General features: G+C 26.4%; 4 protein-coding genes and 1 long non-coding RNA gene across 6 annotated transcripts in view; 3 read left to right on the top strand and 2 right to left on the bottom strand.

The window, feature by feature from the left end:
* The first annotated feature begins 30151 nt into the window (after positions 1-30151).
* LOC135924824 (uncharacterized) lies at positions 30152-31334 on the top strand. Its single transcript, XM_065459949.1, has 5 exons — positions 30152-30267; positions 30309-30465; positions 30512-30749; positions 30795-31136; positions 31219-31334. The coding sequence occupies exons 1-5, from the start codon at positions 30152-30154 to the stop codon at positions 31332-31334; spliced, it is 969 nt and encodes a 322-aa protein (XP_065316021.1).
* Positions 31335-32162: 828 nt separating this feature from the next.
* On the bottom strand, positions 32163-32943 carry LOC135922146 (uncharacterized). The gene is made up of 4 exons (XM_065456562.1): positions 32863-32943; positions 32687-32818; positions 32354-32646; positions 32163-32310 (listed from the first exon to the last, which is right to left on the bottom strand). The coding sequence occupies exons 1-3, from the start codon at positions 32880-32882 to the stop codon at positions 32385-32387; spliced, it is 414 nt and encodes a 137-aa protein (XP_065312634.1). The 5' UTR covers positions 32883-32943; the 3' UTR covers positions 32163-32310; positions 32354-32384.
* Positions 32944-44074: 11131 nt separating this feature from the next.
* LOC135931974 (uncharacterized) lies at positions 44075-44845 on the top strand. The gene is made up of 3 exons (XR_010573233.1): positions 44075-44265; positions 44368-44721; positions 44764-44845. It is a non-coding gene; the product is annotated as an uncharacterized LOC135931974 (long non-coding RNA).
* A 2208-nt stretch (positions 44846-47053) lies between these two features.
* On the bottom strand, positions 47054-49374 carry LOC135924815 (uncharacterized). Its single transcript, XM_065459937.1, has 3 exons — positions 49214-49374; positions 48941-49115; positions 47054-48214 (listed from the first exon to the last, which is right to left on the bottom strand). The coding sequence occupies exons 1-3, from the start codon at positions 49237-49239 to the stop codon at positions 47054-47056; spliced, it is 1362 nt and encodes a 453-aa protein (XP_065316009.1). The 5' UTR covers positions 49240-49374.
* A 17281-nt stretch (positions 49375-66655) lies between these two features.
* The window catches only part of LOC135922432 (glutamine synthetase-like), a 9119-nt gene continuing 3685 nt past the window's right edge, over positions 66656-72089 (top strand). The window contains exons 1-6 of one of the 2 annotated variants that reach the window (XM_065456805.1): positions 66656-66790; positions 66855-67046; positions 67192-67353; positions 68647-68793; positions 71689-71816; positions 72028-72089. The exon at positions 72028-72089 is cut by the window's right edge and continues 138 nt beyond it. In XM_065456805.1, the coding sequence (XP_065312877.1) occupies positions 66875-67046; positions 67192-67353; positions 68647-68793; positions 71689-71816; positions 72028-72089 (671 nt within the window). In that variant the 5' untranslated portion in view covers positions 66656-66790; positions 66855-66874. Of the gene's footprint in view, positions 66797-66854; positions 67047-67191; positions 67354-68646; positions 68794-71688; positions 71817-72027 lie in introns of both variants that reach the window. The other variant, XM_065456806.1, reaches the window with a different exon arrangement.

Raw genomic sequence — 72089 nt, 5'->3', positions numbered from 1 at the left:
TACACGGCAATGCCATATTAGAAATGATAAATTTTCTAACTATAAAATAAGGACCAGAATGATATGATGAAACAATTGTGATTTTATATATTGTCGCACCACCTTGGTATATTATATCTTATAGTTTGTAATATTATCAAAAATATACTTGTATTAAAAATTTAACTCGAAACTGTTTTTCGAAAAAGAAAAATATAGCTTTCCTAAAACATGTAAGAAAGAGAAGAAAAGATATCAAATTTATTACATCTATTGCAAGGGTTACATGTCAATACCGCGAAAATTTTAGCGCGAAATGTATTATCGCGAATGTCGATTACCGCGAAAAGATATTATAGCGAATGCATTACAGCGAATGCATTATTGCGAATATAATATAGCGAATGCATTACCGCGAATGCATTATAGCGAATATAATACAGCGAAAATATTATAGCGAATGTATTAGCGCGAATGTAATACCGCGAAAATATTATCGCGAATGTATTATAGCGAATACATTACAGCGAATGAATTATCGCGAATATATTACCGTTAATGCATTATAGCGAATGTATTATAGCGAATGAATTATCGCGAATACATTATAGCGAATGCATTATAGCGAATCCATTATAGCGAATGCATTATAGCGAATGAATTATCGCGAATGCATTATCGCTAATGGAGTTTCATGAAAGTTACAATTATATTTATCGACTTTTCGACTGACTTAGTTGAATCTGAAAATTAAGTTAAAATGGGGATTGGCTCTAAAAACATTTTTTAATTGAAATTAAGGCTAAGGCTTTTCTTTTTTTTGACTCAAAATATATAAAAAAGATTCTAAGTAATAAAATAGATTTCTCTTTTTCATCTAATCATTTTAAATATTAAACATCAAGTTTTTTCTTTTTAATTTATTGAAAACTTGTAGGGGAGAACGGGGTTATGGCGAACCCTAAAGGCAAACCTTAAGAAAATTATAAGTACTTTATCATTTTTAATAAAAAATATCTCATTTTGTTCAGCTCTATTAGTTTTATGATATGTTTAAATTTCAAAAATACATCTCTAATAATTTTTTCAAAATATCATTTTTCCTGGAATTTTTTTTGGTAACCGAGTGAACCCTACCCGGGGACGAACAAGCCCTTGGTCGAGGCTATTATAAACTCTGCTTAATTTTCCATATATAAAAGTTATATATTTTTTTATTAGGATATATTTAATGATTTAAAACATAAAAGTGTTATATAAAATCATTTAAAACATTCACAATCTTTGCAAATAAAAAAACAATAAAATTGCAAAGCCATGTAACTAATAACTGACATTGAAAGCAGTCTTGATTGTTATGCTTGATATAATTTATTTGTATACCAAACAATTATTTATCATATAGTAACATTTTTCGATTTTTTTTCTTTTAATTGGTCTCTCCTTGGCTTTTTTTGCATGTCAAATTTTTAAAAAATAGCAAAAAAAAAGGTTCGACCTAACCCCATAAAAATAGCCCCCGGTAGCACCACTTTGATTAAGATCATATTTTGAAGTATTTATATTATCAATTTTGTTTCGGGTAAATTGTTATTCTATAAAATAGGATTTTTTCTTTTATATAAGATGATTTTTGTGTGGTAAAATTGTATATTAATCTTTATTTTTGAAAAATAGTAAAAGTGTAAAAAGTTACTTTTGAAGGTACGAATGATATAAAGCATTATAAAAATTCTTCAAGCGGTCCGATAGAAAAAAAATTATAGCCGCATATGCAATATATAAGTATATAGTTTTGGTAAAAAATTATCTCTTAGAGTTTAATACTCTAAAAAATAAAGCCACTCTCATTATAACCCTGGGTTCATTATAACACCGGTCTCCCCTAATTATGGACATCAGAAATTTTTTAGCTTTAGCTGATAACATAAAATAATATCACAAAGTTCTTTCCAAAAGTGTCTTACTTTGTGGAATAAACAAAAAATGTCTACCAATATGGCAGGTAACATCAAGAAATTGGGTAGGTATCTGATAAATTCTAGTGGAATTCGTATTACGAATCTATGTTTTTGCTTGATAAAATCTTAGTTGAAAAACAAAAGGAGCTTGATGAGTTATATGATAACCATGGGGTTAGCTTGGTGAACTGGATTAATATTCCACTTTTTCCTAGAGAATTCAGGAATTAAACTTGATTCCAATTTTTCTTCTCATGTCAAAATTTTATTATTATCAGATCTTTGATAAAATACATAATTTAGAAAATTATCGTATGTTTATATTGTTAGTGGTATTTAATAATGAGATTTGTTTAATAATGCCAAAATATTTTATGTTATAGTTTATGAATTTGAAGAAATCTTTAAAATATATATGTCCGACTATATTTTTTTATCTTAATTTTCTAAAAGCCACTTTATAAAATTTAAAATATTTTGTTTTTATGTTATAGTTTATGAATTAAAGGAAATCTTTAAAAATATATATGTACGACTACATTTTTTTATCTTAATTTTCTAAAAACCACTTTATAAAATTATATATTTTGAGAATATTAAGACAGAAGATTTCATAAAAAACGAATGACACGTTTCGGAGTTAATAAGATTTCAAAACGCGACGTTTTTTAGCCGCCCGGTAAATAATCAAAATTTTTGATCTCATTATCAACTTTCTTCCAATAGTAGGAATAAAGCTAGTAGTCGTTTTTGTCAATATCATCATAAGCTTGACAATTTATAATTGAATTTATTAAATACCATGAGATAGCCCAACAAACACTTAACTTATGTTATACATTAATAAATATTTTTAATATTTTAAAATTTAAGATTGATTCTAGTTAAAGTTAATTTTTGCCCCAACAAGCCCCAAACCCCAGGCTTGTAGATTACATTGGTTTATTAAGTCTCCTATAGGATAATTGTTATCAATAATACACCATTTGTATATAAATAATTCATAAAAATTTCAAAATGTGATATTTTATTTTAAAAAATGTTAAAGTTTTAATGAATTTTTTAATTTTTTTTCTAATTCTTTTGATTATCAACCACCAGAAAAGGTGAAAGTTAAAGGGAAAAAAATAGAATTTAAAGCATAAATAGCCAATGAATACTTATTATATCATATTTTTAAGCATAATATAATTAATTCGACCTAATTCTACTAGCCCCTAGTTACTGATATGATTAACCCTTTAGAAAATAATATTAAAGCATAATTAAATTGTTTTTCACTATAATATTAAACGGCATAAAAATATGGATTTGTGGCCTTCTGTCTCTCTTAAAGTTGAAATTGTTTTAAACCGTATCATGAATAATAAACCAATTTGCACAGTGAGATTTAGAAATAATTAAATAGACAGAATATGAAATTAAAAAATCTTCTTTTCCCATTTCAGAAGTCTCATAATCATTATGTTTAAACATATTTATTGTAGGCATTCCCTTTCAGGCAGAATAATATGATTTGAAAATAACTTACAAAATATTAAATTTGAACTAAATTCACATATCATCTCTATTGAAACCACCAAAATATATAATTAAATATATTTTTTATCATTTTAAGATTTATATTTGAAACAGGAGTTGGCATTTATTATTTTTAAATTTAAAATGTTTAAATTTAAAAAAGATAAGATTTTATGTTTTAAAGCTATAAAATTAATAATTTTGACGATTACAAAAGATTTAAGATAGAGGTCTCAATCCAATGTTCCCCTTCATCTAATTTTATTTAAAATATTTAAAAAAATTTAAAAATTATCAACATATTTTTTTAGCGCTGGAAAGGGTTAATCATATCAGTAACTAGGGGCTAGTAGAATTAAGTCGAATTAATTATATTATGCTTAAAAATATGATATAATAAATATTCATTGGCTATTATAGCTTTAAATTCTATTTTTTTCCCTTTAACTTTCACCTTTACTGGTGGTTGATAATCAAAAGAATTAGAAAAAAAATTAAAAAATTCATTAAAACTTAAACATTTTTTAAAATAAAATATCACATTTTGAAATTTTTTATGTATTATTTATATACAAATGGTGTATTATTGATAATAACAATTATCCTATAGGAGACTTAATAAACCAATATAATCTTCAAGCCTGAGGTTTGGGGCTTGTTGGGGCAAAAATTAACTTTTACTAGAATCAATCTTAAAATATTTATTAATAGGATCTTTTGTAAAAAACGACTTAATCTAATCGTTAAAAAAATTGAGTATACCAAATTCCACATATTTTTTAATAAAATACGAATTTCATAAATAACAAGTGACGTGTTTTAGAGGTAAATAATTTTATAACGCATAAATAAATATAGACAATTAAGCTGGTTCTCTGGTTTTTTGGAACTTAATAAATGGGTTAAATATAATTTTGTCAAATATAAATCACTATTGCATTGTTATAATATTAGTTGTAATGCATTCGCGATATTGCATTCGCTATGATGCATTCGCTGTAATGTATTCGCTCTAATACATTTGCTATGATACATTCGCGATAATATATTCGCTGCATTCGCTATAATGCATTCGCGGTAATGCATTCGCTATAATGCATTCGCGCTAATATATTCGCTATAATACATTCGCTATGATGCATTCGCGATAATGCATTCGCGGTATTACATTCGCTGTAATGCATTCGCTATAATGTTTCGCGGTAATGCATTCGCTATAATGCATTCGCGGTATTACATTCGCTGTAATGCATTCGCTATAATATTTTCGCGGTAATGCATTCGCTATAATGCATTTGCGCTAATATATTCGCTATGATACATTCGCTATAATGCATTCGCGGTAATGCATTCGCTATAATATCTTTTCGCGGTAATCGACATTCGCGATAAAAGTTTCGCGGTATTGACATGATACGCTATTGCAAGATGAATGATAATCTGTTTAATTTTTAAAATTATTTTTAACTAAATAGATGGCGTTAAATACTTGGGTGCAAATTATTACCTTATTTATTATCAAAACTATTTATTAGTAAAATTTTTTAACTATATATCTATTTATTTACTTAAAGAAATCTCTTATACTTATATTTGGACCTTGAAAATATTTTTAGGAATAGGTATGATAATTAAATTTAAAAATAAATATACAGTTGATTAGTCAGAACTAATTACAATATTAAATTTGTAATTTTTTAAATAATATATGATTATATTTACAATTAGGGTTATATAATAATTTAAATAATAAAAGTCAATTAAATCTCAACTGTTAAAGCTAAATTAATATTTAGTGAGTTATTGATATTATATTTTTAATACGGAATTTGATTCAATGATTGCAAGCTGACATAGTGAAAATATAATTTAAATGTATTAATCTAATCTAATAATTAAAATAGTATTTATTTAAAAATTTAAATAGAATTATTAATTTCCAAATAATAAAATTAAATCTATATATTACTTAATGGAATTATAAAAGAAATCATTCAGGGGGCTATCAAAAAAGGTTCAAAGGGATATTAAGGAGCCATTAAAAAAAAAATTTTTGCTTCAGGTGGCTATTCAAATTTTTCAGGGGGCTCGAGCCCCTGCGCCCCCCCCCTTCTAGCGACGCCACTGAAATAGCCAATTGCAATGGGATGGATATCACCACAGAGTTTTTGTGACACAATCAGGTTGACCCCATATTTGATTTAAATCTATGATAGGAGGTCTTTGTTTAAGAGAGTATTTATGAAGGTCTTAAAAGAATTTAAATAATTTTTTATGATAAGTGTAGGTTTTATATGAAATTCATGTGTATATTTAGTAGTTCCTCAATACTTAATTATATAAAATACCATTTTATATTTCTAAAATAATCATTTTTATTATTATTCCAAAACTGGAGATAGAATAGATACCAAATTTTATTTTTATTATTTTAAGAAATATTATTCTGTTCTCCAAATAACTTCTCTAAATCCAAAAAATAAATTGAATAATAATTAACTAAAATTTTATTTTAAGCTGCGTCCAAAATGTTTTAAAAAAATCCTTAAAATTTATACAAATTAATAATAACACTTTGGACACATTTAAGTTTTAAAAAAATTAAAATATTCAAAATGCTTAATATGATTTAATTATTAGTTATTTATTAAAAGATATGTAAATATTTAATTGTATTTATATTATATATTACCTTTCAGTTATTAAAATTTGTATGAACCTATTAATTTGATAATGGTTATATTTAAATTTTATTTATATACTTAATAAATAAATATATGTTGTAAATAATTGTATCAATATTTAATAAACAGTTGGAAAACCAATAATAACTATTATTTTAAAAGATAATTTTCCCATAAAATATATATAAATTATTATATTTGAGTCGTATAAAATTATAATAGAAATGATATAAAATCTTTTAAGAGTAGGAATAGGAATATTTTTATTAATAACTATAGGGTTTCCAATTTCTTTGTTGGCATTATTTTGATCTAGCTATTATTCAATAATAAATATCAAATAATAGTAATATAATGTACAGAATCAATAGACATATTTTGTTCAATATTTATATCATTAAAAGTGGGATAGCAATTTCATTAAGGTATGATGCAGTTAAATTTATATACAAATATAAAATAATACTGTTCCCAGAGATTCCTAAAATAAAAAACTATTTTATATTTTTGCCTTTTAATATTTTACATTTGTCTGTCTCAATTTAAAACTTGATTCAGAATATTTGCTAATATCATCAATATTTTCTTTTAACCATATATATTGTTTGTTGACATATAATAGATCCTTATTTTCCAGCACCTTTTAATGTTACGATCTGAGTTATTGTAATATATTTATTGTATGGTTTAAGAGAAAATTGACAGATATTCCAAGAGAAATTACAGATATTATAATATAAATATAAAATTAAATAATTTTGTATAAATTGTAAAAATTGTCCACTTTACTAATACTTCAATTACCATTAAATTATTCAATCTATTATAATATAGTGTAATATATTTTCTCATAACTTCATAATTGTAGAATGTATGTTATTCATAACTTATTATAACATTTTTGATGAAATGTATAACCTTTTTGTTTTACTTATACATAATTTGACTATGATTGAAGTTAACCTCATATTATTTGTTAACTTAAAATACCTTTTTTTTTTCTATTGTAATTTAATATCAATGTCTTAAATTTAATTTTATAATTTGTAACTAAGTAATAAATCATTTGGAAAGGTGGTGGTTTGTTTAAAATCAGCATGGTACTTTAATATGTATTCATGAATTTCATATAATGATAGGTAAATTAAATATTTCCCCTTCATTTGATGATAATTTTTAAAAATTTTCCCAATGATATAAAATGGCAAAAATAAATATATCCATATATTAGACAGATTTAATTCTTATAAACCCCTTACTATTTTTCTGGATCCAAGGAAAAAATAAATTATTCTGGGTTTTCCTGGGCTTGAGAAATATTTTTCACAATTAATATGGACTTGGACGTAGCTTGCGAAACATTTTTCAAAATTAATATAGTCTTAGATTGCTGAAAATTTTTAATTTTAAATACGGGCTAGAAATTGGCCTGAAAATTTCTTTTGAAGACATGGCCAGGCCTGATCAAAAACCAAGGCCCATGCGCAGTGGCGTAACCAAGATTTGTCCATGGGGGAGGGGGTTAATTTTTTTAAGGGGTTTCGCCCCCAAACCCTATTTTTAAATTTTGCCAATATTATGTGCTTTATTAGAGTCAAATCGTAGCCAGCATAAATGAAAGAATATTAGTAACAGAATTTTGGTCAAATTTACGATTAATAAGCCTGGAAACATTATTCTAAAAATTTTATCAATGTTTAATAAATTGTAAATTAATCCATCCAGTGTAGAAAGAGAAAAAAATTTGCCCACCAAACCTTCCATTTTTTATGATCACTCAATAAATCTTATTGAGTGTTAAAATAATTATTTTAATTAAATTTTAGAGAATTAGATTTTATTTATTGTTAAAATACTATAGTATAAATAACATCCCTTATTTATTTTAATGATAAAATACAATAAAATAAATTTCAAAATGTAGAAATTTTATACAGATTATTATATTATAAATTTATTGTATATAACTATATTTAAAAAAAATATAATTCAATAAATTATAAGTCGGTATTTTAAAAAAATATAATTTAACAATTATAATTAATACAAATGAATCAAAATATAAATAATTCATATTGCAAATGCAATAGTTTTATTAAAAATAGGCAGAGAATCTAAAATGCAATAACACATGGAAAGGGCCTGCAAAGCATTTTTTGGCCTCAAAGATTATTCTATTTTATCAAGATTTTTATATCAAAATACGATATCACAGTAAATTATCATGCGATCCTGATGAATCATCAGAATAAAAGATTTTCTTAATATCCTCTCGCGTTTCAAGTGTAATCAACAATTCAGACTCAACTGGCAGAAGAAAATAAAAGCTTTTTAAAATAAAATTGTGACTAATAAATCTTTCATTTAATTGAAATAAAAATGTATCAATAACGGGAATAAAAATATTTATTTTATAAAAATCCTCAATCGTAGATGCATCAATATTTAAGCGATTGGACTGTTAAAAACTACTATAGGTTTAAAAATTTAAATACTAAACATATTAACGATCTCCTTTACTTTCTGGTTAATGATGCTTACTAGTGATGTTAAAAGTTACTTTTGAAACATAACTAGTTACAGTTACTAGTTACATTGGCAAAAACATAACTAGTTACAGTTACTAGTTACATTTTTACAAAAGTAACTAGTTATTAGTTACAGTTATTTTCAAAAGTAACTAGTTACTTACTTTATACATCATTCATATGCGCATTATTTATTTATTGAATGCATTTATTTAATATAAAAAAAATTAGGATAAACAAAGTATAATCAATTATTTAAAATAATATACAATTTATTTATATAAAAAAATATCGCAAAATTGAATATTTACATCGAATATAAAAATATATATTTGCATTGAAAAAAAAACATTTATTTTTCATAAAAATTAGAATCTAATAAATGTTTATTTGCTTTTAACAACAAATTAATTTCAAAGTTATTATCTAGGAGACGTGCTCGTTTATCTCCAAAAATGAGCTTACCTAGACTGAATAAGCGCTTGATGTTAGAACAACATTATATTTAATAAAGAGTAATTTTAACTTTGGAAAATCGTTATATAAAGAAAAAGTGTTGTTATTAGATTTGATAAAGTTTTCTATAAGTTCATTATCCAGAATATTTTGGCGCTTTAGGTCAAAAATTCCAACTACATCAAGTGATGTTGGTTTTGAGCATGATTCATTCGTCTGGGATTCACTTTGAGGTATTAAGGTATTTATTAATTAAAATTTCCTCCTTTTTTGCTTTATTCCTTTCTTGCCTAATCCAAGGCCAGTCAATTTTAAATAAAGGGTGAAGAATTGCAGCAATGATGTTGTCATTATCATAAAGATTATTAAACCTATAACATGATATTTTTGTTAGACTTGGTTCTTGTAAGTAATGATTAATAATTTAATATTAAATTCTAAAATAATCTGTCTTTGTTTTTCCTTATACTAAATTTAAAATTTTTTTTATTACGTATGATATGAAGTTCCAATGCTTGTTACTTGACGGAAAAAAATATATTGTGCTACATTTGTAAATAAATATAATATCAAAATTTATTAAATTACTTGAATTTGCTTACAAAATTATGAAGCCCAGCAGTAATGTAACAATTTAAGAAAAGAAAATCAATTTGAACGGGAAATTATATCAAACATTTTCACAAAATTTTAAATTAATAAATTTAATTTAAAAAATAAATTTAATTTAAAATTAATTTATCACAACATATTAAAAATAAAATTAATTATTTGAATACATCTTTAAAAGTAACTAGTTACTTTTGGCAGTTACATTTCAAAAATTATAACTAGTTACAGTTACTAGTTACAATTTTAAAAATATAACTAGTTACAGTTATTTTTTAGCCAAAATGTAACTAGTTACAGGTAACTAGTTGTATGGAAATATTCTAAATACCAACCTAATTTGCTAAATACCGACCAAAATTTATTAAAATGTAATAAGACCCTTATTATTTAATATATTAATACGGAATCACGTGATCGAGCCCGGCCTCCTATATATTATCCCCAGGATGGAACCACCAAGTTAGAATAAGAAAAAAACATAAACATTCCCGTGATTAGAAACCCGGGACCATGGGATCAGTACAAGCTCTTGCCTACTAAGCCTTTTTCCAAAAATCACGATTTCAAATATATATTATAAATATATTTGGTAGTGCCTATCCAAATGAAAAATGAACAAAATTCAAATTTGATGGATAGTACCTTAAGGTAGTAAGCATCATTAACCTACTTTCTCGTATATTTCATGAAATTTTCATCCACATTATCTCTGATATTTGTTAATATTTCAACATTATCCTTTGACCTATGCATAACCTCCCTTAAATCCAAATCAATTTTTTGTTTTGCTAAAATCATATGTATAATTTAATAAAAAATATACACATTGAATTGATATTAAAAATGTGGCTTCGTAATAGTCTGCAAAAGATTTTCAGCATCTGCGGAATCTTTTACTTTGCTTGATATGTAGGAGAGCGCTGCAAAAATTACTTCATATAATTTGATGAAAAGTTTCACTGATTGTTGTCTTTCAATAAATAGATGGGCAAAATCTTTTTAGTTTTTTTTTGATTATTTAAATCAATATCATAAACGTTCAGGTAAAAGGCTGCCTCTTCTTGGGTGGTGTGAAAAAGTCACAAACCGACGATATTGTTTCTATATTTTTGGAAATATATTGGAATTATTAAAAGATATCTATAATACATAATAAAATCCAATAAATTCCATTTAAATTAAAATATTTTTACGTAAACTGTTCTGGATGTCTCGAATTTCGCATGCCTCATATATCATCAAATTTAGGCAATGTGAACTACAGTGAACATATAGAGCTGTCTCTAAAAATCTCTAATTCTCAGAGACCTGCAGGCCCGGCCCTAAGCCCGGCCCGGGCCGGGCCTAAAAAAAATTTTTTTAAACATATCCGGGCAGGGCCTAAAAAAAATTTTTTTAAATATATCCGGGCCTAAGATTGTTAGGTTAATATTTTTTATAAAAATTTTTACATTATGAGTTAATGGTTATAAGATTATATTATATTATAGTTATGATTAATATAATATTGGGTGATGGTTAACACTACCTAACACCCACATATCGATCTAATTATTAATTTCCTGCAAATTTATTCAAAGTATAAATATATTTTTTTATAATTCATATCTAAATTTTTACAACATATTTTACTAAAACAATCAAATAAAGGAATATCTTAAATAAGCCCCAATATTCAAGTATTATTAATATATTTTTTTATAATTTGGGCGGCTCATCAAAGCGAATTTCCAATTTTAGCAAAATTGGCAATTCCTGCTTCAAGTGCAAGCTGTGAGCGGAATTTTTCCACTACTGGGAGAATTCTTGAACAAAGAAGAAGTAATCTTCAACCTGAAAAGGTAGATATGCTTCTCTTTCTTCATGATAATTTGTGAATTTTTAATATCTTTCTTGAGTATAGGGTTTCGTCAATCATGCTGGTTTTTTACTTTGCAAACTGTCAAATATTTATTGCATTTATTATATTTACCTTGAGTCATGAAGTTTTTAATCCAACATTTTTCATTATTTTTTTTTACAGTATTATATAATACAATTATCTTCTTTTGTTAAAAATTTATATTATAAAATAAATTATATTAATATTGTGCAATTAGATTATATTTTCAAAATACTATTTATTATACATGCATTTTTTTAAATAGCTATTTATTTTTATTTTATAAATTAAATAGTAAATTAAATACAATATATTATATTCTCAAAATATTTTCCATTTTTATAAATTTAGTTTTATTTTTTTTAAATGCAATATAAAATTTAGTATATGCTCAAAATATTATTACCATTTTTATGAATATTAGTTTTGTTTTTATAAATGCAATATAAAATATAGTATATGCTCAAAATATCCATTTTTATAAATAACAGTTTTATAATTTTTATAAATTCAATATAATATTCTCAAAATATTAGCTTTTTACATGTATTTTTTAAATAATAAGCGATAATACTCGCTGAAAAATATGGTAAAATACCTCATAGGTGAATTTTTGTATATACCAGGTCGAATATAATTTTAAAAAATTCCTAGCCTTAAATTTTTAAATCCGAGCCGGGCCGTAAAAAATTTTTTTAAAAAATATCCGGGTCGGGCCTAAAAAATTTAAAACCGAGCCGGGCCGTGCAATGGTACCTCTGCAGGTCTCTGCTAATTCTTGACTGCACCCCTTTAACGTGACCACTCATCGAAGGAGCTCTATCATATCCTTGGCCTCTTATTAGATTTAAATTTAAATCTAGATCTTGAATGGATGGTAAAAATTTTTGGCTAACGTCTTTGATTTAATGTCAAGTTAGTCAATTAATTGAACAAAGTGTTCCTTCATTTTGAAATCACCTGATTCCATATCAATAACTTACTGCTATGGACTGCTCTATGTTACCAACATCCGAAGTCTCACCCGCCAAAACACTAAAAAATGGTGATGCCACTTTTGAAGAATTTTTTTCAATATGAAGTTATTGCATATGGCTATTATTTCATTTTGAATACTTGGACTAAGGTAGGGTAGGTGGCATTTTTAGCAGAGCTTTCAAAAAGTTATCATTATTATTGCATAAAATTTTCAACAATTCCTTGAAATTCCTTTCATGAGAAGAGTATGTAAGTGTGAAGGGGCCAGCAGATATTCTATGATCTTCCAAATGATTGCATTAATTATTATAATTATTCTTGTTCTGTTGGTTGTAACAATATCAAAAAATTTTTATTTAATACATTAGATATTGATATCTTTTGATTCATAGAGATGGCTTTTAAAGTATCCTATCTCACAAGAATTGAGATGGTAAATATTTTAGTTCATATAATTTTTAATATATATTTTTAAACCAATGTGATCATTTAAAATTGAAACTTATTTGTTTTTTTTAAATATATTTCATTTTGATATCATATATAATATTTTATTTCTAAATTGAAACCGTTTTTTAAATTAAATTATTCACAATATAAAAAAAAATTTTAAATTAAAAAAAAAATATTTTAAATAAAAAAAATTTTTTTGGAGGTTATGCCCCCCCCCTGTCTACGCTAATGCCCATGCAACTTTCCTATTCTGATTGTATTTTTAAATGCATTGTGACTTTTTATATTTTTTATTTCAGTTCTCAACTACCAAAATTATTATGGTTTTGGCAGGTTTGAGAAAATTTTTCCAAGTGCGGACCTGGCTTGGGAATTTTTTTAATATTAGGCATAGGTGTAATATTTAACACAGAATATTTATATGGCCCTCAGGTAAACGCTAATTTAAATATATTTTTATTCAAAAAAATAGTATTCACTCTTAGTCTAAATGGGTTGGCCTTGGTCTGAAGTAAGGGTGAGCTGGGTTAAAATAGAATAAAAAATAGATATGGTTTTTAGAGATTTACCTATCTCCAAGTTTGGGAAAAAAAATTTTAAAAAGAGAAAAATTTTTATAAAATTATTATGAGTTGGACAGGGCTTGGAAAATATTTTTAAAAATTATATTCGGCTGGGTTTGGGGAAAATTTTTCAAAATTATTATGAGCTTGGACATTTGATAATTTTTGTATTATTAACTATGGGTCAGACATAAGCTTGAAACAAGTTATTTTGCAGGCCTGGGCTCGGCTTGATCAAAAAACCAAGGCCCATGAAAATCTGATTTTTATTGTATTTTTAAATTCATTATGATTATTTAAATATTTTATTTCAGTTCTCAACTACCAAAATTATTATGTTTCATTGGGCTTGGAAGAATTTTTCAAAATTATTATGGCTTTGTACTTTGTCTGGGAATTTTTTTTGATATTAAATTAGGTATAAGTGATCAGTAATATTTAACAAATAATATTGGTATTATCAAGTAAAAGCTTTAAATTCATTTTTACTCAAACCATAATATTTACACTTAGTTTTAATGGATTGAACCTGGTCTGAAGAGGGGAGGGAGTAAAAAGAATAAAAATTGGATATTATTTTTAAATAACAGGTAACAACTAGCATAAAATAAGAAGAAAATTCTCATTCCCCTTCATTTTTGACGGGTTATCTACTAGTTATAATATATTAAATGGCATTTGTTATGGTATAGTTAAATTATAAAGGTTATACTAATTTAAAATATATTAAAAATTAAAACCATTAGTATCTCGGTAATCGGCCTATATCTTAATATCGGTAATCGGCCGATATCAATTTAATATCGGGAATATCGGATCGGCCCCAAACACCTCTTATGAAAATGGTTAAACATAATCTCACTTTTTGCTTAACTAATAATATTACAGATGGTAAAATGGTTTAACCGTGAATATCTAAGATGCAAGACCCTTTTGTATCTTGCACTTAATACTTTTTGACATTTAATAAGATCCTAGTATCTGAATCTAAGATTTATTCTTGTTGAATAATCAATTTGTTTTTTTTTATATATATTCTTGTCGCGAGTTCGAGACTCGTCTTGGTCACCATGAAGAATTAACATATAATTATTATTAATTCTCTTTTTTTATATTATTACAATATTCATATTAAAATAAGTCACCATTTCCTTTTATTTTATTATTATAAATTACATTTTCTTATTCTTTAAACCAAAAAAAATTCATTTTATATCTTCTTTTAACAATAAATAAATCATCAAATAACCAATTATGTAAAATAAATATGTTCGTTTAAAATTGATATCAAAAAAAGGTAATGTTAATATGATAAAAAAACGTTAATATAAAATAATTCAATCATTTATTTAACAAAATATGATAAATAATAAAAAAAAAAGGTTAATATAAAATAATCTTGATCACTTATTTAACATTCCACCCTCCAAAAAAATTCGACTTATGTTTTCCTTGGATATGCATGATGTAATCTTCCAGATGTTTTGGTATTTGTTTGAGTCTGACCGGTCGAGCATTCCTTATAACTGGATTCATAGATTCTTTCATATTGCTCCTTTCTCTTATGTAGATAGACCCAGTAGGATAAAGGATTGAAAGACAATACTGCCATGTCAATGAGACTCCAAAAATGGAATATTGCTATAGGGGCTTATGACTACAAGATAATCCAATAATCCACAGATTCGGCAAGCTCAACGTGGTGCCAGACTGTCTGGATTTCCTTTGGCTGCTGACAACGATGAGGTGCACGTGATGGAAGATGACAAGCCATGCAAGGAGTTGTGGGACATACCGATTAAGTTCGAGAAAGTATCTGCGGGGACTCAAAACGATAAAGAGATTATAGATATAAGAAAAGGTGAAGTCATACAAAACAAAACTTACAGGTTCATGGAAAATAAATTGAGCATAGTGACTGCCTTTACAATGAATCAAAAATGATCATACCATTCAACATGAGAAAACTGATGCTGCAGGAGTTGCATAAGAACATTTGGGGGCTCATAGGACAAAACTTTTTGCCTAACTATATCTGGTGGCCTGGCATCAACATCGATATAGATAATGACGTTAGAAATTGTGTCATGCAATTCTTGGGGAGATAATCCAAAAAAAATACAACACGCTTGGACTGCCGTTAATAAACCTTTTGAAAGAATGCATTTAGATTTCGCAGAGCCGTTTCAGCAAAAATACTGGTTGGTAATGGTCGATGCATACAGCAAGTTTCTCATCATTAAATCTATGAACTCCATAACGGCTGGACAGACTATTATCGAACTGATGAGAACTTAAGCTTGTTTGGAATACCTGAACAAATCGTGACAGTTAATGGCACCAACTTTACCAGCAAGTTGTTTGAAAAGTTTTTTAAAGACCCCGGGTTCAAGCACACTTGAACGTCGGCATATTACCACAATCCAATGGGCTGGTGGAGAGGATGATCAGAACCTTCAAAACCCACATAAAAAGAAGTCTGGAAAATAAAAAAGTTGATGAGAAGATCGCCCTAGAAAGGTTTTTGTTCTACTATCGGAACATACCTAATGCTGCAACGGGTGTTGCGCCAAGCAAAAGATTATTCCTGCATACGACGAGAACTAACTGGGACTTGCTAAAACTAATAAAAATGAGCGCCAACTCATTAGAGAAAATCATGTCACCTGCAAGAGCAATAGAGATTGGTGACAAAGTGTGGTTCAAAAAGTTTAAAGATAACAAATGGGACAGGGCATGATCACGGACAAAGAGGGCAATTTGATATTCAGAATAGACACGGGGTACGCTAAAGTCAGGAGACATCTAAATCAGATTAAAAAGAAATTCTCGAATGATGTCCCTGATACGATTAAGGACAAGGACTCACTAACACCATCCGCAATCGATAGGCAAAATGGCGGATATCCTACTGGGTCTATCTACATAAGAGAAAGGAGCAATATGAAAGAATCTATGAATCCAGTTATAAGGAATGCTCGACCGGTCAGACTCAAACAAATACCAAAACATCTGGAAGATTACATCATGCATATCCAAGGAAAACATAAGTCGAATTTCTTTGGAGGGTGGAATGTTAAATAAGTGATGAATATTATTTTATATTAACGTTTTTTTTTATTATATATCATATTATGTTAAATAAGTGATTGAAATTATTTTAAATTAATGCTTTTTTTATCATATTAACATTACATTTTTTTGATATCAATTTTAAACGAACATTTTTATTTTACATAATTGGTTATTAATGATTTATTTATTGTTAAAAAAAGATATAAAAGGAATTTTTTTTGGTTTAAAGAATAAGAAAATGTAATTTATAATCATAAAATAAAAGGAAAATGTGACTTATTTAATATGAATATATTGTAATAATATAAAAAAAGAGAATTAATAATAATTCTATGTTAATTCTTCAGTTATGTTTTATTTTATTTTGAAGTTTTACTTTATGATTTTTACATTATTTTTAGTATATCATAATTTACTAACTAAAAATATTTTTACTTTATTTTTGGTATATCCTAATCCGTAGGTCAATGCAGCCTAACTTTTATCGCGAATGTCGTTTATCGCGAAAAGTTTTTATAGCGAAGGTAAAATCGCGAAATCAATTCTGTGAATTTATTTCTGCGAAACCTTAACCGCGAATTTATTAGAACGAATACATTTTAGCGAAACATTTTACGCGAACTCTTTACAGCTAATTTTTTATCGCGAATATGTTTGCGTGAAGTCATTATCGCGAGCGCATTACCGCGAAACAATAAATATATTGCGAATGCATTTATTTAAAAGAAAACAACATATTATTTATTATTTGATGTTTTTTAATAAAAAATCATATGCTACTATTGTAATATTATTTTTGTTACAATTTATTAGTGATTTTCACGCCCAAGATTTTTAAGTAAAAAATATTTCTTGAAGTTCAAAAAAATTTTTGAACATATTATGATAAAAATTTTAAATCTTCTTTGTAAATATATCTTTTTTAAGGAATTCTTTTGTGAAATTTATTATAAATATACAATTTTTAGGTGAAATCTTTTATAGTTTTTTTTATCATTTTTGTAAAATTATCTATTTCTTAAGTATATTAAAAGAGGTGGCTAAATAAATTTTTTTTAAATATTTATATTTAACTTATTTATGTTATTTTATGATCTTTATCATTTAAATTGTAAACATGCTAAATTAAAATTTCATGAAGTTCTACAATTAAAAAGTGACAATTGTCATAATCGTTATTTTTAAAAATTTTTGATTGACCAAAATGCGTTAAAATAAGTATTGCTAGTATGTTTAAATAAAAATTCAGTGAAGATGTACTCTAGATAAATGACAATTATCATAATCATTATTTTTAAACTTTTTTAAATTTTTTTAACGTAAATGGGTAAAAATATAGATTGTAAACATGTTGAATTAAAATTTCATGAAGATGTACCAAAAAAAGTGAGAATTGTCATAATCGTTATTTTATAACTTTTTCGAATTTTTTTGACGTAAATGGGCTAAAATAAGTATTACTAACTGTTGTAACTGTTGAAAAAAAAGAAGAAATAAATTTAATATAATACATCAAATGTCAGTTATTTTCTGACAGGGGAATTAAGTTTTCCTTGGGGGAGGAAGAAGAGGAGATGATGACATGGGATTTTCATTGTTAGGAAAAAGCCCTTAGTTGGAAGATTTGGAGATATTGGATTAATGGTAGAAGATGTCAGCTGGGGACCTTTGGGGAATGAAGAATTGGATAATTATGATTTATTATATTATATTTTTCTTAATGGATAGATATTAGATTGTTGTTTTTTAATGAATAAATTTGGGTCGTCTTATTATGAAAAATGGTTTGTTATATTGTTGCCGGTGCAACGTTCTAAATGAATTCCGTTTTAAATAAATTCCAAAAATAGTGATATTGACATTTATGACTGACATGTTAAGATTTAATATTATTTTTTAGTGATATTGACATTTATGACTGACGCGCATATATTAAATATAATATTTTTAGTGATACTGACATTTATGATTGACGTGTAAAGATCAAATATTATATTTTCTATTGTTATAGATATTTAAGTAAATCCCTGTTTTAAATAGATTTTAATTTAGTGATATTGACATTTATGACTGACATGTTAAGATCAAATATAATATTTTAGTGATATTGACATTTATGACTGACGTGTAAATATTAAATATAATATTTTTAATAATACTGACATTTATGACTCATATGTAAAGATTAAATATAATATTTTTATTAATACAGACATTTATGATTGACGTGTAAAGATATAAATAAGATATACGATATAAATAAGACATTCAATATAAATAAGACATGCGTTATAAAGATATGCAATATAAATAAGACATGCGTTATAAAGATATGCAATATAAACAAGACGTACGATATAAACAAGACATTTAAAGATATGGGATAAAAATAAGATATACGGTATAAATAAGATATGCGATATAAATAAGATATACGATATAAATAAGACATGCGTTATAAAGATGTGCGATGTAAATAAGACATGCGTTATAAAGATATGCGATATAAATAAAATATACGGTATAAATAAGATATGCGATATAAATAAGATATACGATATAAATAAGATTAATTAAAATTTATTATGCGGTCAAAATGTTCGCGATAATTTCTTAAATATATATTCAAATTAAATTTTTTAATGTAACTTAATTTTTTAATTGGTGTGTAATATGCCCATTTATAAATGGTATGGATAATTATATTTGTTTGAAGCATAGTTGCCAATGCAACTATCTCCACCTCTGTTCCATAAGTTGCATTTTGAGCCATGCGTGTTCTCTCCAAATATTTGTCAACGGGTTCTCCCAAAAACCCCTCCATCTGCTCAACAATATCCTTGCTTCTCATAAAGAGAATGCATTGCTGTCTCAGAAAATCGTAGTGGCATTCGTCATCACAAACTTCTTTGCTTATACATCTACAATAATGATTAACAATAATTTATTTTAAATATGTATACCTGAAGAGACAATTTCCATCACCAATAATCCGCTATGTAGAAAAATTATCTCCCATTACACCATTATCATATTTTGGATATCTTTTCTTGATCGGAAAATGAAAACGTTCAGAATGATAAATTTTCCATATTCTGTTGGTGGGAAGAAATAGATTTGCATCATTTTTTTTAGAAATTACAGTCTCTACTGTCAATTCATTATCTAAAAAATATGCATAATTAAATAATAACACATATTAATACCTTTCTCAATTAACAGTCCTACTTTGTCAATTACAGCTGAAATATTAGGATTAGAAGGCATAACTAATAATTTAAAAAACAAATTATATCGATTTATAAAAATATTACTATTTTCTCGATGGCTACCAAGCTCTACAATCTTCGTTTCACCATTTAATATCTTTATCCTCTTAAAATCTGCATCATCTAAAAAATACATATAATAATAAATATTTTTGGTCTTCACAATTCTTATTCTCTTCCCCAATAATGGTGTTGAGTAATTTTGAGACTAAATATTTAAAAAAATTAATGTGAGTTTTATAAATAATACCGTTCAAGTGATTTTCTTGAGCATTTATTTCCTCATTATAACTCACTACCTCAGTTTTTATCATCTAAAAAATATGTATATTACTAAGTAATTAAGACAATTATATACCTTTTCTTGCAAAGTAATGTTTTATATTACATATATTTGCTTTGCTCTTTAAAATGCTACCGCTAGCATTCATGAGCTCAACATTGCCTAAATATTAAAAATAATTTAATAATAATGATAAATTTCACTTTTAAGAATCCTAACTATTGTATAAGGACCCATTCAAGGTCTGGTTATTTTACCACCTTTCCTATCAGCCCGACAGCTGTTCCAAATAAGCACTTGATCATTTACTAAATAATGGTTATTTCTACTAGCATTACGACTTCTATAATCCCTCTGCTGTTTAAGCTGAGCAAGATCTATATTGCCAGCAGCTATCTCATGAATATCATTCATCCTGGAAACTGTATCTTGAAAACAAGATTCCAAATCTGCTTCAGGTACATTGTCAGGATCAATATCATCTTCCTCGTCAATCTTAAATAGAGACATAATATATAGTATATGATTATAAAATGAGATTTATCATACCTTGTAAGCTTGTTTTGCTTTTCTACCATACATCAGCTGATATGGCGTAAACTTCGAAGATTCGTGTAGAGAAGTGTTATAGGCAAATATTATGCCAGGCAAGGCATCTGTCCAAATTAATTGATCATCCTTAATACACTTTAGTAGTGCATTTTGGATTGTCCTATTCACTCTTTCAACCATGCCATTTGCTTGAGGGTGATAAGCACTTGTCACCCTCTGCATGGTCCCTATTAGTTTGTGAAAATTATTGCTTATTTCATTTACGAACTCACGTCCTTGATCATTAATTTGAATCTATATATAATATTAATATTTTATTACCAAATTTATTATACTTTTGCCCTACCATGTGTGCATAGTAACGAGTAAAGGAATCGCGATATTGATTTTGCTGTTTTATCTTTTAAAGGCATGGCTACAATATATTTGCTGAAATAATCAACTACGACAGCAATGTATTTATAGCCATCCTCACTTTCAGGCAAAGCAGTTAAATCAACACCTATTTGTGTCCATACCTTTTTAAAATAAAAGATTGTTGTTATATTATATACTCCATTAGGAGGTTAGGTGTCATGTAATAAAGTAAAGCTGCTTACCATTATTTATGACTGCAGCTGAAAAAAAACATAATAATAAAGAATGAGGTAAAATCTAAATTAGCTAAAAAATGAAATTATGATATATATATCAATTTTTACCTGAGATTGAAGGGGACTATATTAATTTTATTTATTATATTTTCAGATTATAAGTTTTAATTAGTAGATTATATGCAAATTATATTTTTATTTTGGAATAATATATTAACCTTAAAGAAACTAAAAATGAATATATGATATATTTATGTAAAAAAATTCAATAAAATTTAAATGGTTCAATATATGAAACCAACATAACTAATAAAAACAAGTGCCACATACATATAAGCTATAATAGACAGATCATTAATAAGGCTACAATGAAAAATATAAAATACATAAACAAAAATTAGAAACAATTATAATGACCAAATTATAAAAATTTTCAAATTAAAAATTTGTTATGTAATCAACTTTAATACCTTTTTTGGAATAGGAATTGAATGCAACTCATTGTTAGTTTTGTCAAATCTTGTGTTGCTACGCTGGCAAATATCACAACATTTTACAAAATTAACCACATCCAATTTCATATTTGGCCACCAGAAGCTAAAAATATAATACACGATATAATAAATAGATTTATTATGCAGAAATATTTTACCTACTAATCAAGTTGCTGTGAGTCTTGGTGATACCAAAATAATCAGCTAAAGATTTTGCCTCATAAGTATCACATCCACTCCACTATAACTTCTTAAAGAAGTTAAACTCTTCTGTTACTATCTAAAATTGTTTCACTATTATAAAAATGGTGAAACAATTTATTATTGTGTATTATATTTAAAAATATATTATTGATCATATAATATTATAATTTTTATATATTTTACCTATCAGACAATTTGCTGTAAGTCTTGGTGATACCAAAATGAGCAACAAGAGATATTGCTGACACATTAGTTTAACATCCACTGAGAACCATTTGAAGAAGTTGAATTCTTCGATCAAGGTCCAAAACAACTTCACCATTATGAGAATGGTGATGCATTTTACCCTTATAAATTTTATCCTTATAAATTTTATATCTCGAGGCCTGAACTGCAGATTGCGTCTTAAGCCTTTATAGGAAGACATAGATGATGGATATTTTTGGTAAAGTATATAATCCTGTATCTCATCGAATTCTATTAAAATGAATAGAAATATACTAAACAAAATTTATTTACTTGATTTATCGTCTTTCGTCATTTGATTGGGGAAACAAAGGATAATTTTGGTATCAAAAACAACTGTTGAAATGAATAAAAAAAATAATATATATAATAAATAGCCCAAAAACATATCCAAAAATTTAATTTATAGTATTCAATGAAAATAAAGAATATTTCAGTGTATTTAGGCAATCATTTTGGTTGCAAACTGAAATTTATCTTATAGGGTATACTTAAAATAAATAAATATTCTATTAAAATTGCTAAAATTTATTATTAGAAAAATTTACAATCATTTACTTTGCAAAGTTGAGTATTGGTAGAATAATAGGTTTTTATGCCATTTAATATACTTTATCTAAAATTAATTAAATTAAGATATTGGAAGGATATATTATTTATTACTTTGCAAAATTTGTAGCCCAGCAATATTTACAATTGATCTTGATATAGTAGGTATACTCAAAATAAATAAATATTCTATTAAAATTGCTAAAATTTTATTGGTAGAATAATAGGTTTTTATGCCATTTAATATACTTTTAAAATTAATTAAATTAAGATATTAGAAGGATATATTATTTATTACTTTGCAAAATTTGTAGCCCAGCAATATTTACAATTGATCTTGATATAGTAGGTATACTCAAAATAAATAAATATTCTATTAAAATTTCTAAAATTTATTATTAGAAAAATTTACAAACATTTACTTTGCAAAGTTGAGTATTGGTAGAATAATAGGTTTTTATGCCATTTAATATACTTTATCTAAAATTAATTAAATTAAGATATTGGAAGGATATATTATTTATTACTTTGCAAAATTTGTAGCCCAGCAATATTTACAATTGATCTTGATATAGTAGGTATACTCAAAATAAATAAATATTCTATTAAAATTGCTAAAATTTTATTGGTAGAATAATAGGTTTTTATGCCATTTAATATACTTTTAAAATTAATTAAATTAAGATATTAGAAGTCTATATTATTTATTACTTTGCAAAATTTGTAGCCCAGCAATATTTACAATTGATCTTGATATAGTAGGTATACTCAAAATAAATAAATATTCTATTAAAATTGATAAAATTTTATTGGTAGAATAATAGGTTTTTATGCCATTAAATATACTTTATCTAAAATTGATTAAATTAAGACATTAGAAGGATATCTACTTTGCAAAATTTGTAAGACAGAAATATTTACAATTGATCTTGATAGATTCTTCATAAATCTGATTTATACGTACTCCCACTTCAATCAAATATGTCAATATCACTAAAAAAAATAAGGTTAAATCTTAACATGTCAGTCATAAATGCCAATATCACTAAATTAGAATCTATTTAAATCGGGAGTTCATCTAAAACGTTACAGGCTGACCAGGATCGGAAGATTTGGAGTGATTCGGTTTTAAAGGTAAAACAAAATTTTTGTATATATATTATATGATAAATTTTGACAACGCATTAGTACTAACCACTATACAGGAGTAGGTGATATTAAGGGGTGAGTTAAGAGTTTCTATACTTATATATTTAGCTTACAAAGGTAAAGATAGAAAGTATGTAATGGGTATTAGCAAGAATATGGAAATAAGATCAGGAATTTAAGACAGTAATATTTGGTATATTTTCTTATGTCTAGATGTATATGGTACATCCAATTTTGATTATTATTTGATATGCTTTAAGACTCATTGAAGGTGTTATAGGTATTACGTCATAGGAAGTTAAAAGACCTCATGATCAGCAGGACAGAAAGGATTGCTAAATATTTAAATATTTGAAATTTTGGAAAATATATATGGAAATAGACTTTTGTAATAAAGTGTATATTATTATGCATTTTGGGTTTTTAAAGGGAGGGACATATGTGGGATCATTTATTATTATTTAATGTTAATATATTGTATTTGTAATTTAGTTTCAATTAAGGTTGATGTGTTATTAAGGGATATTTATTATTAATTAATGGTAATATATTGTATGTGTAATTTAGTTTCAATCAAGGTTGATATATTATTAAGTGATCTATTGAGGGGAAGTTATTGTTGTTTATTTTGAGTAATTAACCATTTTAATGAAATAGGATGTAATGTAAATTATACATATGGTATATTTAATTATGAATGATAATTTAAAGGAATTGAAGTATGATGAAGTCAGAATAATATCTATAACGTTAGATGTGGATAGTTATTTTGATTTAGTATCTGCATTTGATATATATATAAATTGGGTAGGAATTTATATGATATATAAGATGATGGGAAATATTCTTTTTAAATTATGAAGTCTTTATATTTAATATATATATTTTTTTTTAAATTATAAATTTTTATAAAAAGTTATATTTGCAATTATTATATTATTTTTATGGTATGCAATGATGTGAAGGGAAAATATTTTTACAGATAAGGTCAGCCCGTGTTGATGGGTATGCCTTGAGGTGAGAATATTGTTTAGTTTGCATACTGGAGAAAGTTTTTTGTGGTGTAAATTTTTTTGTAAATTTATGCTGCATATTACATTTTTATCTTTGTAATAATTTTATAGCACATCACTATTTACTATTTATTTATGAACATTTTTTTTAAAGAAAGGACTCAAATTATTTTATATTGTGAAGGTATATTAAAAATTCTTTACGTATATACCATATAGCCCATTATATTCTCAATTTTTGTTACTTTGCATTCTACATTTTTGTGAATTTGTGCTAATTGTGATGACAGAGTTAGGTAGAAATGGTATATTTTTCTTAGGATACTGAGTAATTCCTAGATGGAAAATATTGTATTTTCTACATATTATAGATTTGTTCCTTCATATAAAATATTAAATGTATTTATATGTATTGTAATTTTTTTTTAAATCTTTGTTCGGCAAAGTTTCGCAATTATTTTTAATACCTAAAGATGGATTTTTCTATTCATTTTAAGAAATATTTGCAGAAATGTAGCTTTGTTTTTTTTCACATGACCGAAGGAAAATTACATGTGTTGAAATTGCATTTCACACATAGACCATGTTTTCACATTACATTATTATATGTAAAATCATTATTTCTTAATTACCATGAATCATACCCAAATAATGTGTATTATAGTTCATATTTCCCAAATGTCTTAAAATGAATGAATTATTATGTTTTGCTGATATTACATTGTCCATATTAATGTTCCATAGATTATAAATGCAGATACCCCAATGTACATGTCATTATCGATAATATGTGTTTTCGCGATTATATATTGAAAGGTATCGGCGATATTATATTATAAATCATCATAAGGGAAGACGATTCGACAAATTCCCTGAACGTCTTCAAGGCGTCTCGATACAATTCAAAGGGGGTGATTCGATACAATTCAAAGAGGTGATTCGATACAACACCACCACAGAGAGAGGGACGCTGGGCTTGTGAAGGGTGGGCGTGTTGTAACTGTTGAAAAAAAAGAAGAAATAAATTTAATAAAATACATCAAATGTCAGTTATTTTCTGACAGGGGAATTAAGTTTTCCTTGGGGGAGTAAGAAGAGGAGATGATGACATGGGATTTTCATTGTTAGGAAAAAGCCCTTAGTTGGAAGATTTGGATATATTGGATTAATGGTAGAAGATGTCAGCTGGGGACCTTTGGGGAATGAAGAATTGGATAATTATGATTTATTATATTATATTTTTCTTAATGGATAGATATTAGATTGTTGTTTTTTAATGAATAAATTTGGGTCGTCTTATTATGAAATTTGGTTTGTTATACTAACATGTTTAAATAAAATTTCAGTGAAGATGTACCATAGATAAGTTACAATTGTCATAATCGCTGTTTATTTTGAATTCTTTTGTTGTAAATGGGTAAAAGTATAGATTGTAAACATGTTAAATAAAAATTTCATGAAGATATATCATTGAAAAGTGACAATTGTCATAATCGTTATTTTTAAAGTTTTTTGAATTTTTTGACCAAAATGGGTTAGAATAAATATTGCTAGCATGTTTAAATAAAACTTCAGTGAAGATGTACCCTAGATAAGTGACAATTATCATAATCATTATTTTTAAACTTTTTTGACTTAAATGGGCCAAAATATCATTTAGATTGCAAACATGCTAAATTAAAATTTCATGAAGATCTACAATTGAAAAGTGACAATTGTCAAAATCTTTATTTTTAAAGTTTTTTGTATTTTTTTAACGCAAATGGGTAAAAATATAGATTGTAAACATGTTAAATTAAAATTTCATGAAGATGTAACATAGAAAAGTGACAATTTTCATAATCGTTATTTTATAACTTTTTGAATTTTTTGACGTAAATGGGCTAAAATAAGTATTGCAAACATGTTTAAATTTCAGTGAAGATGTACCCTAGATAAATGACAATTGTCATAATCGTTAATTTTAAACTTTTTCGAATTTTTTTGACGCAAATGGGTAAAAATATAGATTGTAAACATGTTAAATTAAAATTTCATGAGGATGCACCATAGAAAGGTGACAATTGTCCTAATCGTTATTTTTAAAATTATTTGAATTTTTTAGACGCAAATGGGTAAAAATATAAATTGCTTACATGTTAAAATAAAATTTCAGTGAAGATAAACCATAGATAAGTTACAATTGTCATAATCGTTGTTAATAAGGTTTTTTGAATATTTTTATTGCAAATGAGTTAAAATATAGATTGTAAACATGCCAAATTAAAATTTCATGAAGATATACCATTGAAAAGTGACAATTTTATAATCGTTATTTTTAAAGTTCTTTGATGTAAATGGGTTAAAATATAGATTGTAATCCAGTTTAACCATAATAAAATCTATAGGATGATAATTGTATCATATTACTAAATAATATTCATATGGTTTTTAAGTTCTTTCTATAAAAATCCTACCCTGAATTCAGACTCAGCACTATTTTGCCACGAGTATACAAAAATAATTGCTAACTGTGAATGCAAGGTTATACATTTTTATAATGTAGAATTAAAATTTATTAATTTAAGGAATAAGATTGTTAATCCATGTCTTAAAAGTTTAGAATTTAATATAGGTTACAGCTATCTTTAATAATCACTTTGCATATTTTTATCAAATTTTAAGCAGTATAAAAGGAACAACGATTATGAGAATGAAAATATCGATTTGTTTTTTTGTTTGGCCTGAAATTTTATTTTAACATGTTAACCATTTATATTTTTGTCTAATTGCGTCAAACAATTCAAAAACTTTAAAAATAACGATTATGACTATTGTCACTTATCTATGGTACATCTTCACTGAAATATTATTTTAACATGTTAGCTATTTATATTTTAGCCCATTTGCTTCAAAAAAATTCAAAACTTTTAAAAATAACGATTATGACAATTGTCACTTTTATATGGTACATCTTCATGAAATTTTAATTTGACATTTTTACAATATATATATTTACCAGTTTGCTTTAAAAAAAATACAAAAAAGTTTAAAAATAAATATTATGACAATTGTCACTTATCTAGGGTACATCTTTACTGAAGTTTTATTTTAACATGTTATCAATACTTATTTTGGCCCATATACGTCAAAAAAGTTTATAAATAACGATTATTACAATCTTCACTTTTCTGTGGTACATCTTCATGAAATTTTAATTTAACAAGTTTACAATCTATATTTTTACCCATTTGCATCAAAAAAATTCAAAAAACTTTAAAAATAAGGATTATGACAATTGTCACTTATCTAGGGTACATCTTCACTGAAGTTTTATTAATACATGTTAACAATACTTATTATAACCGATTTAAGTCAAAAAAATTTAAAAAACTTTAAAAATAACGATTATGATAATTGTCACTTTTATATGGTGCATCTTAATTAAAATTTTAATTTTAACATATTAAAAATACATATTTTACCGTAAAAAAAATCTAATATGTTTAAAAATACCGATTATGATAATTGTCATTTTTCCAAGGAACATCTTCAATAACGAATATAAAAATTGTCAGATTAAATTATTATCCTTGAAAAGATCATATACATAAATAAGTTAAATAAAAATATTTTTAAAAAATATTATTTAGAAAACCCGCCTCTTTTAATATACTTAAAAAATAGATAATTTTACAAAAATGATAAAAAAAAACTATATAAAAGATTTCACCTAAAAGATTGTTTATTTATTATAAAATTCACAAAAGAATTCCTCAAAAAAGATTTAAAATTTTTATCAAAATATGTTTAAAAATCTTTTTGAACTTCAAAAAATATTTTTTGCTTAAAATTTTGGGCCTGTGAAAATCACTAATAAATTGTAACAAAAATAATATTACGAATAGTAGCATATCATTTAAAAAATATCAAATAAAAGAAATCCATTTTTCATTTCATTTCATTTCATTTCATAATATAATAATATAAATAAAAAATATATAATATGTTTATTTGTTGATAAATAAAATAAGCTGCATATTTATCTTCAAAATTCAAGTATATATCTTTTCGGAATTTCGACGTCTTGTATAATATTCCATTATCCAATATCAATTATCGCTCTTCCAACTACATATCAACATTCGCGGAAAGCACCATCGAGGGAGGCTCGTCCAATCAAAACTTTCATTATCAAATAGAAGAAGCGCTTAACTTCATTTGTGTAACGAATAGTGCTAAGACAACCTTAAGATTTCCCTATTTGGCAGCCGTAGAAAAATTTCCTTAAGTTTGAATTCTTTTTACATCACACCCTAAAGATTTTCCCGACAAAGTTTAATTATTTTTTTTTGTATTTCTTGTTTTTCCTTTATTTTCGATTATTTTTTTATTTGCCAAACCTTTCCACGTCTCCACACTCTAATAATTTTCCCTACAAAGTTCAATCCGATTATTACTTAAATCTCCATTTTATTTGCCAAACCTCTTCTTATCCCCACACCCTGAAAATCCCGACGAAGTTAAATTCTAATGATATGATCCATTTTATTAACCAAACCTTCTCACTCCACTCTTTCTCCCGGCGAAGTTAATTTTTCCTTAGCGATTATTCCTTTTATTCCTAACTCCCCCTCCCCCCTATAACATCACACCCTGAAAAATTTCCCTATGAAGTTAAACGTTAAAACCTCTTATTTTTTATTACCATTTATAAATGTCCCATTTTATTTGCCAAATCTTCCCACTACACCCTAATATTTCCCGAAAATTTTTTTTCTTTAACTTCCATTTTTTATTGTTGCATTCCTTCGTCCTACCCGTCCACTTAATTCTTTTGTTCTCATGTTATAGTGCGTACAAATTGTGCGTTGCAACGCAGCGTTTTAAAACGCATATAAAAAAACGTAAACGCAGCCATGTATAAATTGATGCGTTAACTTTTATTTTTTCAATATGAAACATTTAAATTTAAAACAAAAAAAATTACTTGCTTTGTATTTACTACAAAGAAATAAAGGAAGGAAGAAGAGCAAGACGTCCAAAATATTTGTTAAAAGATCTTTTTTCGGAATATATTAATATTAAAGGCGATTTAACAAATTCGCAATTTTATAATTATACAAGAATGAGAAGAGCGACATTTTCTTATATACTGGAGCTCATATATGAGGATATTAATCCAAAAGTTACTAACTGTAACAAACAAATCGATGCTGAGGATCGTTTGTTTGTTACATTAAGGTAAAATAAATTTAATTTATTATTAATTATTTATATAATAGGTATTTAATAACTGGTGTATCATTTGCACAACTAGCTTATAGTTCAAGGATCTCAAAATCCTGTATAAGTAATATTGTGAAATCAGTGTGCACAGCAATTTGGAATGCTGCTGCACATATTCACATGCCTAAGCCTAATAAAAATGATTGGGAAAAAGTAAATTTATTATAATAAATCAAGATTAATATTTACTTATCTTTAGATTTCCCAGGAATTCCTGCTTCAATCAGGATTCCCAAATTGTATTGGGGCTATAGATGGCAAGCATATATATATCAAGAGCCCTGCCAATGGCTCACAATTTTATAACTATAAGCATAGATTTTCTATTAACCTGTTAGCCCTAACAGATATTAACAGGAGATTTATTTACATAGATGTGGGTGCATATGGAAAGCAAAGTGATGGTGGTGTTTTTAGAAATAGCTCTTTATATAGAGGTTACTTTATATTAATTTTAATATATCTTATAAATATATTAATAGAATTGATGAACCATACACTTGATATGCCTGCTCCTAAACCATTTCCAGGTTGTAATGAGGCCATACCATTTGTAATGGTTGGGGACGACGCATTCCCTTTGTCAAATTATTTGATGAAGCCCTACCCCAAAAGAAATCTGACAACAGAAGAAAGGGAATATAACATGAGGCTGTGCCATGCTCGAGTAAGTGTAGAAAGAAGTGGAATAGTCAAAAAATTTGACATTCTAAGTAAGCCAATAGAAATAGGACTACCTAGCATAGAGATAGTGATAAAGGCTATTTGCATCCTACATAACCTTATCATCAACAAAGAAGGATCAGCTTCCATTGATGATATAGGTAATACCAATATTTAAATTTAAATAAATATATAAAAATCATATTTATATATATTTTTAAAATTATATTATCATCAATACAGATCCTACATTGGCTAACCTTACAACAAGACCATTTTTGGCAAGCAGGGAAAACAACTCAAGCTCACAGGAATCTAAAATCATTAGGGATAAATTTAAAAATTTTATAAATTCTTAAATTTTTATATTATAATAAATTTATTAATATTACTATTATAATAAATATTTATATTACTATTATAATAATTTTATTTATATTACTATTATAATAAATTTATTTATATTACTATTATAATAAATTTATTAATATTAAATAAAATTTGAATAAAGTATTGATCATGAAATAATTTTAAGTTTAGTTATATATTTGTAAGCTTAGTGTTAATTGTAATAGATTAAATGAAGTGGGATCCAAAGTTGAGGAATAATAATGGGGATGAAGGTTGTAGATTAGATTTATATATATATATTAAACTTAACAATACAAATATTTTAAATTGCCCTCAATCATAAGAGTGAAACCTTGACTTTAGCCAGTTAATATAATTACAAATATTAATCATGTTTTGCTATATATTAAAATCTTATTTATATTTTTAAAATTACATTTTAGGAAGAAGTTAACACATAATTATCCACTACTTATTATCCTATATTTACATATGAAACAGACTAAATATATAAAAATTTTATTAATAAAATGAAGGTTGTAGATTAGATTTATATATATTAAACTCAACAATGCAAATATTTTTAATTGCCCTCAATCATAATAAAAATAAACTAAGAGTGAAACCTTGACTTTAGCCAGTAAATATAATCATAAATATTTATCATATTTTGCTATATATTAAAATCTATTTATATTTTTAAAATTACATTTTAGGAAGAAGTTAACACATAATTATTCACTACTAATTATATAAAAATTTTATTAATAACAATATATCAAAAATTAACAATATAACAAATATAAATATCAAAATTATATAGTATTAAAAATATCTAAAGCTGTTTCAGATGTTTCTGTTGTTTGTGTATTTCTTCTATTAATCTTGATAATTTGCATTGTTTTTAAAACTTCTGTCTTGAAAAAATAGTCTTCATCAGAATCGTGACCTTCCAATACATCAACCAGGCTATCCAAAAAGATTCTATATAAAAGATAAATAAATTATAGATAAAAATAAGAATTACAGGATACTAGAAGATGTTTTTTCCAATACACTCATAAGCTTTTGAAATCATTTTGATTTTTAGCAGGGTTCCTTGTTTGAGGAGGGGATTCCTGAAAATTACTGACAGTAGTTCTGTCAGCAACCGTGGCTTGCATGAAATTAATATATTTCTTATATTTATATTCATGCACCCCTCCTCTAGATCCTGAAGGTCTCGCTAATTTATCCTTGTTGAGTTGATCCTTAAAGTTCCTAAAACGTGTCCTTAGGTAATTCACGCTACAATCATAATCTGGAAACTCTTCTGATAATCTAAAAATAAAATTATTAAAAATATTATATATTATTTAACTTAATTCCTATGATGAAAAGTTTTTCCATCACAGAGAATGTCTTCTTATGATCAGGATGCGCCTGATTCCAAATAACCTCTTCAGGTTCCAACATTTCAGCAAATCTTTTTGTTATTTCTTCATTCCATGATCTAAAATAATTAATAAATTATGATTTAATTATATATATTCTTACATTTTTGATGGTGTTTTCATTTCTCCACTTCAAAAAATTTGAAAACGCAAGCAGGTTTACGTTTTGAAAAAAATAATTTAAATGAAAAACGGAAATGTGTTCAATTTGAACGAATGCATTTAAAATGCATTGCTTGCGTTTTGAAACGCAGCGTTGCAACGCACAATTTGTACGCACTATTATGCAATAATATCATGTAAAGTTATACTCCATCAACTAAATCTTATTTTTATTATTATTTTTCTTTGTTATGCAATATTATAATTTAAAGTTATACTCCATCAACTAAATCTTTTTTTTTATTATTATTTTTCTTAAATTTTTAATCCCCCCCCCCTCATTAATAATACCCCTTATACTTTATGCATCTAATTTTTATTATTTTAAATATACCAACCTCCCTAATTTCGATTGTTCATAATAATACTTCTTACAGTTCTTGAATCTTTCTTTTTTCTTTCAATTTTTGATTTTTTCTTTCCCCCATTTTTCTTGTTTATACCCCCCCCCCCCTTTTTTTTTGTTCTTAATAATACTTTTTATACTTTATGTATCTAGTCTTATTTTATAATTATTATTATTTTATTTTTTTTTAAATTTACCAACCCCTCTAATCTCGATTATACTTCTGATAGGATAGCTCATGTATCTTTCTCTTTTTCCAATTCGGATTTTTTTTCCCCATTTCCCTAGTTAATATCTTTTTCTTTTTTTTTCTCCCATTCAAAGTTATATCCGTTAATGTTTTTTTTTTGTTTTCTCCCTTTCAAAGCTATCCCATGGTAAACTCTTGTTGTCAAGTATGCTTGAAAATAATTTCGCTTAATTTAAATGGCGTGTTTAGGAAACATGGTTCACCCGCTTGCCACAATTCTGGAAAATTTCCCCTCTCCTACGGCCCAGATCCTTTTATTAACGCTCCTCACTCGTATGACCCCAGTCCGGCTTGTTTTTCCTCAAGCTCTGTTGATTTATTCCTTAATTCGCATAAGCCCCCTGTTCTTTCTAGGATCCCTATAGCCGCTCGAGAGTCTATCTCAAGGTTCCTTACGTCTCTTATGAATAATTTAAACTCAGATTTCTCCTCAATACCCTTGTGGTTAGATTTAATTAGTTTCTGCTTTCGAGTTTTAGTTAAGCCCAAGAATAGATTAAATAACTTATTTGCCTCAATCAAGTAGAAAGTGTCCAATTTCGGAAATACGATTATCGATGAATTTTCTCCATCTAACTCTTTAAATTCCAACTCCTTCCGTTGTAAATTGATCTCTGAAAAATTAGATCTTGGAGATATTAACGGTTGCTGCCCGAATATTGACTTCCGATGATACTATTTCACCTATCAACGTTACTATCTTTCAACAACTTCTTGAAAAACATCCACTAGCTTCCCCTTTTAACATTCACCCGCATGCCTCTACCCCTATTTCTTTTACCAGTGATGAAGTACTTAAGTGCTTAAAGTCCTTTAAAAAAGGGACGACAGGTGGGGTGGACGGCTTCAGACCTGGTTTTTTTGTGGATTCAATTCAATACTCTGATAGTGGTTTTATTGACCCTTTGCTGAAATCATTAACTGAACTTTGCAATAATATCCTCGTATGCGAAGTTCCTCTTTGTATTCGTCCTATTCTTTTTGGCGCACGTCTTGTGTTTTTAACCAAACCGGATGGTGGCATTAGACCCATAGCCATAGGGTCATTCTTTCGTCGTTTAGTCGCCAAGGCTATTGTAAATAGGATTCGGCCTAAGGCCAGTTCCTTCTTATTTCCTTCACAGTTAGGATTTGGAGTGAGAGGTGGGTGTGAAGTGGTCTCACACGTTGCGCGCATTTTTATAAATACTGAGGCCGATAAAGTTTTCTGCAAGTTAGACTTCAGAAATGCCTTCAACACCATCCATAGGAGGGCATTCTTAACATTTTTTTTACACCATTTCCCAAAATACTGGAATTTCCTTAATTCCTGTTATGGATTCCCTACGTTACTCAAATTCGGGCAATTTTCCATATCCTCCAGAGAGGGGATTCAGCAAGGTGATCCACTAGGTCCCTTGCTCTTTACTATAGGGATTCAGGATTTGATCAAAAATTTAAAGTCTGATTTCAAATTAGACCTTAATTTATGGTATCTCGACGATGGCTCTTTTGGCGGTTCTTTATCCAATGTTATGTCGGCCATAGAGTACGTTGAAATGGAAGCTTCTAAAATTGGTCTTTTCCTAAATAGGAAAAAGTGTGAAATTTCCTCCCTCAACAATAAAGATTTTATCCCTCCCTTAGATTTTACAATCATTCCGCACGAGAACTCTGTCTTTTAGGTTCCCCTATCGGGTTTTCAACTTCCTTTTGTCAAAAAACTTTTGACGATTTGATCCAGTCCCTTTCCAATTCACTCAAGAGTCTTCCTCATCTCCTCAAGCATCAGTTCTTCTTTCTCACCAAAAAATGTCTTTTTCTACCGAAATTCTTACATTTATTTAAATCTTCCCCCGTTTTCCAGTACAATACTCTCCTTAAGGTCTTCGAATTAAAATTTAAACATTTTATCGAATCCCTTTTAGGCTTAAATTTATTCGATTTCAATTGGTCCCTCGCCTCTATGCCCGCTTACCGTGGACTGGGATTTTCACCCCCCCCCTTTATAATGGCAATTGCGGGCTTTCTTTCATCTCGAATATCCTTTACCGATTTTATTTCCTCGCTTATCGAGTTGGACGATCCCCTTCTATCTTCAGCTAAACAAGAGTGGCTTACTCTAGTCACCCAAGGCTCCGAGCAGCCAGTTTCCAGTCATCTAAAGAGCTTCCTGGTCCCTATGCTTCAATGTGCGTTGAAAAACTTTGTATGTATTCCGATCTAACTAACCTTCAACTGCTCAGAAACGCAAAAAAAACGGGCATGAATGGCTAGACGATATTCCGAGTGGTATAAAGGAAACGTTACTCACAGACGATGAGTTTCAAACTGCCATTGGCCATAGGCTTGGTTGCCTTATCCCTTCTGTGGATGCTGCCTGTCACAAACAGGTTGATCCTTTCTCTAGACATTGTTTCTCGTGCCTCAAAGTCAATGGCCGTTTCCTGAGGCACGACAACCTTAATAGATTAATCGGCAAAGCCTTGATTTCGGCCGGTTTCCCCAATAGTTTGGAGCCATTAGGTCTCCTAAATGCGGACGGTAAGAGCCCCGACGGCATGTCTTTAACGTCTTGGCACGGCGGCAAAAGACTTGTCTGGGACGTCTTTTGTGTTACCTCCTTTCCGGCTAACGGAAATACCGACCCCTTGGAACTACAAGAAACCAATAAGTTTAATAAATATAGATTCCTCCCTAATTCTTTTATATTTATTCCCCTAATTTTTAGCATCCTTGGAAACCCCGGTCCCCAATCCTTAAAGTTCTAAAATCAATTGGGTAGAAGAATTTCGATAAGGACAGGGGTCAAAAACGAGTCCCTATCTCTTAAACAAAAAATCCAATTTGAAATCCTAAAGGGGAACTACAAATGTTTCTTCGAAACACTCCCATTTCCCTCCTAGTTCACCAAATATAGTTATTTATTATATATTAAAAACTGTCTTGTTAATTTTATTTATATTTTGCATTGCAACTATATTTAGAATTTAACCACAAAAAAATAGTTTTCGTTATAATTAAACAATTATGTTTTAAATATTTAATATATATATATTTTTTTTTTCGATAATGTATATGTTAGCATCAGTGTGTCATTTTCGGCAATGTACACATTGCCTGATTTTTTTAGGCAATGTGTTACGGTGGTAGGCAGGGTGAATTAGTTATTTAGGCATGCCTAAATAACCAGGCAAAGTGTACATTGCCTAAATAACCAGGCAAAGTGTACATTACCTAAATAACCAGGCAAAGTGTACATTTGGTTTTTTTAGGCGATGTATTTTATTTTATAAATTAATAAATTTATTATTTATTTGAGAGATTAATTTATTATTTAATTGATATTAATTTAATATTTATTTGAGAGGAAATTTATTATTTATAAATTTATTATTTTTGTAATTTAAAGATTTTATAAGATATATTTTTAAGTAATATTTTTAAGATTGTCAATGTTTTTTATAAATTTTTTTGAGATTTATATAAATATTTGGTTACTGCCACTCTCGGGGAGTATATTATTTTTATTTTTTGTTATTTTTTTTATGATATTTTTTTTATGATATTTTTTTTATGATATTTTTTTTATGATATTTTTTTATGATATTTTTTTATGATATTTTTTTATGATATTTTTTTATGATATTTTTTTATGATATTTTTTTATGATATTTTTATTTTATCAATTTTTTATTTTTAAGTTATATTTTTGAGAATTTTGCATACAAATTTAATTTTTTTGTGGTAAAAAAATAGGAATTATTAATTCCGCATATTTAAGTTATATTTATGAGAATTTTGCATACAAATTTAATTTTTTTTGTGGTAAAATATAGGAATTATTAATTCCGCATATTTAAGTTATATTTAGGAGAATTTTGCATACAAATTTAATTTTTTTTGTGGTAAAATATAGGAATTATTAATTCCGCATATTTAAGTTATATTTAGGAGAATTTTGCATACAAATTTAATTTTTTTTGTGGTAAAATATTTAAATTATTTTTATAGGAGAATTTTGCCTACAAATTATATTTTTATTTAGGTCTACAAATTTTTATTGGCCCCCTTTGAAGTTTAAGTGATTTTTAGGAAAATTTTGCCTACAAATTTAATTTTTTATTTAAGATATTTAAAAAAGCTTTTTCTATAAATTTTTATTTAAGATATTTTGAAAAAATTTTTCTACAAAATGTTGTATTAGGGGTAAAAAAATTAAGAAATTCTTAATTCCGCATTGTTTATATATCAGGGAGAGAGGGGGTAGGTAATGGGTCAATCATTATCGAAATTTTGTTGATCCTAATGACAGATCCATCCACACACAAAAAGTCGAAAGGCTGTGGCGGGATCTAAAAACAAACTATAAAAGACATGGGGATCGCGATAATATTCATGAATATCTTCTTGAATATAGATATTTTAGAAAATATAAATTGTTAAATCGTTCTGACATTTTATTCATTTTATAAATGATTGTATTAACTTTAATAATATATTTATTTAATGAATAAAATTGAGTATTTAATGTTATATATCGTGTATAAATTTGAATACTATATTTAATTGCGTCATTTACTATATTTCGATTTAACCCTTCATTAGTAGAAAGGTTAAAAATCACTTAAACTTCAAAGGTGGGGTCAATAAAAATTTGTAGATCTAAATAAAAAATATAATTTGTAGGCAAAATTCTCCTAAATATAACTTAAATATGCGGAATTAATAATTCCTATATTTTACTAAAAATTAAATTTGTATGCAAAATTCTCCTAAATATAACTTAAATATGCCGAATTAATAATTCCTATATTTTAAATTTGTAGACCTAAATAAAAAATATAATATATGCTGAATTAATAATTCCTATATTTAACCACAATAAAAATTAAATTTGTATGCAAAATTCTCCTAATTTACCACAAAAAAATTAAATTTTTATGCAAAATTCTCAAAAATATAACTTAAAAATAAAAAATTGATAAAAAAAATATCTTAAAATAATAACATAAAAAAAATAACATTAAAAAAATAACATAAAAAAATGGGTAGGTCTATAAGTCGAAAGCGCAAGGTCTAAAAGTCGAAAGGCTGCATGATACGAAAGGCTAAAAAATAATATTGAAAATAAAAATAACAAAGAAAATGATTAATGTGTAATTTGATTGATTTATTGCTTTTTTTACGAGAAAAATATTATAATAACATTACATTATAATATATTAAAAAAATGGAAATTTTAAGATCTTTTCAATTTTTTTATTAATTCTTTGAAATAAATTACGGTTTTAATTTTATTTAATTTTATTAATTTTTAATTTATATTTTTAATTAAATTATATTTATTTATTTAAAAAAAATGGAATTAATATATTTAAAAAATGGAAATTTTAAGATCTTTTCAATTTTTTTATTAATTCTTTGAAATAAATTGCGGTTTTATTTTTATTTTTATTTTTATTAAATTTTTATTTTTAATTAAATTATATTTGGTTATTTTAAAAAAATGGATTATAATATTTCAATTTTTTTATTAATTCTTTGAAATAAATTGCGATTATAATTTTATTTAATTTCATTAATTTTTAATTTATATTTTTAATTAAATTATTTGGTTATTTTAAAATAATGGAATTTTTAAAATTATATGTATATTCTATTTAAGTTTTTTTTCAAAACTAAATTGATAGTAAGTATAACGATATTGTGAGTACTGGATTAGGGAAAAGGCTAACATCTTATATGCAATTTTGAATATTTTTATATCATTATACTCAGAATTAAATTTCCTATCTAAATATGCTTTGATGTATATTTTCACGTTATTGGTTCAAAAAATAAATTTTAAAAATTTTTTTGTGGTAAAAACGTTGGAAGGGAAAAGGCTAACATCTTATATGCAATTTTGAATATTTTTATATCATTCTACTCAGAATTAAATTTCCTATCCAATTATGCTTAGATGTATTTTTTTACGTTTCCGGTTCAAAAAATAACATTTTTATCGCGAAAACGTTCGAAGGGAAAAGGCTAACATCTTAAGTTTAATTTTATAAATTTTTATATCATTGAACTCAGAATTAAATTTCCTATCTAAATATGCTTTGATGTATTTTTTTACGTTATTGGTTCAAAAAATAAATTTTAAAAATTTTTTTGTGGTAAAAACGTTGGAAGGGAAAAGGCTAACATCTTATATGCAATTTTAAATATTTTTATATCATTCTACTCAGAATTAAATTTCCTATCCAATTATGCTTAGATGTATTTTTTTAGTTTCCGGTTTAAAAAATAACATTTTTGTCGCGAAAACGTTCGAAGGGAAAAGGCTAACATCTTTAGTTTAATTCTATAAATTTTTATATCATTGAACTCAGAATTAAATTTCCTATCTAAATAGGCTTTGATATAATTTTTTACGTTATCGGTTCAAAAAATAAATTTTAATAATTTTTTTGTGGTAAAAACGTTGGAAGGGAAAAGGCTAACATCTTATATGCAATTTTGAATATTTTTATATCATTCTACTCAGAATTAAATTTCCTATCCAATTATGCTTAGATGTATTTTTTTACGTTTCCGGTTCAAAAAATAACATTTTTGTCGCGAAAACGTTCGAAGGGAAAAGGCTAACATCTTAAGTTTAATTTTATAAATTTTTATATCATTGAACTCAGAATTAAATTTCCTATCTAAATATGCTTTGATGTATTTTTTTACGTTATTGGTTCAAAAAATAAATTAAAAAAATTTTTTTGTGGTAAAAACGTTGGAAGGGAAAAGGCTAACATCTTATATGCAATTTTGAATATTTTTATATCATTCTACTCAGAATTAAATTTCCTATCCAATTATGCTTAGATGTATTTTTTTACGTTTCCGGTTCAAAAAATAACATTTTTGTCGCGAAAACGTTCGAAGGGAAAAGGCTAACATCTTAAGTTTAATTTTATAAACTTTTATATCATTGAACTCAGAATTAAATTTCCTATCTAAATATGCTTTGATGTATTTTTTACGTTATTGGTTCAAAAAATAAATTTAAAAAATTTTTTTGTGGTAAAAACGTTGGAAGGGAAAAGGCTAACATCTTATATGCAATTTTGAATATTTTTAGATCATTCTACTCAGAATTAAATTTCCTATCCAATTATGCTTAGATGTATTTTTTTACGTTTCCGGTTCAAAAAATAACATTTTTGTCGCGAAAACGTTCGAAGGGAAAAGGCTAACATCTTAAGTTTAATTTTATAAATTTTTATATCATTGAACTCAGAATTAAATTTCCTATCTAAATATGCTTTGATGTATTTTTTTACGTTATTGGTTCAAAAAATAAATTTAAAAAATTTTTTTGTGGTAAAAACGTTGGAAGGGAAAAGGCTAACATCTTATATGCAATTTTGAATATTTTTATATCATTCTACTCAGAATTAAATTTCCTATCCAATTATGCTTAGATGTATTTTTTTACGTTTCCGGTTCAAAAAATAACATTTTTGTCGCGAAAACGTTCGAAGGGAAAAGGCTAACATCTTAAGTTTAATTTTATAAATTTTTATATCATTGAACTCAGAATTAAATTTCCTATCTAAATATGCTTTGATGTATTTTTTTACGTTATTGGTTCAAAAAATAAATTTTAATAATTTTTTTGTGGTAAAAACGTTGGAAGGGAAAAGGCTAACATCTTATATGCAATTTTGAATATTTTTATATCATTCTACTCAGAATTAAATTTCCTATCCAATTATGCTTAGATGTATTTTTTTACGTTTCCGGTTCAAAAAATAACATTTTTGTCGCGAAAACGTTCGAAGGGAAAAGGCTAACATATTAAGTTTAATTTTATAAATTTTTATATCATTGAACTCAGAATTGAATTTCCTATCTAAATATGCTTTGATGTAATTTTTTACGTTATCGGTTCAAAAAATAAATTTTAATAATTTTTTTGTGGTAAAAACGTTGGACGATGCTGTAGGGGAGGGGCCTATCGGATATCCTCCCTTAGCGATTTTTAATTGTGGGCCGCCTATTGGGGCATCACAGTTTTTGAGTTATTACTCTTAAGCCAAGGTTATGTTAATTTTATCAGCTATATAATTAAAATCAGATATTATCATCCGTTAAGCGTTATTTTGCGTATATATTTATTGATTATTATCTAATATAAACTAATTGCTAAATATAAAAGCGCCGGTATGAATAATATATAAGTCTGTGTGTTTGTGATATTAAGGGAGGGGGGCGGGAGGGTACGTTCCTCGGGGCCTGTGATGCGTTCCTCGTTGGCTAATAGATTATCTGAGGTGATCGCATCCTCCACGTTAGATAGAATTAGCGTATCATAGAAAATTGCTGGGTCGAATTCCTCTGCCATGCCATCCAAGTTGGAGATGTTGGGCATATCGACACCATCATCCAGGGCATAGCTTGATCGATTGGGGGTAAGCCCTCCACATCGATGTCATGCAGGATATTGTGCGCCGACTCGTTGAGGTCTCATTATATTCTTGGCTGGGACGAAGGGAAACGGCTTCATCAATGTCGCTACTACTGCTTTCGGGTAGGCTCTAATATAATCGATAGGCGGTGATTCCTCCGCGTTAAGGATCGTATGATAATGTGTAAATAATGATGGATCATATATATAATTTTAATAATATAAATATTTACAATATTAAGATGATGCAACAGTTCTTTTTATTATATGTAGTTTTTTTCGATAGTTTTAGCCAGGGATTCGAACCGAACCCGAACCCGGAGAAGTGAACCCGGGTTTTTAGGAAAAAACTCTGAACCCGAACCGAACCTGAACCCCATTTATAAAATTTCCAAAACCCCGAACCGAACCCAAGAATTTTATTTGAACCCGGGTTCAATCGGGTTCAGTGTTTTATTTAAAATCATATATTAATATATGTAAATACAAATATTATATTTTCAAATTTCCAATTAAATGAAGTCTTAATAAATTTTAAACAATTTAATTCATTTATGCCATTTTTAAATTTATTCTCGATTCCTATTGGAGTGTTAAAAAATTTTAAACAATTGAATTAATTTACGCCATTTATTTTTAAATTTTTATCTTATTATTCTTAAAGATTATTAATTAGAAGAAAATGGTTAACAAATCAAAGTAAAAATTATTATATTGTTAATTTAAAAAATTCTAAACATCTAACTTAAAAATTGTTAAATGTAGGGCAGTTTTTGTGAACTTATTAAAATGATTTTAAAATTTATATATGCTAATCATTTATTTTTGGTTCAGTTTAATTTTTACAAGATATTAATGAAGTGCATATTAAAAATGAAATTAAATGTATAAATATCTCTTTTTTAATTCTGAAATCATTGCTATTTAAAAAAATTGTTTTCTTTTTATAGATTTAAGATTAAAGATAAAGTCATATTTGATAAGCATTTTACCCTTAATAAAATAGAAAAAAAAATCAATATGTTCATATTGCAAAGTAAAAATGTCTGGTAATCACTTGTCAAATTTAGAAAGACACCTGGAAAGAAATCACAACAATGAATATTTAAATTATTTAAATGAAAAAACCAAATATCAGGAATTGTTATTGGCAAAAAAACCTAAAATTAATATAGAAACCTTTTTTCCAAAAAAGCATATAAGTATAAATATATCATCTAATGATTTGATGAGTTCTATATTAGAACTTGTTACTGTAAATGGCCGGCCTTTATCAATTATTGAAGATTCGGGATTTCAAAGAATTATAAATCCACTCCTATCTGGGCTCAATTTAGTTATAAACAAAGAAAATTTATCCAGAACTATTAATAAAACAGCCCAATCAATTAGAGACAAAATATCGAGAGAGGTAGAAGGAAAATTAATAAGTTTAAAAGTTGATGCAGTTCAACGACTAGATAGGTCAATTCTTGGTGTAAATATTCAATTTATATCAAAGTCCATTATAAATTTGAGGCTCTTGGAATTGTAGAGCTGAAAGAGAGATGTACAGGAGAATATATAAAAGAGAATATATTAAAAACTTTACTAAAATTTAAAATTAATATTCAACAAATATACACAATTACTTCTGATAATGGTTGTAATTTTTTAAGAGCTATAAAGCTCCTGCAACCTGAAACTGATTATGATATAAGGAGTGAATCAGCAGATGAGGAAAATATGGATGTAAATGTATATAAATATGATATTGATGATATACAAAATACTTTTTTATCAACTATTATATCCTATCCGATTTATAGTGTACGGTGTGCACACACTTCAGCTGGCACTTCAAGATGCTATAAAATTATCACCTATTGTGGAAACCATTGCAAAAGCTAGGAGCCTAAATTTAAAATTAAGACATCCCACTTACCAAAAGTTATTAAAAAATATGAAACTCCCTAAGCCTGTGTTAGATTGGCACAGATGGCATTCAACCCATGATATGTTAGAAAGGCTGATTTTACTAAAATCCAATATCGAAGATTTTTTTACAGAGCAATCTGATTATTTATTGACTGAAGATGGGAAAGAGATAATAACGATTGTTGAAATTTAAAAACCGCTAAAAATCGCAACCAAACAATTCCAATCTGAACAGTTAACACTGACAGATTTTTATGCAGCATGGTTAAGATGCTGCATCGAACTGGAAAAAAATCCAAACCATTTTGCTCAATTACTATATTCTTGTCTTAAGAACAGAGAAGAAAGGTTTATAAAGAACGAAATTCTCTTAGCTGCCATATACCTGGGCCCAAGATACAAGGTTAATTAAAAGCTTAGTAAATTAATTATTTTAGATTTATATTAAAATTGTTATTTTATGAAATATTTAAATATAAACAATATAAATCCTTAAATATTACAGGTATTACTTAGTGATGATGATAAGGTTTGTGCGAAAAAACATCTTGTCAATTTATGGAGACGAATTAAAAGCTTAACAACGCCAATTTTATCTGATGATATTAGTTCCGATGAAGTTATTGAACAAGAAGATGATTTAGAGAAATTGATATAACTTAAAGAAAGGCAGGAGAAAATACTTAAAAGAGGGCCAACGATTGCTGAGAAAAGTATTGGAACAATAATTACTGGATTTAGCGATTATATAAGATTAGATAAGAAGGAAAATATTTTGCATTTTTGGGAGTCTGCTAAGCTGGAACACCCTGAATTATATATTTTATCTAAAATCTTATTTGCTGTTCCTGCAACCCAAGTTAATTTTTCATATTTTCACATATAAATACATTTAACATAGGTTAGCGTTGAAAGATCTTTTTCACATTTGAAATTCATTCTTTCACCACATAGATCGAGGATGAGTGAACAACTCTTGGAAGATATTATGCTAATACGTCTAAATAAAATTTTTAAAAGATACATGACTATATGCTTTGTATTTTTAACTATATTTGCCTATAAATAAAATAAAAAATTTATTTTTTATATCAAATTTATGTCTAGTTTTTTATTATGATTTAAATATAGAATTTTTTTTATCAACTCAAAAATTCTTGAACCCGAACCGAACCCGAACCAAACCCGGGTTCAAAAATATTTCCCTGAACCGAACCCGAACCGAACCCAACTTTTTTTTTATACCCCGAACCGAACCCGAACCGAACCCGGTCTAAAATTTTGTCGGGTTCGCATCCCTGGTTTTAGCCATAAAATATTAATTTAATAATATTTTGTGTTTCCGCTCTTAGCCACGTGGAGGCAACTATCATTAAGAGCTTTTGGTCTTGGTTAAAAAACAAAAAAAAAATACCAAGACCAGGACATAGGAAGGTTTTACCCAATTGAAACCTAAATATGACCTTATGAATTTTAAGTTATTTATTACAACAGTATTTATACATAAAAAGATACAGAATCCCTTAATTTATTTAACAAAACTTTAAATTATTTATAAAGTGATCAAATAACAATACAGCATTATATTTATTAATTAAAATTAAAATATTAAAAATTTCTCGTTCTTTCTGCTTTCTTTTGGCCTCAAAAAACTTAATTCTCTTCCTTTTGAAGTTATTAACTTACTTTTCATTTTTTTACAACCTGTAATTAAAATATCTAATGCTTTCTCTCGTTCATACATATTTAATTCATTCCACTTATTACCTATTTTATACTTCTTAAATTCATCTGCCAAATAAAATTCTCCCATACCAACTAACGATCTTTCTAATTCGTGTCTTTGCATGATTGTAATTTCGTGTAATTTATTTATTAAATTTAAAAGAGGGCAATGTTTCCAATTTGTTATAGATTTAAAAACATGATTCATAGACTCACAATTATTGTTGGTCCATAAATCACAAATTATTTTATTTTTTAAGGGATTATAAACATATTCAAAAAGATTAGATTTATTTAAATAATTAAGAAATTTATTATAATTTAAATTTTCACAATATTTTACTAAGGAGTCCATTCTATAATTAAATGTTTCATCACTATCTGCAAAGACTACACCCTCTCTTGAAAATAATTTAGAAATTATATTATTTATCTTGGTTGCATTCACACCTTGCTTATTTTGTAAAAACGATTTAATATTCTTTTTAAGATGCTGAACACATAATAAATGGGTAGATTTTTCAAAAACTTGCTTTAAACTTTTAATTAAAGATAATTCTTCATCAGAACCGAATATTAATTTATTAATATTTATTTTATTTTTAAAAAAAACGGATTTTAATTCAGAAAAAAATTTAGAAAAGGTAGACGTATCCGAATCCGCATGTAAAAAAATTGGACCTAAAAATATAGGAAAATCACCAGTTTTAGCTCTTCTGACACATTTATGCTTAAAAACTAAAGATGTAACGTAAAGATCGCCAAGATTAAAAGTTTTATCAATACCTATAATGCTCTGATTATCAAATGAGCACATCAATTTTAAATTTTTAATCATAAAAGGAGTGTATAATATTAAAGACGGGACTTTATCTTTATCATGTATAATTACCTGGATAAAGGGGTGGGTATGAATTTGATTAATAATTTCTAACATATTATCTGCAAAATTAGGATAAATTTTATTTGATAAATTAATTTTATTTTTAATATTGTATATTTGTTTAATATTTCTTGGTGAATTAAAAATATTATTATTTCTTATTAAATCATTATATATAAATCTAGTAGGTTTTTGCATATTTATAGAATTTTTAATATTATCAATAACACTAGCTGGAGTGCGAATATAAGAATTATCAGATTTTTTTAAGTTACCATGACTAGCGGGCCCTGGATAAGTCCCTATATATTCGACAAGAAAACAATTATAAAAAATTAAATGTGATGATTCTATCATTGGATAAATGTAACTTATTTTTCTTTTAAAATTTTTAGAAGCCTTTAAAACACTGTAATATCTATGTAAAATTGCTATTTTATTTTGATCAGGGCGTGGTATGATTAATTTTAATATTCGTTTATTTTCAATTTTAGTATCTTTAAAAAATTCATTATTTTTATAAATTAAAGGTCCTATTGTATGATTTTTTTCAAGAATATAATAAGATTTTAATAATGGAGATTTAACCAGTCCAAGGCCCACAATCATCAAAATAAAGAGATTTAGTAGAGTTATTATTATTTTTATTAATTAAATAAAATTTATTATTTTTACAACCTCCAGGTATGTTTGATAAAATATCTTTTGGATTTTTTAAAATATTTATAGCATCTAATACATTTAAAAATTTACCGTAATTTTGATTATTAATTATAATTTCATTATTGTTTAAATTTAAAATTTTATTAATTGAAAATTTTTCCGCAGATGGATCGTAATTATTTAATATTTTATTTTTAAAAAAGTTGTCACTTATATTGTCATAAGATAAATCTTGATTAAACTCATCTGCATAAGAAATTGTATTTATATTATTAAATGGTATAGATAATGTTATATCTGAATCAGAATCTACACAAGACATATCGTTATTATTTTCATTAACAACAAAAGTATCATTTTTTATATCATTATGAGGTAAAGATAAAGTTGAATCTAAATCGCCTAAATTATAATTATCATTAACACTTAAATCAGAAGAATTATTAAAAGATAGATTTTTTATATTATTAATAGGTAAAGATAAATCAAAATCGACGAAATTATTCTCTATTATTTCATAAGATATATCTTGTGTAGACTCATCTATAATAAAGGAATTATTGTTTTTATCATTAAAAATATTATCTTTCTTAATCTTTACATCTTCAAAAGGTGGTTGGGCCGATAAAATGGGTTTTAACAAAGCAAAATGGTTAAATATATCATTTAAGTTATAAATTTCAGAACAACTGGACCACATTAGTACTAATTTAGACGGGGTTTGTTTTCTAACACCCCGTCCATATATTTTCATTGTATAGGGGTTTTCCATTAAAAGATTGCCATTAACAGGAGGATAAAAAGTAGAAATTGGTAAATTAATGGCAGCACTTATAGCGTATAAATGCATTGTCTCGGCCCAACCTCCTATTCTTAAAATATCACTTAATAAATTGTCATAACTACTTATTATAATATAATTACTAATAATGATTTCATACATGGGATCTTTGGTGTCGTATATATGTCTAAAAAGAATCATTTCTATTCCGGCCACAAGTCTGATGTATAGATGATACTTTTCATCTCCAAAAAGACCCAAAGATACAGCTCTATATGCACAATTACCATCTGAATCAACCTTTTATAAATGAAATTTATAATTACATATGGGTAATATAATATATAAACTTAATATTTAGTTGATGTATATATAATTACCGTCTTAAGTAGCTAGAAAAGCTATATTATAAAAATCAGGGTTTCGAACCGAACCGCCATACCGGAATTAACCGTTATAATTTTATGAACCGTTACCGTAGCCGAACCGTTATAAAGAAAATATAAAAAGAGCGAACCGAACTGTTATAAATATTTTAAACCGGTTTAAACGGTTCAAAACGGTTTTAAAAAATAATTAATTTTAAACCATTAACCTAAATTTGAAATTTGAATTTTCCTTGAAGAAATTTTTTGCCATACTTTTAGTTTCTATTCTGCAATAAAATAAATTTGAAAAATGTCGTTTTGGCTCAGCTATATATCTCGACCCATTAATAAAAATATCTATTTGATTATCGTAGTTAAATTAAATAAGAAATTATAAAAATATAAATTAAAAAGATTTTTCTCTAATATTAATATATATGGTTTATGATTAAATTTTTTTTAAAATCAAATTTATAAGAACCGGAACAAACCGATAAGAACCGTTATAAATTATAAACCGAACCGAACCGAACCGAACCGATATGAATTTTTTCAAAAAAAACCGAAATGGAACAAAACCTTTATAAAAGGGCAAAATAATAATATATAATATACAAAAATAGTAGTATATAAATAGTCATAAATTATATTATATTACCTTTAATGGATTATACCGCGTAAGTACCTGAGCTTGTGTCAATCTTAAGATCTCTTCAGCTGTTGTATCTTGTGTGCCAGTAAATTGAGGGAAACGATGGGGTAAAGACTCTCCGTAAGCCGAAATTTTAGTCAATATAGCATTGGCATTATCCTCTGTTGGACATCTAGATAATCTTAAAGAAATGATGAAAATTTTGGTATTTAGAAAATAAACCCCGAAAAAATTATATATAGTATTTATTATATGAAATATAAAATTAATTTTACTTACTTATTAATTAATTTTTCAATATCCATAATTAATAAGGATAGTAAATTTTTAGGTAAGCCAGTTAAGGAATATGGAAGGATGCTAATGGAGTCGTTTTATTGTTTTATTTTTTTTGTTTATAAATTTAGAGTTTTTATTGTAAGAGAATAAATAAAAAAACATTTTTTTCAGACGGATAATAATTAAAAATATGAAAGAATAATTATGTCGGTGATTTTGTATGGAAGTAAATAATATTTTCAACAATTTAGAAAAAAAAATTATAATAAACAAATAAATTAGAATCGAATAATGTTTGAATTCGTACGAATAATAAAATCTACCATTGCATTCGATTCGAATAATTGAAATTAATTTTCTTAATAAAATCTTACTCAAATATATTGACAAATTTTTTTATTGTTAATTTGATTTCAAACAGAAGGTGGAAATTTTTTGGGATAAAATGACAGGGCTAAAATACCTGAATTTTACGAAAATATTTGAAAAGGTTAATAAGATGGGGAAATAAATGATTTGGGATATCCCTTCAAGTGCCTATTTGTCCTCTATATTATTACCCAACATTCATAATTAAATGAATATACGGTAATTAATATAACTTTCTCTCCCAGAAATAAGAACGCTAAAATTCATTATGTATAGTGTTGGTCGCACAGTAGGTTTGTTATGATTATATCAAATTCATCCCAATCATATCAACCACTCTTGGCACCTTCGGCAAACTCGCCTTAGCATTTTTCAAAAACTTAGGATCACAAATCAGCAAACTCTCAGAAGAACCACGAGAGGGTTTTTTTCTTCGTCAACGATTATCCATAGCGATTCACAAAGCTAATTATATCAGTTTCTTCTGAGTTTAATGATATAAAAATACCTAAAGTTAAACTTAAGATGTTAGCCTTTTCCCTTCCAACGTTTTTACCAAAAAAAAATTATTAAAATTTATTTTTTGAACCGATAACGTAAAAAATTACATCAAAGCATATTTAGATAGGAAATTTAATTCTGAGTTCAATGATATAAAAATTTATAAAATTTAACTTAAGATGTTAGCCTTTTCCCTTCGAACGTTTTCGCGACAAAATGTTATTTTTTGAACCGGAAACGTAAAAAAATACATCTAAGCATAATTGGATAGGAAATTTAATTCTGAGTAGAATGATATAAAAATATTCAAAATTGCATATAAGATGTTAGCCTTTTCCCTTCCAACGTTTTTACCACAAAAAAATTATTAAAATTTATTTTTTGAACCGATAACTTAAAAAAATACATCAAAGCATATTTAGATAGGAAATTCAATTCTGAGTTCAATGATATAAAAATTTATAAAATTAAACTTAAGATGTAAGCCTTTTCCTTTCGAACGTTTTCGCGACAAAAATGTTATTTTTTGAACCGGAAACGTAAAAAAATACATCTAAGCATAATTGGATAGGAAATTTAATTCTGAGTAGAATGATATAAAAATATTCAAAATTGCATATAAGATGTTAGCCTTTTCCCTTCCAACGTTTTTACCACAAAAAAATTATTAAAATTTATTTTTTGAACCGATAACGTAAAAAAATACATCAAAGCATATTTAGATAGGAAATTTAATTCTGAGTTCAATGATATAAAAATTTATAAAATTAAACTTAAGATGTTAGCCTTTTCCCTTCGAACGTTTTCGCGACAAAAATGTTATTTTTTGAACCGGAAACGTAAAAAAATACATCTAAGCATAATTGGATAGGAAATTTAATTCTGAGTAGAATGATATAAAAATATTCAAAATTGCATATAAGATGTTAGCCTTTTCCCTTCCAACGTTTTTACCACAAAAAAATTATTAAAATTTATTTTTTGAACCGATAACGTAAAAAAATACATCAAAGCATATTTAGATAGGAAATTTAATTCTGAGTTCAATGATATAAAAATTTATAAAATTAAACTTAAGATGTTAGCCTTTTCCCTTCGAACGTTTTCGCGACAAAAATGTTATTTTTTGAACCGGAAACGTAAAAAAATACATCTAAGCATAATTGGATAGGAAATTTAATTCTGAGTAGAATGATATAAAAATATTCAAAATTGCATATAAGATGTTAGCCTTTTCCCTTCCAACGTTTTTACCACAAAAAAATTATTAAAATTTATTTTTTGAACCGATAACGTAAAAAAATACATCAAAGCATATTTAGATAGAAAATTTAATTCTGAGTTCAATGATATAAAAATTTATAAAATTAAACTTAAGATGTTAGCCTTTTCCCTTCGAAGGTTTTCGCGACAAAAATGTTATTTTTTGAACCGGAAACGTAAAAAAATACATCTAAGCATAATTGGATAGGAAATTTAATTCTGAGTAGAATGATATAAACAAAATTGCATATAAGATGTTAGCCTTTTCCCTTCCAACGTTTTTACCACAAAAAAATTATTAAAATTTATTTTTTGAACCGATAACGTAAGAAAATACATCAAAGCATATTTAGATAGGAAATTTAATTCTGAGTTCAATGATATAAAAATTTATAAAATTAAACTTAAGATGTTAGCTTTTTCCCTTCGAACGTTTTCGCGACAAAAATGTTATTTTTTGAACCGGAAACGTAAAAAAATACATCTAAGCATAATTGGATAGGAAATTTAATTCTGAGTAGAATGATATAAAAATATTCAAAATTGCATATAAGATGTTAGCCTTTTCCCTTCCAACGTTTTTACCACAAAAAAATTATTAAAATTTATTTTTTGAACCGATAAAGTAAAAAAATACATCAAAGCATATTTAGATAGGAAATTTAATTCTGAGTTCAATGATATAAAAATTTATATAATTAAACTTAAGATGTTAGCCTTTTCCCTTCGAACGTTTTCGCGACGACAAAAATGTTATTTTTTGAACCGGAAACGTAAAAAAATACATCTAAGCATAGTTGGATAGGAAATTTAATTCTGAGTAGAATGATATAAAAATATTCAAAATTGCATATAAGATGTTAACCTTTTCCCTTCCAACGTTTTTACCACAAAAAAATTATTAAAATTTATTTTTTGAACCGATAACGTAAAAAAATACATCAAAGCATATTTAGATAGAAAATTTAATTCTGAGTTCAATGATATAAAAATTTATAAAATTAAACTTAAGATGTTAGCCTTTTCCCTTCGAAGGTTTTCGCGACAAAAATGTTATTTTTTGAACCGGAAACGTAAAAAAATACATCTAAGCATAATTGGATAGGAAATTTAATTCTGAGTAGAATGATATAAAAATATTCAAAATTGCATATAAGATGTTAGCCTTTTCCCTTCCAACGTTTTTACCACAAAAAAATTATTAAAATTTATTTTTTGAACCGATAACGTAAAAAAATACATCAAAGCATATTTAGATAGAAAATTTAATTCTGATTTCAATGATATAAAAATTTATAAAATTAAACTTAAGATGTTAGCCTTTTCCCTTCGAACGTTTTCGCGACAAAAATGTTATTCTTTGAACCGGAAACGTAAAAAAATACATCTAAGCATAATTGGATAGGAAATTTAATTCTGAGTAGAATGATATAAACAAAATTGCATATAAGATGTTAGCCTTTTCCCTTCCAACGTTTTTACCACAAAAAAATTATTAAAATTTATTTTTTGAACCGATAACGTAAGAAAATACATCAAAGCATATTTAGATAGGAAATTTAATTCTGAGTTCAATGATATAAAAATTTATAAAATTAAACTTAAGATGTTAGCCTTTTCCCTTCGAACGTTTTCGCGACAAAAATGTTATTTTTTGAACCGGAAACGTAAAAAAATACATCTAAGCATAATTGAATAGGAAATTTAAATCTGAGTAGAATGATATAAAAATATTCAAAATTGCATATAAGATTTTAGCCTTTTCCCTAATCCAGTACTCACAATATCGTTATACTTACTATCAATTTAGTTTTGAAAAAAACTTAAATAGAATATACATATAATTTTAAAAATTCCATTATTTTAAAATAACCAAATATAATTTAATTAAAAATATAAATTAATGAAATTAAATAAAATTATAATCGCAATTTATTTCAAAGAATTAATAAAAAAATTGAAATATTATAATCCATTTTTTTAAAATAACCAAATATAATTTAATTAAAAATAAAAATTAAAAATTAAATAAAAATAAAAATAAAACCGCAATTTATTTCAAAGAATTAATAAAAAAATTGAAAAGATCTTAAAATTTCCATTTTTTTAATATATTATATTCCATTTTTTTAAAATAAATAAATATAATTTAATTAAAAATATAAATTAAAAATTAATAAAATTAAATAAAATTAAAACCGCAATTTATTTCAAAGAATGAATAAAAAAATTGAAAAGATTTTAAAATTTCCATTTTTTTAATATATTATAATGTAATATTATTATAATATTTTTCTCGTAAAAAAAGCAATAAATCAATCAAATTACACATTAATCATTTTCTTTGTTATTTTTATTTTCAATAATATTTTTTAGCCTTTCGTATCATGCAGCCTTTCGACTTTTAGACCTTGCGGAAAAAAATATATATTGAAAAAAATATATATTGAAAAAAAAATATTAAATTTAAAAATAAAACAAATTAAAATATAATTAATTTTAAAAAATTATTAATAATATAATATTACAAAAATTACACATTGCCTGATTTAACCCGGCAATGTAATTGCCGAAATAACAAAATTACCCTGCCTACCACTACCTCACATTGCCGAAAATATTCCGGCAATGTATACATTGCCGTATATTTCACATTGCCGCTAACATATATAAATATGTTATTGTAAAAAAATATTTGCAAGTCAAATAATTTTATATGCAAATAAATTAAAAATATGAACATGTTTACCATCATACACAACACTGCAAAGCCTAGTAAACATAACAGTAGCGTACGCAGGAATTTGGTGTGGGGGGGGGGGGATAATTAAAATTTTTTAAAATAAAATTATTGTTATTTAAAAATATCAAGCATAAATTTATTAGGACTAATAACTATTTCTAATATACAAATTTAAATTAATATGAATTATAAAAAATTAATTATATAAACCGATGTATAAAAATAAATTTGATTTAAAAAATATTAAACGAATATAACCGGCGGCATATAAATACTTTAAACAAATCTGAATTATAAAATATTAAGTGGATATAACCAGGATATGATGACTATAAAATAAATAATCCATAATAAAAATCTTAATGTTGGAAATATGAATAATTATATTTTTTATGTAAAAGAAAAATATATAAGACATTAAAAAATGATAGCACAAAAAATATTATAGAAACATTATATTTTTATAATGTAAAATCCAATCTTCGTTGGGAGGGCTAATTTTTCAATTCTCATCCATGTTTGGCGTCAAATGCATATGAATATTCAAAAGGGCCGACCATTCAACCTACTTTCAGAAGTTGTACTTCTTAGGTAAGTTTTTAATCTTCTTAAAGAAGAGAATGTTCTCTCATTAGTTGCAGTACTAATGGGAAGAGTTGCTAATATATATAATAATTTCAATATATTGGAAAAATAATCTAAAAGATGTTTGAAATTATGCAAAGCATCATAGCATTTTTTGGAACTATATCAACCATAGTTAATCTTTTATACCATAGTTGGCATTCAGCTAATAAAGCATCATGAGATACATTAATGTCTTCATGATAAAAATCTTCCAAATATTTTATTTTTTTTCTATCACCATCTGAAAAAGGTTCAGAAAGCTTTTGCGGAAGTAATATCTGCAGATTGATAAGAGTTTCTTGATAAATTAAAAACCTTTCATTTGCTTGGGTTATAAATGTATCCAAAAGAGGTATAAAGACATTTATTTTATAATATTCTTCTATTGACCCTATATTAATATTTGGACGATAAGTTTACCTTACTGTAAGTCGAGGGAGACAAATATTGAACTCGTATAGCTCTGCTTTTGATTCAACATTAACATATAAAATTCCTCATCAGCATTAGCTCTAATTTCTTTGAGTTCTAATAAAATTGTCTCTGCTATTCTCATCATCTTAATCAAATCAATATCAGGTTTTTGAAAAGTATTACATAAAATAGTTGTATAATTAAATAATTTATTAATACATTCTAATGCGAAAAAAAAATTTCGAAAAAAAAATTTGGTATAAGTATTGAATCCAGTAACTTGCTTGCTTCTGAAGAAATATCTTTTTCAGTCATTGTGATATTTCTATAAGAGCATTAATAATCGGCTCTTCTAACTCGATAAAAGCTGTTACTGCTTGATGTCGAAGACTCCATCTTGTTGGACAAGCTTTTTGCAATTTTTTCCTCCTTGTTGGGCAAGGAGTTTCAGATATAATTCTGTTCAAAATATTTTGATGCTTTGGGTATCTAAACATCTCATAGATGCTAGATATTTTACCTGATATAAATATAAAAAATTTAATTTAATAATTAAAAACCTAAGCAATTTGATATCAATGGTAAAGAACATGAATCCGATATTGCTAAGTTGAGTGAATGAGCAGCACAGTGGACATATATAGCTGTTGGGCATTTTTTTTAAATAAATGCCTGAAGGCCATTGAATTGTCCACTCATTGCACGTGCTCCACCATACCCTTGCTCACGTATCATATTTATATTTAGCTATATTTTTTATAATAATTATATAATAAGATTGATTATTACTTTTAATTTTTTAAGATTCACAAATATTACATCAGCTAAAGCAGACCCAGTCATGCTTGAAACAGGAATAAATTGGAGAAACATTTCCTTGATAATGTTTTTATGAGTATCTACATATCGCGCACACAACGACATCTGCTCAATGCCAGAAATGTCCGTGGTCTCATCTGCCAAAATTGAGAAGCATGGGGCAGAATTGATTTCAACAATCAATTTTTCTAAAATGATATTGTTGCAAATATCAATTATCTCATTTTATATCCTAGGGCTGAGATAAGTAGCATTTTTATTGGTACTAATGAGGTTCTCCATTAATACAGGATCTCCTAATGCTTTAAATTTTAAAAGTCCACGGAAATTACCTTCGTTATCATTATTATTAAAATTTAATCTTCCTGAATCCTTGTGGCCAAGAAGTGCTAGGCCTTGCAAGCCACAATATAAAATAGCCTCAATAGTTAGTTTTATCTTGCCTCTATTTTCTTTTGCAATTTTAACCCTATTTTTATCAATTATTGATGAAATGGGAATCATATCCCTCTTTTGAATTGATTCTTTTGAGGAAATCATCAGTTCACAGCTTTTGTTTATTAAATTATCATAAAAATATGTCCGGCATCTGCATTTTGGATTTGGTGGGGGGGGGGGGGGGGGGGGGTTGTCCCCCTGCCCCCCCGCTGCGTACGCCAATGAAACATAATCTACAAAATTTTAAATTATGAAAGGACAAAAATCAGAAATCATTATAATACTAGACTAGCTTAACAAAAATGGTTGCCAGGTTTATATATCACATTGACTAGTAGACTACCAATTTTTTTTAAAAAAGTCAAGATCTACCACACTCTTAATTACCATAATTCTAACAGATTTTGAAATTTCCTAGATATAACCCAAAAACATCCACAAAATCTCCCACACTAAATTAAAATTATGATTATGAAAATTTTTATTTAAAAATATTACAGTGTTGTGATGATTTAATGACACATATTGAGGATTAAATTTAAACCTATTCATGTATAATTAAATTATTTCTTTTGTTGTTCATTTGTAAAGATTATAATTATATATGCATGTGTTTAAATTAAGTCGTTAATATGTTAAATTAAATACTCATAACACTGTATGTGTTATGCCAAAAAAGTAATTTCAAAATCAAGAAATTGAATTCCCTTTTTTATTGGATACCCTTGTCCTTGAATTTATATTAGAATAACATTAAAACTTATTTCAAAAATTCCCTCTACATTATTTTTATAAATAAATGTTTGAAAATTATATCCGTAATGAAAAAGGGGAGTTTGAGGGGCGAAGCACCCAAAAAAATTCCTTTACGAAAATCAATCATAATCGAATAATTTTTGCCGTTAGCAAATAAGATTAATTGTTGGGTTAGGGGGCGATGCTTATTATCTTGTAAATCTTAGCATTTCCCAATTTATTTTACAAGAATGTAGGCAATATTTATTCTTACTATTTCCGTTTTATCTGAGTATCAGTAGTTGATCCGAGCATTCGGTATTTTTTTCTGTTCTCAACTTTTAGGAATTTTTTATTCTTAGAATTTCAATTTAACATGTCTTATTCTTAATATAGTTAAAAAAAATAAAGTAGAAGTAAACATGTTTTTTTAAAAATATTTAAACAAGTCGTTTACATTTATGTAAATATTATCTTCTCATTTTTTGTTTCAATAAATTTTTAAATTACAATTCAAACTTAAGTTGTTTACTTCTTTTTGCATTCAATTTGCAATTCACATGAATTTCACTGAAAATAATTATTTAAGCATATTTACGATAAATAGCAAATTATGCATCACATATGTTTTTTGAAATATATCTATAAACTTAATCAGAGCTATTTAGTTTTAAATTAAGTTACAGGGTTGCATGTGTTTTATTTGGTGATATAATAAAAACAAAAACTATTAAGTGGTATAATAATAAGTTTGAAGTGTTACCACATTTATGTATTAGGAAAAAAATTTAACAATTAATAAAAAATTTTCATAAAACCTTTTAATTACAAAAAAATAATTTTTTAAATTTAAAATGTTTAATATTAATAATATTTTAACCAATAATAACAATAATAGTTTTAGAAATTCTTCTTTATATAATAATAATTCCTTTTTATCTAATCATTCCTTTTCCACATCATTTTCGCAATTTGCTATAAGTGCCAATTTTACTATAATAAACCCTATAAACTCACCGGCAATTCAAAACCCAAAAAGAAAATATAATTGCTGGAATAAAGAGAAAATTGACATATAGCCAAATTGTTGTCCCAGCCTGAAATGGAAAGAATGAAAATAAAGGACATTGCCAGACATATTGATATGTCAATAGCCTCGGTTAACAAATTAAGGCAAGAAACTTTTCCAGAGTTTATAGGGGGGCCATTGAAGCAATATCAAATTCAAAAAAAGGGATGTAAAAAAAGGACACATCCGAAATCGAAAGAAAGGTTATAAATATTTTAATGGATAACAACACCTCGACTATCAAAGATATCATAGAAAATTTGCCTCCAGGTTTCCCAAAAAATAAGGGGACCATCCGAAAATATATTAAAAAAATGTCTGGAGAGCCCGATCGACGAAATACACCAGGAGTAATTCGCATTCGCCAGGCTTATTGCCTTAAAATGCTAAACATTCCTATGGAAAAAATGTTCTTCCTGGATGAAATAAGCATAAACCTACATATTGTAACTGTGTATGCTTGGGCCCCCTACAATGCCACACCAACTATGATAGTTCCACCTTCCAAAGGCAAGAACGTTAGCATTTTATGTACAATAGGAATTGGTGGCCTTATAACCTATCGAATTATTGAAGGGCCCTTTAATGGGTTGCTTTTCCTTGATTATCTGAGAGAATTAGTACAATTCTTCCAAATGATGCAGTTATCATTATGGATAATGCCGCAATACACAAGTGTCATCTTATTGATAGCTATAAAAATCGAATTGAATATCTTCCGCCATATTCACCTCAATTAAATCCTATTGAAAACTTTTTCGGGGTCATGAAAAACAAATATAGGTCTAAAGGCCAAACAATAGAAATCAAATCATAAATAATGTTACTTCGATATTAAATCAGTACATTCCGTACGATTTTACAAACTATTATAATCATATGCATGATTTGAACTTGGTTTTCGGGGACAACCAATCAATTAAAGGTAATATAAATTTATATAATATTTTAAATATATTTTTATCATTTCTCTATTTATATAAAAATAAAGATGCCAATTTCGGAACACTCAAAACTAAACGAGAATGCAATTTAAAAATATAATATTTTCTTACAAAATTAAATCATTGTGTAAATTATTATTATTGTGTTTGTATTTGTAATTATAGATTATTATAATATATACAAAATAAAATATTCTTTGGTTGATAATTTTTATATTTCGTTCTTCTGAGCGCCTTTCTATAGAAAAAAACGAATGGCATTACATTTATCTGCAATATAAGTTAATTACTTTAAAGGTGGGGGCTGATTTTTTAAAACTTAGTATAAGTCTTTATGATCAATATTGAAATTTAAGGTTCATAGAATCTGAAATAAAGATCATTAAATACTACAATACAGTATTACACTTCCAAATCTTCCAAAAAATTAATTTTCCAATTACATATGATATTCTAGAAAAATTTCATAGGTAAATTCTTATGTTACTTTTTTTTAAAAAATTATTGTAAAAATTTGAAAAAATATTCACTTAAACTATTTTTTTCCTAATACATAAATGTGGTATTTCTGTTTTTTTAAACACTTCAAACTTATTATTATACCACTTAATAGTTTTTGTTTTTATTATATCACCAAATAAAACACATGCAACCCTGTAAATTTGTGTATACCTTGTTTGTGTAGCTAAAATATCTGACGACATAATAAATATTTTGTTTAATCTTTTAGATACAAACTAAAAAAATATCTATTGCAAAATAAACAATTGATTAAATTAAATTTATTTTAGTGTAGAAATATTCAGCTTTTAAATTGTTTTAATATTTTTTTAATTTTAGATACAAGAGGTATATAAATGACATACTCTTTAATTAATTATCTATTTATCAAAGATGATTCATTTGAATTAACAAGTTTACCATGTTGAGAATTGCAATGTACATTACTTAAAAAAACTCATGTTACTCGTAATAGAAGATTTTATTTTTTTATTTTTTTTTTGGGGGGGGGGGGGGGCTGGGGGTGGAGTTTGCTGAAAAGCATCACAGCAAAAAAATTTATATTAAAATTATTTTGTTAATGATAATGAATAACCATGATATAATATAATTAAGTTTTTATACATTTATTTATATTAAAATAAATACCTCCAAAAGGTATAATATTTTCTTATTTATAAAATAAATCGGTCTTTTTATTAATACCAAGATCCTGATCAATTTTCAAGGATGGATGGGAAACATGCGAACTTTTGTTGAACATTATCTAAAATTTTAATGATTGTTCTTAATTATTTTAAAAATTTTTAAGCACTTTATTTTTTACTTTAATGTTTATTGGGCATATATAGAAAGCTTACTTATTTTACTTGATTTTCATTTATATTTGTTATGCAAAATAATTATTCACGTGAGTTAAACTAAACTTTTAGGTATTCCAACGGGCCCTAGCTTTATTCCCAGCGTACATTGGTTCCTAATTTAGCCAACTTTCTTGTGACCACTAAAGTTCCAATTAAAAGAATTTAAATTATTTAGAAAATAAACTCAGGTACATATTAAATATCTACACGGTCCAACTTTAATCTTTGAAGTCGGTCTGGCAAAAAACGTCCTAGGCTGGATATGTGCAAGAATTTAAATTTAATGTTTTGGAAAGTGTGGTTAAATAAAGGAAATTTTATTCTTACCCTGCTGTCAAAATTTATAAATGAATTTAATGATTTTTTTATGGGCACAGCAGGGTGACTCGTACAAAAAAAATTATCATAGGTTGGGCAGGATATAATAGTTTCATGAGCGGGGACCGGTTTAAGACGGACCTCTGATATCTATATTAGGAGAGGAGTTAGTAATCAGAGTATACCGTTAGAGGTATTAGTTGATAAGTTTAATCTATGTTTTTTTTTCTACAAAATGCCCCAGTCTTTCTACCCATAAAAATTTGAGAAAAACTAATTATTACCTAACTATTTTTTGTCAAAGAATAAAATATCAAAATCTTTCAAAATTATCGACAATTATGATATTCATTGAAATTTATGAAACATATTGACATATGAAAATTATCGATATTAAAAAATATTTGGTATAAAATTTTACAATTTCTCTCGAAGCACGTGCAAAACTAATACCAAATAATCACCGCTTAGCCTCTCAAATAGATTAATTTATCATTTTGGTTTTTGTTAAGTGAAGATTACCTTGCTAGTTCTAAAGACTTTATTCAATTGATTTAGTAATCCGCAAAAATGAAAAAAAAACGACTAAAATTAAGCAAACAATGATTCCCTGTTGAAAAAAACTGACAAAAACTTTACTATATCGTATAAATCAACGTTAAGTGTTATGCTTAATCAAAGCAAGTTCGCAAAAAAATTTTAAGGGACTGAGCAAAAAAAATTTCATGAGGGGATAGGGGAGAGGGGGAATTTTGCTAATTAAAAGGCGATAATTTTGCATACAGATAGGTCAAAATAAATATATTTTATACTAATGAGCAAAAAATACTTCTAAATTTCACACTCTAGGCCGGGAATAGAAATTTTTTAAAAAAAGAAAACGAATATACCCAAATCGAGCCAGATTTTATATTAAAAGTATTTTATCAAAGATTAACTAATTGGAAAATCATATGATTGATCATAAAAAATTTATTTCCTTCTCACAATTTCGATTTTTTTTCAAATGATAAATAATGGCATTGTATTGTCAATAACTTCCCATTTAAAGTGATTAAAAATTTATTTCAAAAATATTGAATATTAAATGAAAACTAATCTGGACGGGTGTGATGATTTCGATTTTAAATTAAATGAAAGCGAAGAATATATATTTTCGGGCATTTTCTTGATTATTTATGAATCTTAATAAATATTTTATCTGTTATTTCTTATTTGAATATATGTATACGAGTAATTATATATATAGTATTTTAAAAGAATTTTAAAAAATATTTTCCAAATTCTTATTCTCCTGGGTTCCGCAGCCAAAGTACAATATGAGGATTCCTATCCCTGATATATTCCAAGTTAACTATAAGCTCTGTAATTTAACATACCCCCCCCCCCCGTATGGCCAAATCCATGAGTTAAACATTTTTCATAATTCTTGGGTTTAATATTTTAAATCTTTTTTTTCAAAATGGTTTAATATAAGAGAAAAAATCTCCTTTTTATTCATTTTTTAATTTATCATTATTATTATTGCTACTTGCTGTAAGAAACATTATAATTTAAATCGAATATAGAGTTTTATAGGGGTAATAAAATTTTTTAAGAAATATTATTGTTTTTTAAAAATATCAAGGATAAATTTATTAGGACTAATAACTATTCCTAATACACGATAATTAATGTGGATTATAAAAAAATTATATGTAAAGAATCACTTAAATGACCCAAAATAGAAATTTGAATTTTTTGAACCTTTACACAAAAGGTTTCTTAGGAATAATTGTATTTTGTATGTTATATATTTACAATGTAAAATCCAATCTTCGTTGGGATTGAGCTAATTTTTCAATTATCTCATCCTTGCTTGTCGTCAAATGCCTATGAATATTCAAAAGATCCAAACCTTTCAATCTACTTTCACATGCTGTACTTCTTGGTATATTCTTCAGTGACCTGCAGGCCGGGCCCCTGGGCCGGACAGTATTCCGAAATTTTTTTTTAAAAACACCTGGCCCGGACCTGAATTTTTTTAAAAAACACCCGGCCCGGATCATTTTTTTAAAAAACACCCAAGCCGGGCCTGAATTATTTTTAAAAAAACACCCAGGCCGAGCTGTATTTTTAAAAACAGCCTATATTTGAAATAGTTATTATTAGTTATAAAAATCAATAATAAATATGATTTATTTTAAAATAATCCGGTCCGGGCCTGAAAATTTTAAAAAAAAAGCCGAGCCGGGGCTAAAAAAATTTTTAAAAAAAGCCGGGCCGGGCCTTAAAATTTAAAAAAAAAACCAGGGCCGTAAAAAATCTTTAAAAAAATCCGGGTCGTGCCCTGCAAATGATACTCTGCAAGGCCTCTGTTATTCTTTTTAAAAAAAGAGAATGTTCTCTCATTAGTTTACTAATGTGAAGAGTTTATAAACCATTTTTTGGGACTATATCAACCATAGTTAATCTTATAAACATATTTATTCAGCTAGTAAGGCATCATAAGATACCTTAACATTTTCATAATAAAAATCTAACAAATATATTTTTTTCTTTCACCATCTGAAAAAGGTTGGGAAGGCTTTTGTGGAAGTGATATTTGCAGATGTAAGTGCTGCATGATGAATTAAAAATTCATTTATTTGGGTTATAAATGTATCTGTATCTAAGATATACTCTCTGATCCTATATTAATGTTTTAACGATGAGCTTGCCTTGCTACAAGTCGAGGGAGACAAATATTATACACGTATAGCTCTGCTTTTGACTCAACAATAAAATATAAAATATGAAATTCTTCATCAACATTAGCCCTCATTTCCTTGAGTTCTGATAAAATGCTCTCCGCTATTCTCATCTTCTTAATCAAGTCAATGTCATGTTTTTGAAAAGTAATACTTAAAATAGTTGTATAATTAAATAATACATTCTAATGAGAAATAAAATTTGGAATAAGCATTGAATCCAATAATTTTCTTGCTTCTGAGGAAATATTTCTTTCAGGCCATTATGATATTTCAGTAATATCAAATAATTGTCCTTAAAAGCTGTTACTGCTTGATGGCAGAGACTCTATCTCGTTGGACAAGGTTGCAATTTCTTTTTCCCTGTTGGACCAGAAGTTTCAGAAATAATTATTATTTGACTAGAAATTTGAAAATGGTAGATAAATATTACGCCACTAAAAATTTGAAAATAATATGTAAATATTACGCCGGAAAACTTGAAATCGAAATTAATTGATAAAATAACTTTATGTGATAATAAATGTAATTAAATATATATTTAATATGAGATACGAATAAATATTAACAAATATAAATTAATATAAACAATAATATTTTTGAAAAATATATCCAGCATCTGCATTTTTTGGCTTTTTCCCGCTGCGTACGCCAATGATGTTATTTATTTGATATTTCGATTTATTTATATAATTTAGATCTTATTGTGTTATATTAAAAAGAAAACTAACCTCACCTCAAATTATGATAAGAATGAATATTATTAAAGTTAAAATAGCAAATTAAATTATATTTAGCCAATTGAAAAATAAACATTTATCTCATATTAATTTTAGCGTTAGTATTTATATTCAATCAAAGTAAAATTTATTAATTTTTATAAATTATTTTTATCTCAACCACAATAGGGAGCTCTGCAAATAGTATAAAATACCTATTTATCAATATCTTCTCATGCCAGAAAAATTAATCTCCTTCACTAATCCTAAATACTTATTATAATTTAGATTTAACAAATTAATTTATATTATATTTAGCCAATACATTTATCTCATACCACCACCCCAAAATATGCCAGTATAAAAATTTTATCTCAACAATATTTGAACTCTGGAAATGACATACAATACCAATTTATCAATATCTACACTACATTTTTTATTACAATTTCATATATTTTACAAATTTAATAAAATGAATAAATAATCACCAAAATTTGTCATTTATTTTATATAAAAAAATGTATTTAAAAAAAATTCATATAAATAGTTCAAGATTTTATTATTACCGTCATTCTTGACGGGTTATCAACTAGTATTGAATATAATTTCCAATTTAAAATTATTCCATAAAAATAAAACTCTCCCTAATTTTTTAAAATTATAAATAAACAAAATACAATTAATAAAATGACAGGTTCATCCTATGAATGAATATAGATTTGAACTATAAACATAACAATAAGGCATCTGGGTAAAGTGTAGTGATCTGTAATTTTTCAAGATCGGCCGCCCGAATTTTTTTAAAAAATTTACCCTGTCCAGCCCCGATATCAAACAAATTCCTTTTTTTATTTGTCTCTGAAAATCCAACCCGAAATAAAAAATATTTATCCGCCCAGCCTGGCCCTGCCCGAATTTATTTAAATATAAAAAACTTAATATTTTTTTGATTGTAAAAAAAATATTATACAAATAAAATTGTAGAGCATTATTTCTTGCAAGAATTTTAAAATATATCAATTTATTTAACAAAATGTATATTTAAAAATAGCTTAACCCGCCCCGGTCCGGTTCTTAATATTAGGCCCGACCCAGCCCGAACCGAAATTATTTTTTAAAAATAGACCAAACTTGGCCCGATACCATTCGGGCAGTGATTTGCAGATCTCCATTTTAAATAATATTAATTCCTTACATTTTTCATAAAAATTAATTTATCATCAAAATGCAGAATAAATTTTTATGAATTTGGAAACTCTTTTATTATTTTCAAGAACCGAAACTCCCTTTAGTTTTCGAACTCGGAATATATAAAACAATTAAAAAAACTTTTTTACTAAAATGTATTCCCTTTCAAGCATGGTAATATAAATTGGAAACCAAAATATTAAATTTAAACTTAATTATACCCAGATATCATCTTTATCGAAAACATCTTATGAAATATATTTTTAAAACATTACAATTTACCACATAAGTTATATATTTACTTATATTTGAAACGGGAATTAAACCAATATGGCATTATTATTTTTGAAAAAAAACCGATAAAATTTTATGTTAATGTTATTAAAGCTCTAAAATTATAAATTTAGATGATTTTAACTAAATAAATAAGTTGGAAATTAAGTCAATCCATGTTCTATTTGATTTTTTTAAATTGCTACTTCTCGATATAGCTGAGAGAATGCGATATTTTCACTATTTTTCTACATATTTTTGGAAATTTTATTTTATTTATCTAGATAAAAATTAACCTTTTCGCTATAACAAAAATAAAAAATTATCAGCAGTTTTTTTCGCACCTGAAAGGAAAAGCTAATTAACAGATGTCTATTTTTTATAGTAATTAATGACAGGCCCAATTATCTTAATTATTTTTTTGTTGGTCCCTCCCCAGCTGGAAATATTTAAATATTTTTTAGGCCTCAGTCAGATTTGCGGGCGATACAATAGTTTTGAGAAAATCTCATTTTTAAAAACGATCCGGATTTAGCCAAATTAATATGATGCAAGCATCGAGATTTGGCAAATACAGGTCCAAAATTTTTGGCCATCTGTGAACAAAATCTCCAGTTTCACATATTTTGGTTAAATTTTAATCGAGCCGTTTTTAAAAATCGATCCACCCCAAATCGAGCTTTTTAACAACACTACACTACAATACTGGAAGTCGAAGAACAATAAAAGATTCAGTCAATTAACTCGATTTCATAAAAAAAAGCAAATATTAAAAAGCGAGGGATTTATACAATTAATCATAAAAATGTTTACTTATAATGACAAATAAGTAAATATTTAAAAAACTACAAAGTCCCACGTGCCTTAACCAATAGTATTACTTTCCATTTATTAAATTAACGAATCAAATTATTTTGATCATATGTTTTGAATTTATTTTTTAACAAGGCAATTTTTATAATAATTTTTTTTATTAAAGACTTTCCCGCATAAGAAATTATTGGCAAAACAAAAAGATAATTTTTTAAAATATAAAATTCTTAAACACAGGTTTTTGATAAGTAAGCGTTTTTTTTGTTGTAAAATATATTTTTTTCTTTTTGTTTAAATATCTTTTTTATTTAGATAAGCAAAAAAAACCAAACATGGCATTCCCAATAACGTCTTCTCAGGGCTCTAAAACAGAAACTTTATTAAAATACCTGAATTTGGCTCAGGGTGAGCAGGTTCAGGTTATGTACGTATGGATAGATGGAACAGGTGAGAACGTCAGAGCCAAAACTAAAACTCTCAACGCAGAACCACACAGTATTGAAGGTAAGGTCAAATGTAGAATTTGCTTTATAAATTATTTTCTTAAACATTTGAAATAACAATTACTTTTTCAAAATATTTATTTTTGTAATTAGTAGATTTATAAAATGACGAATTAAATCCTGCCAAAATTTTCATACTCCTACAGAACTCCCTATATGGAATTACGATGGCTCTAGTACTTATCAGGCCGAAGGCTCCAATTCTGACGTTTACTTAAAACCAGTTTGCATGGTCAGTGATCCTTTCAGAGGTGGCAAAAATAAACTGGTCCTCTGTGAAACTTTTAAATACAATTGGAAACCAACAGGTATAATAATCGATTAATATGTAGTCTGATTATTGTATTTATTATTTGCTATCTTAAAAAAATATTTAAATTGGATAATCAACAGATTATTTAAAAATCACCTGATGAATTTTGTAGTTAATTCTGGGAAAATGATCAAATTTTTATATTTGTGGGTTTGATGCTTCGATTAATATTCAGGTCTCAACCATTATTTGAATTAAACTTTAAATTTTGTTCACAGGTTAGAATTAGATGAACATTTGCTTTTTTTCTAAATAGTATTATAATGTTAAATGCCAACGAACAAAATAACTGTTTAAAGTTTGGTATCTTAGAAGCAGAACACTTATTTTAATATTTTCATCACTATTACAATCCTTACGGAAATTTTAATCTACATTTCCATTATTATATTATATAAATTGGGATAATCAATATTCTTTTCATTCACTATAGTCACTTTTTTAGTGAGCCTAACCTTGTTAATAATTAAGGTAGCTCCCCCAAGGACACCAAATCTGGACCTTATTTACATAGCAATATTAATTTATTTTTTAAAATTTATATATAGACTGCATTTCAAAAATTATTCCTAGAATTTTGAATCGGATCTTATGCTTGACGTTATTTTGTTGATCATAATTTTAAAAAAGTATAAGATAGATGGGATGAATGGTATCGACTCCATATTTTATCAAACATTCTATAGCCCGCCTCCCCCCCCCCTACTCACCTAAATTTGACTGCTTTTTAAAATGCCAAAACAAATATATATAAATAAATAAAATACGAATTTTTTTTAGAATGCATCCCTTACAGAAATGGATAGAGGATCCTATTTTTCATACAAAATAATGTAGGGGGAATGAAGTTAAAATATTAAATTTGTCACTTACTATTTTTAGTAAAAAAAATATATGCCAAATACTAGAAATCTAAATAGGGTTTATTTTTCAAGCCTTTCAAATTTTTTTAAACTAATTTGTCCATCCCTACTCGAATTGAATATGTTTAAAAAAAATAATGCAATGCAATCTTATTATTTAAACGCCACCAGTTATATGCTATGATTGTGTATTATTTTTTACTCAATATTATAATCCAACTATTTGATAGATGTTTACAGGGCCGTTGAGTTGTGGACTATATACTATCAATTATTCTTGATAATTTAATATTCAATATATCCTAAACCGATCAAGAATTGAGGATTATTTATATCAAAGATTGAACCAGAATGAACTTTCCCCGTTTAAGTGAATCGAACAAGATTTCATTTAAATTTAAATATAACATATTTTTTACTTTAAGAAACGAACAATAGATTACAATGCAAAAAGACCATGGATTTGGTAAAAGAAGCCGTTCCTTGGTTCGGGATCGAACAAGAATACACTCTCATGGACGTTGATGGACATCCTTTAGGCTGGCCTAAAAATGGTTTCCCCGCTCCACAGGGTAAAGCCATTTATTTAAATTAAATACGTTTTAAGATTAGTCAAAACATAAATTTATTTTTTTTAAAAAAGTTACCCCTTATAAAATGAAATATATATAAACTTGTATGATAAATATAAATATGATCAAGAAATCGAGCAATTATTGCACAAAGTACAGCTTACCGATTATAGCCTTGATTTTTAATAATATCACAGATGCATCTAGAGAATGGAATAAATCAGAAATAATTATAATTGAATAAAATAAAGTATTCGAACTAAGTGGGTTTATTTTTTTTAAAAAACGACACCTTTAAATTTTCAATCATTCAAAATTATATGAGTTGTATGATGAATAATATCGATCATTCTGTTCCCATCCCTCAAATTTTTTTTAAAAAAATGACTAATTGGACTTATCCTTATTAAAAATGTTAATCTCTGATCTCGACCATTTTAAATTTTAATCTCTTAACATATAATCAACTTTTCATAATTCTTAACAGACAAATAATGAAATTATCTATGACAATATATTGGATTAATATCGATTTCTCAAATAATAATTTTATTTTATAATTATATTGGTGCATTTGACCGGTCAAATATGGTCAAATTCAAATGTTTTTTACCCCAACATTAACTTTATTTTGTATATATATAATATTATAATGAATCTTTAATATTAAATTTCATTATATTTTTTAAATTCATTCCATAGTTAATGTTTCACCCTCCGTGGCAGAGTCTTGTTCCTATTCATATTCAATATCATTATTTTCTTTAATATTTTTAATCAATCTTAAGTTATTACTCTTACAAATTTTCCTGTTATAGAAGTTTTCAATCGATTTCTGTTTTTCTTATGAATATTGCCCCAAACCTACCTCTTTCTTCTGAAGAAGTCGGACTAGGAAATGTTAGTAAAATATTAGCTACTTCTCTTAATGGGCAAAGTACATTCCACCAACTTGAAGCCGAAATCTGATTGTTTCTTATGGAAGCTACCACTTTCTACATATTTTGCCTATTAAATATGCCGCTTTTACGTTTGAAATATATAATATCACTTAAAATATTTTGATTATCCGCTACCTTGTAAAATACCTAATTCTTGTATTATATTACATGCTTCATCAAATTCAGTACTAGCAAGATACTCCCTTTGATATTGGGGGGTCCAATAAATAAGCAGCATTGTTAGCTAGCACATGCATTTAGATCATTTTTTCTCATTTCAAACATATCTTTAATTTTTTTTCTTCAGATGGAAAAAATATAGAATCATGGCATGATTGTATTATGTGTTTTCCAAATTAAGCATACCATTTTTTACGTTCGCCAAAGTACATTTATCCTCTTACACTTTCAACAATGAAGTGGCTAAAGATTGGAGTATAGCTAAAAAAATTTAATTTTTCGTTCAAAATTTCTTCATTGAATATATTGGTATGGGATAAATATCACATACAGCTTATTCAACAACTGATGATTTCAGAGCTTTCTTACATATTTGTATATGCTCCATACATTTTATTGACGATGCCCATTTTGTTTGGCTATTTGTACTTAATGTAGATGGTATACCATGTTGATTCCTATTACGAGAAATACTGTAGCTGCTGGTATGTGTTTATTCTTGAAAAATTTAACAATTTTTTTAATTATTGAAATATGATAACTGAAGTCGTTCAAAAGTGAAAGAATAACTGCAATGTATGCGTTGCACAACCATAATCTTGTATATGATTATAAATAGATTCCGATTTCAGAATTCTCCAGGCTGCTTTCATATTAGTGGCATTATCAGTAACTAAAGAATATACTCTTACCGGATTCAATTCATGAATTACATTTTTAAATTTAGTGAGAATGATTATCAAATTGACAATTATTTGTCTTGTGACTCAAGAAAATTTGATTCCATTATCTCTGATCAATCTAAAAGCAAGGCGATTAAATAAATCTCAATCTTGTATAACCTGTTTCATAGATGGAATGAATCCCAAAGAAAAAAAATGAAATTAATCAATTGTTTGCAAAGGCTGTATATGCGAGTAATTACCTTTCCAGGTCACTGAAAATCCCTACATCCAAGAATTCTTTAAAAAAATACGTTCTTTTTACACTTTACCCAGGCGAAGGCAGCTGGCTGGATATCTTCTAGACAAAGCGTCAGGATATATGGAGGCGAGAGTTGCAGATATAATAGAAAAGCCCTCACTTATCATTTGTATCATATGGCTTAAGCAACATCATTAACGAGAATAATATTAATTTTATGGTGATGACGCCTATTCCAGTATTCTACAAATTTTTAAATATGAGGAAAATCGCCATATGGCAATAAATATTTTGATATAATAAACTAGTCTGGATTAAAAGCATGTTTATCAATCTTATTAGGTTACAATTTATTTAAAAATATATTTGTATCATGAAGGAATCGAAAACAAAAGAATATTTTTTATTACTAAAATAAATTTAGCTCTCATGGTTTATTTTTTAATAAATTTAAATTTTATTTAATATTTAGCCGTGTACAAATTATATTAATTCTTATTAATTTTACTTCCACTTTCTACATTTAAATTTATAAATTAATTTTCTTTTTAATTGTTCTGGTCAGATTTACAAAATAATTTATTTAATTCTGGTAAAAAGTTATATTATATTTTATAGAATATTAAATCAAATTATTGATATAATTGGTCGATAAATTCCAAAATATCAACCTCCACAAAAAATCACATAAATGTAAGCTCTAGCGAAGAATAATATTTTAGAGTATTTGACCGGCAAATACTCCTGCGGTCAATTGACTGAATTTGAGCGGTCAATTGACCGACATGCCAACCCTGATAAAGATATTTGTAAGCAAAAGAAGTAATTGTAACAAATAAAAAACATTAAGGCCCCTATTATTGCGGAGTAGGCGCTAACAAAGTTTTTGGGCGAGACGTAGTCGAATCCCATTACCGGGCTTGCATTTACGCCGGAATCAAGATTGGCGGCGAAAATGCTGAAGTCATGCCATCCCAGGTATAGACATTTTTATCGTTTGCAAATACTTATTTTTGGATTTAAGTTAGTGATGTATGATTAAATACTTACTAGTACACCAAAACAAATAATAATTAAGATAATTATGAAAGGCTTAATTTTTAAATTTATTAGTTCAAATCGCATCTTAAATTTTTACCTATATTTCATTCTTAAATTTTAATTTATTTACCATTTCAAACGAGTACAGTGGGAATACCAGATCGGTCCTTGCGAGGGTATCGAGATGGGCGACCATCTTTGGATCTCCCG

This window comes from Gordionus sp. m RMFG-2023, chromosome 1 (genome assembly GCF_954871325.1).
Source record: "Gordionus sp. m RMFG-2023 chromosome 1, tfGorSpeb1-WG-v2, whole genome shotgun sequence".
NCBI classification, from domain to species: domain Eukaryota; kingdom Metazoa; phylum Nematomorpha; class Gordioida; order Chordodea; family Parachordodidae; genus Gordionus; species Gordionus sp. m RMFG-2023.
Note: the sequence above shows the minus strand (reverse complement) of the source record. Positions and strands in the feature narration are given on the sequence as shown.

Coding starts and splice junctions, on each gene's coding strand:
- LOC135924824 (XM_065459949.1), top strand. CDS start 30,152: ATGAGAAGAGCGACATTTTCTTATATACTGGAGCTCATATATGAGGAT. Junction 30,268..30,308: donor CGTTTGTTTGTTACATTAAG/GTAAAATAAATT, acceptor TTTATATAATAG/GTATTTAATAACTGGTGTAT. Junction 30,466..30,511: donor ATAAAAATGATTGGGAAAAA/GTAAATTTATTA, acceptor ACTTATCTTTAG/ATTTCCCAGGAATTCCTGCT.
- LOC135924815 (XM_065459937.1), bottom strand. CDS start 49,239: ATGGATATTGAAAAATTAATTAATAA. Junction 49,116..49,213: donor ATTGAAAAATTAATTAATAA/GTAAGTAAAATT, acceptor CATTTCTTTAAG/ATTATCTAGATGTCCAACAG. Junction 48,215..48,940: donor CGCGGTATAATCCATTAAAG/GTAATATAATAT, acceptor CATTTATAAAAG/GTTGATTCAGATGGTAATTG.
- LOC135922146 (XM_065456562.1), bottom strand. CDS start 32,882: ATGAAAACACCATCAAAAAT. Junction 32,819..32,862: donor ATGAAAACACCATCAAAAAT/GTAAGAATATAT, acceptor TAATTATTTTAG/ATCATGGAATGAAGAAATAA. Junction 32,647..32,686: donor CTTTTCATCATAGGAATTAA/GTTAAATAATAT, acceptor TTTTATTTTTAG/ATTATCAGAAGAGTTTCCAG.